Here is a 72,089-nt window from a genome sequence, read left to right on the forward strand (position 1 = left end):
CCAAATGTGGGATTCCATGGCTAGTTGTATCCGAAAAGTAGCAAAAGAGGTATTAGGAGAGTCCAAGGGTTTTGCCCCACACCAAAAGGAATCTTGGTGGTGGAATGAGGAGGTACAAACAAAGGTGAAGGCTAAGAAGGAATGTTGTAAAGCCTTATACAAGGAGAGGACCGATGAAAATGGTGAAAGGTATAGAAAAGCGAAGCAAGAGGCGAAGAAAGCTGTCAGAGAAGCTAAGTTAGCGGCTTACGACGATATGTATAAACGACTAGATACCAAAGAAGGAGAGTTGGATATCTATAAACTAGCTAGAGCAAGGGAAAAGAAGACAAGGGACCTAAACCAAGTGAGGTGCATCAAGGATGAGGATGGAAAGGTTCTTGCTACATAGAACGCGGTTAAAGACAGATGGAGAGGTTATTTTCATAATCTTTTCAATGAAGGACATGAAATGAGTGATTCTTTAGGGGAGTTGAGTAACTCAGAAGAGTGTAGAAACTACTCATTTTATCGTCGAATCCGGAAGGAAGAAGTGGTTGTAGCTTTGAAGAAGATGAAGCATAGAAAAGCAATAGGCCCAGACGATATACCAATCGAAGTGTGGAAAGTTTTGGGAGAGACAGGTATAACATGGCTCACTGACCTTTTCAATAGGATTTTGAAAACGAAGAAGATGCCAAATGAGTGGCGAACGAGCACTTTGGTGCCTATCTACAAGAATAAGGGCGACGTATAAAATTGCATGAACTATAGGGGTATTAAACTAATGAGTCATACAATGAAGCTCTGGGAGAGAGTCATTGAGCATAGATTGAGGCAAGAGACATGGGTTTCGGACAACCAATTCGGGTTCATGCCAGGGCGCTCAACCATGGAGGCAATCTATCTCTTACGAAGATTGATGGAAAGATATAGAGATGGGAAAAAGGATTTACACATGGTCTTTATAGATTTGGAAAAAGCGTATGATAGGGTCCCAAGAGACATTCTTTGGAGGATTTTAGAGAAGAAAGGAGTACGAGTAGCATATATCCAAGCTATAAAGGATATGTATGAAGGAGCAAAGACTGCCGTAAGAACTCATGAAGGACAAACCGAAAGCTTTCCCATAACTGTAGGATTACATCAAGGCTCATCCTTAAGTCCTTACCTTTTTGCGTTGGTAATGGATGAGTTAACAGGACATATTCAAGATGATATTCCTTGGTGTATGCTTTTCGCAGACGATATAGTGTTGATAGATGAAACTCAGGAAGGGGTAAATGCAAAGCTTAACCTTTGGAGAGAAGTGTTGGAATCTAAAGGTCTTCGCCTAAGCCGATCAAAGACAGAATATATGGAGTGCAAGTTCAGTGCAAATGGAGGCCAAAACGAGTTAGGGGTGAGGATCGGAGATCAAGAAATACCAAAGAGCGACCGTTTTCGTTACCTAGGATCTATCTTGCAAAAGAACGGAGAATTAGATGGAGATCTCAACCATAGAATACAAGCTGGATGGATGAAGTGGAAGAGTGCATCCGGCGTGTTGTGTGACCGCCGTATGCCACTGAAGCTCAAGGGAAAATTTTATAGGACGGCAATAAGGCCGGCGATGCTGTATGGCACATAATGTTGGGCGGTGAAACATCAACACGTACACAAAATGGGTGTAGCGGAGATGAGGATGCTTCGTTGGATGTGTGGGCACACGAGAAAGGATAAGATTAGGAATGAGGATATCCGGGGTAAAGTAGGAGTAGCCGAAATTGAAGGAAAGATGAGAGAAAATCGGTTACGGTGGTTTGGACATGTGCAAAGAAGGCCTACTGACGCTCCGATTAGAAGATGCGACTATGGGACAGAGGTTCAGGGCCGAAGGGGTAGAGGAAGACCTAGGAAAACTTTGGAAGAGACTCTAAGAAAAGACTTAGAGTACTTGGATCTAACGAAGGACATGACACAGGATCGAGCACAATGGCGTTCTAAGATTCATATAGCCGATCCCACTCAGTGACTTGGATTTTCCAAGTCTCCAACCAAGAAGTTTTCCTCACTCGGGAAATTAAGGGAACACTACCCCAACCTACATGCTCCACTCAGAAAGCTTCAACATACAAGCTTCAACAAAAGAAAATTCAAAGAACTTAGCGAAGAAGGCTTTGGTGTATTTAACACAATACGTTGAAATGAAGGAAAGCTTATTTATTGATATCCCCGATAAGCTACAAATATGTACATATACATGAGTCAAAATAAACACACAAGAGGGAGCCTTCACAAAGGTTGCTTAGGAGAAGTCTCAGCAGTCGGTAGAGCCCCAGAAAGAGAAGGCACCGGAGGGGGATCATTTGGAGCCTCAGTACTGGACAGAACCCTAGGAGGAGGAGGCATCAGAGGTTGATCATTTGGAGCTTCATTACGCGGTACAGCCCCAGAAGACGAAGGCAATAAATGCCTTTGGAACAAACCCACAAATCTCTGATGATCAAGTAAAACCTGACCATCAGTTTCCTTCATCTGGTCAAGCTTCCTCTTCATGTTTGTAGCATAGTCATGTGCGAGCCGGTGCAACTGTTTATTCTCATGCTTGAGCCCTCTAATCTCCTGTTTGAGACTCATCACTTCAGCCGCCAATGATTCAACTTGGCGGGTTCGAGCAAATAGGCGTTGGGCCATATTAGACACAGAACCTGCACACTGAACACTGAGAGCCAGCGAATCCTTAACAGCTAACTCATCAGACCGTTTGGAAAGTAGTCTGTTATCTTTGGGAGTGAGAAGGTTCCTGGCCACCACCGCAGCGGTCATATCATTCTTCATCACGGAATCCCCAACGGTAAGAGGACCAGTTGGGGAGACGAAGGATGGGCGCCATATGTTGTCTGGAGAAGGCGGGGCTGCCTCTTCAACAAGGTTCAAGTCAAAACGACGGTCGGAGGGGCCAGACATTTTCAAAGGTGTTGAAGAGAGAAGAGGTCGGACAAATCAAGATATTAGAAGTGCAAGAATGAAGCTTCTACTGGTGGAGATTCAAGTGTGCTTTGGAACTTAATGCCAGCCTCTATAAAAATCTGCACTCGACGGAGCTTCAGAAATCAAAGAGGCGCCTGCTCAGAAATCGAAGAGGCGTTTGCTTTCTCAAAAGTTGGGCTGCTTAGAGATCACGAGGGTTGATCTCAGAAATCGAAGAGCCGTTTGCTTTCTCAAAAGTTGGGCTGCTCAAAGACCACGAAGGCCGATCTCAGAAATCGAAGAGGCGCTCGCTTTCTCAAAAGCTGGGCTCCCTAGAGACCACGAGGGCCGATCTCAGAAATCGAAGAGGCACCTACTTTTCCAGCCTTGTCAGCACCTGTCACACGCACACTCAGCTTTGCGGAAATTATGGGCATTCTGTCAAAGACTTCTGGGGAAGTAGAAAACACATGAATCTTACTGTTCAATCACCCACTTCCCACACGCAACAATAGCTCATGGGTACCACAGATAACTTTGCCAAAGTTCTCTGCCAAAGTTGAGCACGTGAAGCTTGCAGCTCCCACTACATCGCTCTGACCAAGAAGGGTAAAAGAATAGCAAAGAAACAGCACTAACAAAGTTTAGACCCATAAATTTTGAAGGTCTAGCTACCATATTATTACCCACAAGGGTAAAGGAACAGTACCACTGCTGGATAATTGGAAAGTCCATGTATGTCAACCTCTGTGCTTCGTGGCAAGGTAGACTAGCAAACATGCCCAACCTTTACTCACATTCGAGAAAACACTCCCAATAAGATTGCTTGCTCCAAAATCGAAGAGGCACCGTCCTCCGAATCTAAAGAGCCAGACTCCCAACATGACTACTTTCTTAAAAATCGAAGAGAGGGTAAAGGAACAGTACCATTGCTGGATAATTGGAAAGTCCCTGTGTGTCAACCTCTGTGCTTCGTGGCAAGGTAGACTAGCAAACATGCCCAACCTTTACTCACATTCGAGAAAACACTCCCAACAAGATTGCTTGCTCCAAAATCGAAGAGGCACCACCCTCCGAATCTCGAGAGCCACTCTCCCAACATGATTACTTTCTCAAAAATCGAAGAGACACTGCTCCCCGAATCTCGAGAGCCAGACCCCCAGCATGATTGCTTTCTCAAAAATCGGTGAGGCACCGTTCTCCGAATCAATCGAAGAGGCGCTCGCTTTCTCAAAAGCTGGGCTGCTCAGAGACCACGAGGGCCGATCTCAGAAATCGAAGAGGCACCTACTTTTCTAGCCTTGTCAGCACCTGTCACACGCACACTCAGCTTTGCAGAAATTATGGGCATTTTGTCGAAGACTTCTGGTGAAGTAGAAAGCACATGAATCTTACTGTTCAATCACCCACTTCCCACACGCAACAATAACTCATGGGTACCACAGATCACTTTGCCAAAGTTCTCTGCCAAAGTTGAGCACGTGAAGCTTGCAGCTCCCACTACATCGCTCTGACCAAGAAAGGTAAAAGAATAGCAAAGAAACAGCACTAACAAAGTTTAGACACATAAATTTTGAAGGTCTAGCTACCATATTATTACCCACAAGGGTAAAGGAACAGTACCACTGCTGGATAATTGGAAAGTCCCTGTGTGTCAACCTCTGTGCTTCGTGGCAAGGTAGACTAGCAAACATGCCCAACCTTTACTCACATTCGAGAAAACAGTCCCAACAAGATTGCTTGCTCCAAAATCGAAGAGGCACCGTCCTCCGAATCTCGAGAGCCAGACTCCCAACATGACTACTTTCTCAAAATCGAAGAGAGGGTAAAGGAACAGTACCATTGCTGGATAATTGGAAAGTCCCTGTGTGTCAACCTTTGTGCTTCGTGGCAAGGTAGACTAGCAAACATGTCCAACCTTTACTCACATTCGAGACAACACTCCCAACAAGATTGCTTGCTCCAAAATCGAAGAGGCACCGCCTTCCGAATCTCGAGAGCCAGACTCCCAACATGATTACTTCCTCAAAAATCGAAGAGACACTGCTCTCCGAATCTCGAGAGTCAGACCCCCAGCATGATTGCTTTCTCAAAAATCGAAGAGGCATCGTTCTCCGAATCTTGAGAGCCAGATACCACAGACCACTTTTTCAAAGTGCTCTGATAGAGTTAAAACATGTGAAACTGGCAGCTCCCACTACCGTGCTATGACCAAGCAGGGTAAAGGAATAGCATTACTACTTGTTGTTAGGGAGACTCCTATATATGTCGACCTCCATCCCCAACGGACATGCAGACCTGCAAAAATGCTCAACCCTTCATCATATCTGAGAGGGCACTCCCAACAAAGCCTTTCGAAATATTCAGCTTTCTTTCCCCCCGATAATACCTCTGCAAACAAGCTATACTAGAGCAAGAATATCTCATATCATCAGGGTTAAAAGCAAGAGTATCCCATATCATGCTTTTTCCCTGTTTTTTCTTTTGGCCTTGTTTTTACCTGCAAGACAAGGAGAAAGAGAGCAATCAGTCAGTACTTGGAATCAAGCTTCCAGCCAGGAACTGACTGCCTGGAACCCCTTACCTGATTACTTACCTGGCATTGCTCTCGAGTACTCATCTTCATCATCTTATGTTTCCAGGGAAGATTCCGCATCTGCTTGAGGAACAGATAGGGCAAGTGCGAAGGATACAAGGAAGCATGTGGAGACAAGCGTAACAGCACACGTGCCGATACATCCATTACTTTGTCAAAAGCAAAAGTATCCCATATCAGCAGGGTGGAACGTACTCTAGATTTGATGGACTTGTTTTGACCCTCAAATTCTTCAGTCGGCCTTATACTCTGGAGGAAACCAGAAAACCCTCCAGCTCAGTTCAAGAATAAGCCTGTGGAAAGTTACTTCTTCAAAAGCAAAAGTATCTCATATCATCTCTTCTCATTTTTCTTCTCTTTATCCTTCATGCTGCTGCAAGATGGGGAGAAGGTGAACAATCAGTCGGAGCTCTGATTGCTTACCTTGTCTGTCACCTCTTTCAGCAGACCCCCTAGCTCGGCGACTTGGGGGACTCCTACTACATAGTTTGTATCGCGCTTGACCAAGCCTGAAACTACAAGTAAGCTTCAAGTGAAATTGATACATTACCTTGTGCATCTCCACCAGTTAAAGATACCACCCCTGGATGGAGGAAGAGTACTTCCAGAGAAGATGCCACATCTACCTATGAGACAGATAAGGCAAGTCAAGACGACACCACACTCCGATACTTAGAAGTTTCGTGATTACGAGATCATTATCCCACAATATTTCCTAATGTCATTTGTACTAAATCATTCACTCGTACTCACTAAAGGAGAGCTTGAACCTATGTACTTGTGTAAACCCTTCACAATTAATGAGAACTCTTCTATTCCGTGGGCGTAGCCAATCTGGGTGAACCACGTACATCTTGTGTTTGCTTTCCTATCTCTATCCATTTATATACTTATCCACACTAATGACCGGAGCAATCTAGCGAAGATCACAAAAAAAGACCGTTTTCGTTACCTAGGATCTATCTTGCAAGAGAACGGAGAATTAGATGGAGATCTCAACCATAGAATACGAGCTGGATGGAAAGAGTGCATCCGGCGTGTTGTGTGACCGTCGTAGGCCACTGAAGCTCAAGGGAAAATTTTATAGGACGGCAATAAGGCCAGCGATGTTGTATGGCAGAGAATGTTGGGTGGTGAAGCATCAACACGTACACAAAATGGGTGTAGCGGAGATGAGGATGCTTCGTGGGATGTGTGGGCACACGAGAAAGGATAAGATTGGGAATGAGGATATCCGAGGTAAAGTAGGAGTAGCCGAAATTGTAGGAAAGATGAGAGAAAATCGGCTCTGGTGATTTGGACATGTGCAAAGAAGGCCGACTGACGCTCTGGTTCGAAGATGTGACTACGGGACAGAGGTTCAGGGCCGAAGGGGTAGAGGAAGACCTAGGAAAACTTTGGAAGAGACTCTAAGAAAAGACTTAGAGTACTTGGATCTAACGGAGGGCATGACACAAAACCGAGCGCAATGGCGTTCTAGGATTCATATAGCAGACCCTACTTAGTGGGAAAAGGCTTTGTTGTTGTTGTTGTTGTTGTCTTTGAAGATAAAAGAATAAAATTGTAATTATCAATTTAAAGAAAAAGAATTTACTCAAAAAAAGAAAAAAAGAAAGAAAGAAAAACAATAGGGTCAATGACCAGCTAGTTGGGCTGAATCATTCCATGATAGCGAATATACAGCCCACATCCCAACTAGTCCATCAAACGCATTGAGTCGGGTTAAAACCCGAACATACTGGAAACCCCACGGCACAAGGCTGACTTGCCGGTGCTGGGCTGCTCGCCGCGCTGCTGACTTCATTTGCTTCGTTTTGACACCGCCGTTAGCGGTTTGAAGCTCTCTCGCAATGAAGGCGCTTAGCTGGTGGCTGATGGTCGTGGGTTCGCTCCGGCTGGTCTCCGTCTGGTTCGGGTTCTTTGACATTTGGGCTCTCCGCCTCGCAGTCTTCTCCAAATCCCCCAGTACATACACTTCTCTCTCTCTCTCTCTCTCTCTCTCTCTCTCTCTCTCTCTCTCTCTCTCTCTCTCACCGGAATCTCACTTCATTAATTTTCCTGTTTGGTTGCCGAGAAAATTTTCTGGTTTACTCTTGGTACTTAGAAAGTTGAGAAACCAACCCATTTGTCTTTTTTTTTTTTTTTTTGTGGTATGTTTTACTAAAGAGAGAGGAAATGTTGATCAATCTGGGAGTTTGGTTGGTATGCATTTATAACTCTTTGTTCTGAATCGTGTGAGGAAGTTAAGGAAGCTCTCAACTATTTGATTTTATGGATTTTGTGGACATATAAAGAGATCCAAAAGAGCTGAAATTGTTTTCACATTTCATCCGTAAGTAAAGTTTGAGAGTCGTCTCTTTCGATTCAAATGCATATCGGGATGGTTTTTACTTGAATTATATGTGCTTGGGGAATGAAGGCATTGTGTGGATGTTATGTTAAATTCCTCAAATCACTAGCTTTCACTAGATAGTAGGTACTGTTATTGCATTCGAGATTTGATGTCAAGATCACACTCCAAGTTTATCTCTCGTATTGAGAAAAACCCAAAACTCAGATCACAAGGTTTCACTAGGTGTTGCCGCTGTACGAGATTTGATCTCATCACACTGAAGTTTATCTTTCATGCTGAGAAAAACCCAACACTTGCTTTATGTAATGAATGGGAGGGATGCACGTAATCTTCTTAGTCCTTAGTTCCCTTATCTCATAGAGTGAATCAGCATTTGCAACCTTGTGATTTTTGTTACTTTTGAGACTATTATGTTTCTAATGCAGAATGTAGAGTTCGATTTTAGTATCAGCTTCTGGTTCTTAGCTTTTCGCTTTGCACTTTTTTTGTGTTCTAATTTTTCGTGTGTTGTATATCTGATTCTTGTTTCTGCAGTGACTGAAGTTCATGGGAGGACATTTGGTGTCTGGACTCTTTTAACTTGCACACTCTGCTATCTCTGTGCCTTTAACCTTGAAAACAAGCCGCTGTACCTAGCTACCTTTCTGTCGTTTGTCTATGCACTCGGTCATTTCTTGACTGAGTACGTAATATATCAGACAATGGCCATTGCAAATCTCTCAACTGTCGGCTTTTTTGCAGGTATCAATTCACTTGGCTATATAACATCAATATTACTTTGCATCCTTTGTTGTTCCGGTAGTAATGTGCAGCAATTAGTTTTTGATATCGGAAAACCTCTTCTCTACAGCCTGTTACATGTGAATGCTTACTTGCTTCAATGCGTATGAATGTTGCTGTTGCTTTTAAATGCTATAAGTCACACTAGAATTTGGGCTGCATGCACTAGTCGGGACTAAAGACAAATGTTTGTATATCTGATGAAACCTAAAAGGAAAAAAGAAGAAGAAAGAATTAGAAGATCTATTATTACTTTGATAATGTCACCTTTTTCTGAAGTAAAGTTGTTCGGAGAAGAAAATTTTGTTCCACCGGCACTTTTTAAGACAGAGCAAGACTCGAATCTTGCGCTCTCATTTGATGGAAAGGGAAGCAGAGAAAACGGTGTGTACTCACAGTCTATTACAGAGTAATCTTTTAATTGAAAATGAATCTGTATTCGATAATATCTGATGACAAACAGTATTTGGATTTCCCGTAAACCCTTAGTTGATGTTTGAATTACTGTCTTATGGTAATACCAGAGTCTGAATTTTCTCTTTCCAGTGATGGTACTTTTTTCTGCTTGCTTATTTCATGTTGAGCAAAAAAGCAATATCTGATGAATTTTCTTCTGATCTTGATCAGGCACGTCGATAATCTGGATGATGTTGCAATGGAATGCACATCAAGCTCAACCTGTGTTGAAATCAGAATGAAGTGTCTGATTTCTGCCTCGGCTTTCTCCGCATTTGTTGATTAAGCGTCTTTCAATCATGCTTGACTTTTCTGAACCTGTAATTTCAATTTTGTACCTGCTATCGCAATGAAATTTGGCATAACATTTGAAATTCTAACTCCGAATTGTTCAGAATGCACCAAGTTTTCACTTTCTTTGTAAGCTGCCATGGTGTGACGTTATTTACCTCGGTTTAATTATCACCCGAAATTGTGCTGTCATTTTAGAAGCAAAGTTACCTCGTGCAAAGCAAGCAAGCTCCACCTGTTAGAAGGTTGGACGGAGTTCGGCTTGTGTTCTTTCGAATTTTTGAATTTGGTTGTCTTCAACTACGAAAACAAGGCACAACCTGTTTCAAAGAAGGTTTGTATGTTCGTCAGGTTTGGCTTCTTTACTTAAAAGCGCCTCAAGAAAGGTCTTTAGTCCTATGTTTCGAAGGTGTACCCGCATAAAGCTTTGTAAGAAAGCGGACACCGTTGACGGCTAAGGCCAGGCTTTTGCTTGGTCTATTGCATACTAGGTGGTGCATATTGGTGTACAATTTGACATGAGAGGTGAATATTCTTGCCATACAACTCTGCAATCTCATCCTATGAATTTGGTGCAGCGGGCTCGCGTGCCACAGCATCATTTTATAAGCCGAAGCGAAAGTAAAATTTTAGGAGCTATTATTAACACTTCAAAATAGCGACTGTCGTACATCGAGCCAAAACTTATCTATAGGCCAATATGTACCACCATGTATACAACAGACCAAGAAGTTTTTGCTTCATAACGTCTGGCGAAACTACGTTTTCCAGAACACCAGAGACCACCAACAGGTCAAAGGAAACTGCTTCCAAAACAAAGCACAAACCGTTCAACAAAACTCAACAAGACAATTCGCTTATTTTTTTTCCAGATTCAATCATTCAAATGACATCCAAATTTTCAACTTGGATCAACAATCATTTTTAAGCATAACGAGCTTCGTCCCAGATTAAATGAAAAGATCGATAAAAGGTGCAAATAAACAGGCATAGTGGACGGTTGGATTTGGTTTTACAGATTAAACCTGCTGCTGATATAAACTAGCCTACATTTTAACTGCTATATTGATTTTCTCGCCGTGGATTACAATTCACAAACACTAACCTAGTTGCTTTGCAAGGGCAAGCATGAAAGCATGAAGCACCAGAAGAAACCAAAAACCATGATCATCATTCTGCTGCAACCTCTCCATTCTCATCCCCCTCGGTTGTTATCTCCGGCAGCGTAGTTAGATCAGTGCGAGCCTCTTTCTCGTCTTGGGTGATATGGGAATCAAAAGAATCATTTGGATCATGATGAGTCGCGTCCTCTGTCCCATTTGTGGAGTCTGAACCTTCACCTGTCCTGTCCGATTCACTTGTACCATTAGACTCTTCATTCTGAGCGGCATCTGTGGTCTCCTTTATCGATGAAGATCCAGAACCATCCTCTGTTTCAGCTGCTCCATCAGATCTTAAGATATTCTCTGACACATTAGTCGCTACTGTATTAGAGGAGTTGGATGATTCTCCCGATGCCCCATCTGGATTCTCAATTTTCATGGATATCGTTGAATTTGAGACAGATTCATTGTTCTCAGCAGCTGTGTTGTTAGCCTGTTCCACAACCATGGTTTGTGTGATCACGTCCTCTCCAGTAGTCCTACCATCCACCGTTCCATTTTCAGAGTGCGCTGACTCAGATACAGTCTCTGTCAAGTTCTGCTGGTATGAACCAGTTGCCTGGTTGGTATCTGTTGACTTATTGCCTGCTTCTGTACTCACCATTGTCAAATTATCTTTAGCTTCGGTACTCACCACGGTTGAGTTATTCCCTGCTTCTGGTTGATCATTAGATTGTGTTTTCACCATCGCATTTAAGAGTGAGCTCTCCGCAGGATTGGACATATTACCATCAACTCTCTCTTCACTTGTAGCTACATTTAAAATAGTACCATTTCCAGCCATTCTCTCTTCCACCATTGTTGAATTGTCCTTTTCTAGTGTAGTAGTTTCGGGATTCTCATTTGAGTTTTCCGAACTTACTTTCTCAGTTTCAGTGCTTATAACTTGATTATCATGGGCCACTGCACTAGAAGCATCATCCCCCTTGTAATTCTCCTCTCGTGCTTCATGAGCATTCTTATCATGGGTATCATTATCTTGGTCGTCTGATGAATTCTCATGTTCTTCTTGTTTCTCTCTCTCTTCACCGTCCTTATCACCATCCTTCTCATTCCCATCATCTTCTCTTTCTTTTTCCTCATCTATAAATTCCTCATCATGTTCCGCTTCCCCTTCTTTCCCCTCTTGCTCATTTTCATCTATCTCATCATCTCCAGCTCCTCTTCTGTCATCTTCTGTCTCTTCGTTCTTGTTTTCTTCCTCCTCTTGCTCTTCTGCCTCATGCTTCAGATCCTCTTCTTCTCGCTTTCCGATTTCATGCTTTGGATCCTCTTCGTCTCCCTCTCCTACTTCATGCTTCTGATCCTCTTCTTCATGCGCGTCTACTTCATGTTTCTGATCCTCTTCTTCATGCACATCTACTTCAGGTTTCTCGTCTTCCTGTCCTGCTCCTTCGTCTTCCTCCTCTTCCTCTTGTTTCTCATTTTTAGGGATTTCAAGTTTTGGAAGGTCTTTCCTCCCAAGTTTTGGAAGCTCACCCTCATTCAGGCTTCCGGTTGAGATTTTTTCATCTTTCGTATCTAATGCCACTTTCTTATCATGGGAATGCTTGACCTGATAGAGTAACCAAAAGCAGACCCCGAGCAGCAGACAAATCTGCAGAACATGCTTCACCCTGATTCCTTTGGTTCTTTGGTTCCTACTCGGTGTCCGCTTGATCATGATGTACGCCCCCTAGTACCCTACTCCTATCTTTACGTCTCCCTAATCGCAAACATAAAAAATATAGTGTCAGAAACCTGCCTATACTCCAAACTGTAAAACTAATAAACTTAAAAACAATACTCAACCAATGCAGATCAGTCAAATTAAAAGTCTAGAACACAAATCTAATACAAATTTAACACCAAAACTTCAAAAGAAAACCAAACATTGCCGAAACAGATCCCTTGCGTGCCCAATTTATGTTTAAACTCTCACTCAAACTGCACGTTTTAAACCGCGATTAAGATGACACCAATTTAGAAATTCACCTACTTCTCTACATACTTTGACTCAAAACACCAGAAACATACACCCAAATACACTAATTTCATTACACAAAAGAAAAGGGAAATTCAGAATCCAAACTAACCCATTCACTTCCTCGTAGGAAAGCAGCAAACTTTACTAAAAGAAGCAAAACCCATAGCCAGAAACATGGTGGAAAATTAACAACGAAATTGAAAGATAGCATCCAAATCATAACTGTATAACGAAGTAAACCCACAAGCAAACCCTACAACACCCCATCAATCAGAAAGATCTTAAATCACTTAAACCCCCAAAAAATTCAATCGTATTAATCCACAAGCAAAACCCATCTTCCAAATTAGTAAATTGTGGGCAGCAAGGAGCTATTCAACACTAATAGATAGCAAATATGGGAAATTACTGATTAATTACTAAAAATACATAAACTTACTGGAGAAATTAAAAAATGGAAAAGGTGTAAAGAAGGAGAGAGATAATGGAGGAAGACGAAGAAGAAAGAAGTACCTGAGAAGCACGCAGTTGGAGTCAAAGTAAAAGGCAGGGGTCGTGGATGACAAAGCACTTCTCTGTCACACGCGGGTGGAGAGAGAGAGAGAGAGAGAGAGAGAGAGAGAGAGTTTCTTTACTTCAGTGGAGAGTGACCGGATCTAATGTCAACACTAGTTCCAACGAAGCAACGAATAACTAGTAACTTGTATTTGTAGGTAGTAACTAGTAATTAGCGTTCATGTCCGGAGACTCACATCTGACTATTGTTACCCTCGTGGTTTTTTTAATTTTTTAATTTTAACAAACGATACTATTTATATTAAGGAAGAAGGAGGTGTGCTTAACTCATAATGGGTGAACAATAATATAGTTCAAATTCGCATTTGACGAGAATCGAAACTAAAACCTTACACTTACAAAGGAAGAAGAATAACACTAGACTGTAGTACTAGGTAACCTATTGTCCTATTGTTTGAAGACCATAATAAATTTATGTGAAAAGAGCTTTGCGCATGATATTGATGTTAATAAAAAGTAGTGTTCAACTTGATAGTCAAGTGGACAAAAGAGCCACCAGTGCAATGAGTTTTTAACTTTGTTTGTACCATACTTAGGATCTCCGTATTTAGATATCGTATAAATACTCGGGGGACTCAAATGTAATTATGTAATAAATGAAGGGGTCAATATGTAATAAGTAAGGAGCCTTTTTTCTATAAAATGACCCCTTACTCTCCTCATTAAGGGATGACAATTCTGAGGCCATGAGAAGCCTCACTCTCACCCTCAGAGGCTCTCACCCTCTCTCCCTCAAAATCCTCTCAAAGAAATACAATATCAGTGTGGACGTAACCCAAACATTAGGGTGAACCATGATACATCTTGTGTTCTTTACTTTCTTGCAGATTCACGGTCGAATTTACGTTGTTCCAAGACCCCTCCAGTTTTGTGCATCAACATTTGGCGCCGTCTGTGGGAATCGACACGAAAAACTATGTCAGTTCTCTTTCATTTTTTCACCTCCACCGTGAATCTGCAAAATCAACACTGCAAAATCTGCAGAAACCCAGAACCTCCTTGGGCTTTTCCAAAAAACACCCACCCCAAAAGCCAAAAGCAAAAGCACACCAAAAAGAAAATGCAATAGCATCAAAACCCAAAAAAAAAAAAAAAAAAAAAAAAATCATCCACAACACAAGAAAACATGGTTGCAAGAAACCATAGTGAGTATGGCAGTTGCAGGAGCAATCATTGGTGCTGCAATTGGCGGATGGATGAACGATGCCCTAGGCCGGAAAAAATCAATCATAGCAGCATATTTTGTGTTTTTCATTGGAGCAATAGTAATGGCTGTTGCACCAGCTCCGTGGGTGATCATAATCGGGAGAATTCTAGTCGGTTTTGGAGTTGGAATGGCTTCCATGACCTCGCCGCTCTACATCTCAGAAGCCTCTCCTGCTAGAATCCGAGGTGCCCTGGTCAGTACAAATGGTTTTCTAATCACTGGAGGACAGTTCTTGTCATACCTTAAAAATCTTGCTTTCACCAAGGCTCCAGGAACATGGCGTTGGATGCTCGGCGTAGCAGGAGTTCTGGCTTTGGTACAATTTGTATTAATGTTGTCACTCCCAGTCTCCTAGATGGCTCTACAGAGAGAATAAGGCAGATGAGGCTAGGGCCATCTTAGAGAAAATTTATCTTGCCGAAGAAGTTGAGCGTGAAATACAAGCCTTGCATGAATTTGTCCAAGCTGAAAAGGCCGAGGGAGGAGATGCTAGAGAAGGTGTGCTAGCAAGATTAAAGGGTGTCTTCAACAACCCTGTTGTTCGAAGATGACTCTATGCAGGCATTACTGTCCAAGTGGCTCAGCAATTTGTCGGTATCAACACTGTCATGTACTACAGCCCAACTATTGTTCAGTTTGCCGGGTTTGCATCCAACTAGACGGCGTTGGCACTCTCTCTAGTCACTTCTGGACTTAACGTCGTTGGCACTGTCATCAGCATGTGCTTCATAAATAGATATGGAAGGAGAAGGCTGATGACTATCTCCATGATTGAAATCATCACTTGCTTGGTGGTGTTATCTGGGGTGTGTTTTCCAAGTAGCATCTCATGCTCCACGCATCAGTAGCTTGGAATCCACACATTTCGGTGGCAATTCTACATGTTGCTTATGTTTTTGCTCCTAATCCCAGATCGTGGAACTGCATGACGTGTTTGAAAGCAGAGTGTGGAACTGCATGACGTGTTTGAAAGCTTTGTGTCTGATTCAACCATGCGGTTTTCTCACCAGGATTTTGCTCTGTTTGGTTGCCAAAAAAAAAAAACATAAAAAGAAAAGAAAATCAATTAGTATCCCCTCATGCTGGATTTCCTGACCACCCATACAGACTGTCACATACATGTTATAGGGAGGCTTTGCTTTTGAAGACCCCGAGAGTCACGAGGATGCTAAAGTTGGCGAATCCAATGCCACTTTAGAAAAAGAAGTCACGAACTTAGAATACAAGGAGACCTGGCGATGCCAACACCGAAAGTGAAGAAATTGTTCAGATTCCTTCACATGGGTAGAGTGTGCACTTTAGCTTTAATCATGTAAGCTACGGTGAGCATGTAACTAAGGTTAGGTTTGTAAACCTAAGTGGTTAATCGTCTATATGCAAAAGCAAGGAATAAACACCCACACGCAAAAGCAAGGAATAAAGGAAGGCTTTCCTCTGCGAGAGCACATGGGGGACACTACAAAAGCAAAAGAAGATAAAAAGAAGCAAACATAATTATGGTGGTGATGGCATGCAAAAAAAGGGAATTATGGGCGTGACCCATTGAGCAGAGGGTCGATTTTATTTTTGAATGATGTAATTTATTATTCTTGTCTTTCAGAGACATTTGTATAAACCCTATCACAAGGTAATTAAAAAAAAAAAAACGGCAAGCCCAAAATAATGGGCTGGAATGTTATGTGGAGGGCCAAGGCCCATATGCCCAAAAGAGCCAGACCCTATGGCTCCAAAATTATTCGACACCCTGCAGCTATTATCACTAACCAGGTAATCAAAAGTACGCCCAGTACTCCCAAAATTATTCGGCACCCTGCCGCTATTATCACCAACCAGGTGATCAAAAGTACACCCAGTACTCCTAAAAATTATTCGGCAGCCTGCCGCTATTATCACCAACCAGGTGATCAAAAGTACATCTAGTACTCCAAAATTATACATGAGCATCACTCATTCATACATAAACATTCATGAGCATCACTCATGTCAATTATACATAAACATTCATGACTATCATTCATGTCAACATTCATGAGCATCACTCATGTCAACATTCATGAGCATCACTCATGTTAACATTCATAAGCATCACTCATGTCAACATCCATGAGCATCACTCATGTCAATCAACATAAACATTCATGAGCATCACTCATGTCAATCTAGCTTCAAAAGCTTCATTTACAAAGCTCTAGCTTCGAAAGCTTCATTTACAGAATTCTAGCTTCGAAAGCTTCATTTACAGAATTCTAGCTTCGAAAGCTTCATTTATTGAGCTCCAGCTTCGAAAGCTTCATTTACAAAGCTCTAGCTTCAAAAGCTTCATTTACAAAAGCTCCAACTTTGAAAGCTTCATTTACAGAGCTCTAGCTTCAAAGCTTCACTTGCAAAGCTTCATTTACAAAGCTTCAGTGCAGGGTATACAAATACCGCATCCGAACAACTGTCACTTCGGCCCATACATGGATTCAATTTGAAGTCTCCAGCCAACAGACCCTATTGAATGAAGACTTAGGGGACTACATTATGTACCATATATTGGGCCTCAACTGGGCCTCATGAAAAATACTTAGGGGACTTAGCCCATTATTTATGTACTGAAAAGCGAGCCCTTATTCTATAAAAGGAACTCCCTCACCATCATTAGAGAGCATCAACTCTAGCTCATCATTCATGTATTGAGGAGCGAGCCCTTATTCTATAAAAGGAACTCCCTCACCTTCAAACGCCACAAGCCGAGCTAACCAAGGCAATATAAGCCACAAGCAGAGCAGCCTTGCAACATGTGCTACTTCTAGTTGAGCATCACTTCAGATTGATCACCACCTCATATCGAGCATCAGTTCAAGACAACATCTAGTTACTTCGGCCCACACATAGACTGAATTTCAAGTCTCCAGCCAAAAGACTTTCTTGACTGAAGACTTGGGGGACTACTGTTTGTACCATACTTAAGGCCTCCGTATTTAGATCTCGTATAAATACTCGGGGGACTCAAATGTAATTATGTAATAAATGAAGGGTCAAATATGTAATAAGTGATGAGCCCATATTCTATAAAAGGACCCCTCACTCTCTTCATTAAGGGATGCCAATTCTGAGGCCATGAGAAGCCTTACTCTCACCCTTAGAGGCTCTCACCCTCTCTCCCTCAAAATCCTCTCAGTGAAATACAATATCAGTGTGGACGTAGCCCAAACATTGGGGTGAACCACGATATATCTTGTGTTCTTTACTTTCTTGCAGATTCACGGTCGAATTTACGTTGTTCTAAGACCCATCCGATTTTGTGCATCAACAAACTTCATCGTTCTTTTTACAAATTTTGAAATACACTATTAAATAGTTATAAGTTTCAAATCATAAGGCTCTGAAGCGTAATTGATCATTGCAACAAATCAATTTTTAATGTCATAAGTCGATACCATAGTTTGGGCATGTCTTCGTATTAAAATATATAAAGTGGAGGGTAAACTCGTATCTTACACTAGGATAAATCATTTCATTTCAAATCATCTCCGATTATAATATAAAGGGGGCCTTATTCAAAAATCTTATATGAAATTTTGCTAAATACGTATCAACCTACACGTGTCATACCCTAGACCCCTTTTGAAGGGTTGAACATGGTCGAGCTATATAACTACAGATATCATTACGGATTTCTCTTTAGGGCTCTTTCGCTATCATTTTTACTTTCTGAAAGGCTCTTATACATCCATACAAATGTAACTACATTAATATGAATGTAATCCGACTTCGAATAAATCAGTATATCATTGGATTTTTATGTGATTTGCGGTCTAATCTGGTTGCTCTAGTTTGGCATCAACATTATATAATACGTAAAGAAAAATGTAGTAACGTGGTAAGTGGCAATTTGTGGACAGTGTTTGGTGGGTTGGCGTGTAGCATTCATGCTAGAATTTCCGAAAGAAGAATAATGCAATGAACTTGGAAGAAGACAATATATAGCAACACAATCACATACTCCTTGTGATTCCTCAACTCTTTGTTCAATTACTACGGTATGATGACATTCTTCTTCATTGGAAAGTAAGAGATCTTAGGTTTGAATCTCGTGACTGAAAAATTAAGTAGTCCATTATGTACTTTAACCGAACTTTCATTATCATTAGTGTAAAAATATATTGATGTACTAAAAAAGAAAAAAAATTATACACGACTTTCGTCCTATTTGGGCCAAATCTTACAACGTGGGAGGGCCCATACATGTCTCCATTTCTACAATAGTCGTTGGGCAATGATAAAGCAGATCAGAATAGTTTTTGGGCTCCTTTGCCTCCAATGGTCCATCACTAGATGCTGGCATTTATTTATTGTTTCTTTACATACACAAAATATTTTGCACTAAATAAAGAAATAATTGGATCAATAATCCCTAATTTTTAGTCTAATTGGAGTTTTTGTACGTGAATTGAAAATGTGAGAATGTAATGTACATAGGCAAGCTCCATGAATAAAGATGGATTACTACATAGGGCTCCTTCACTATCATCTTTAGTTTCCCAAAGGTTCACTATCATCTTTATTTCCCTATTTTCGGCCGGACCGGCGCACCTACACGGATTATTAATCATTTTTTGGTTGGATCTGTGGGCGTGTCACCACATGCTCTAGATTGGTCGACGAAGAAAGGATGTGAAAGTGTAACCTATTTTTTTATAGTAGAAATGAATAAAAACTACGCGTTAATTTTCTTTTATTACCGGATCATGCGACTTAGAAGGATTATTGATCATTCTTTGGTTAGATGTGTGGGTGTGCCACCACGTGGTCTAGTTGGTAGATATAAATTGAATGTGAAAATCTCTAATCTATTAAAAAAGAGAGGTCAATTTTGGTGCCTCAAATCTTTTTTGTTCGCAGGAAGAATCAAAGGAAGAGAAGGGACTTCGAACATTTTGGAGACACGTACAACCACATACTAAAAGGAGGCATTTTCATGGGGAGGTAGGTTTCCTTTTGCAATTTGCACCAAGAATAAATTTCTCAAATTTTATCTCACCAAATAAGCTGATTATAAACTACTCTTTTAGAAGTAAGACGTTATCCGTCGCTTCCTTCTCTGTTCATTTGTTTTTGTGTTAAAATTGTTTCTGTGCGAATATGTCAAATTTTAAAGTCCATCAAGGTGCTAAATATTTCGTTAGATTATTCATTTGCAATTTATAGGGTGAAAAAGGGACAGGGGTACGAGAGGAGGGGAGAAAGAGGACAAAAGAATGGTTCTACTACTTTCAATGGTTTGGGTAAAAAAAGAAAGGTTCACTTCACTCACTTTGAAGAAATGTTTCAATGTGCTCGGAATACGGGAAGAGTATACTACGTGTTATTATACAAGTGGTGAAATACTTGTGTTAAAAAAAATTAACAACTTTAAAAATAAACCTTTTCACCACTTATATAATAACATGTGGTGTACCACTTGTGTTTTAGACACAATGAAAAATGTCTCCTCACTTTAATTGAACTTTTCATATTTTCAATTTTCTTTTGCTATATCCATAGACTATGTGTTTCTGATTAAGAAAATGTGTCTCTTTTGTAGAGCATGTTGTGTGGAAACACAGTAGCGGGGCTCACTCACACGAGTTAATGTTGCCGTTATCTTTAGCCACTCGGGAGATTAAATGGTAAGGGGTTTTAACAAAAGGCATCGACAAAAGGCCTTGGAGATCAAAAGCATGAAATTAACAAAAATGGTATCAATCATGAGGTAGTGTGTTTGGATTATAACAGAAAGTCCAACTGATTAGTTATCATCGACTCTGCCAATGTGTCTGCTTTTTTTCTTTCTGTAGTGTTTGGAACATTAGGTGGCAGCGACCACATGTATGTCAAGTTAAAAGTCTAGAACACAAATCGAGATTTCATTTTTAGACACCCAAGTATAATTTCATAACACAAAACTAAAGTGACAGTAAAAATCAAAACTAAATTCCCAATTTTTTCCTGATGAAAAAGAGAAAAGAAAACCCTAGAACACCCCACAATCAGAAAGATTTGGCAAAATATATCGACTCACTTAACTAATACCCCGCCCCAAAACAGAAAATAAAATAAAATCCCATCTATATTCATTTCACCACAAGCAAAACCGTACTTGCATCTTCCAAAACAATAAATTGTGGAAATGGACGATGATGAAGTTCTAACCCATCCACCCTATGGTGTTGAAAGTAGGATGGACGAATGCACTGGTTCTGCGGTTATTTTTAAAATTTATAAATTCTGGATAAATTTTGGAAATGGACTTCTTCCGGGGTGAAACAGTTAGACGGTTGAAGCAGTTTCCCATCGAGAATAAATTTGTTTTTAGAAGAAACGAAAGAATTTTATATAAAAGAGAGAATTTACACAAGTGGAAAAGAGTTCCACCTAGAACCGGGAGTAAGTAGCAAGGACCTTTAAGGTAATGCTAATTAAACAATGGTAAGGGTAAACCGTATCATTTAACGACTGCTAACAAATGATAGAGTGTACTAATTGATGTATAGGATTGAGCCAAGTGTACGAAGATTAGAGGTCCAGTTAGTTAGTTAGTTAAGCTTGTATTACTTGGTCATTAAGAAATATATCAAAGAAGTTAGTTTCTCTCTCCTTTTTCTTCTCTAAGATTCTCTCTGATCTCTTGAATCTCAGCACTGGTTAACATGGTATCAATCGCCATGATCACTTAACAAAGCTCTTTCGATCCTTGCATTGCTTTGCTACTGTCATCATCGTCATCATCTCTCTTTTTCTTTGTCTTCCTCTATGATCCTCTACAATTCTTCATTTTCCTCTGCAAATTTATGGATTTCTTCTTCGCTTTCTTGAAAAGATACAATCTCGGTGGTTTCTAAGGTTTTCTATCGACTTTTGCAAATTCTGATCTTGACGAAATGTGGTGATTGCATCACAACTTTAACTCATTCAATCTCTGATTATAGCTCTGATCTTGACTATTTCAACGTCGGTTAATGTCAAACTTGATGATTCCAATTACTTGAATTGGCAATTCCAGATGCAGCTTTTTCTGGAAAGCAATGGCATTCTTGGATTTGTTGATGGTTCAACGCCTCGACCGCCTTAACATTCATCTGCATCGGGTGACTCGGGTACCGATTCTCCTAATTCATCCTCAATTACTGAAACTAATGAGTTTATTGTATGGAAGATGCATGATTGGGCCATTATGCAATTAATTACTGCCACTTTTTCACCTGTTGCTATATCTTGTGCAATTAGAAGTACTAGTTTGAGAGATTTGAGGATTTGATTGAAAGAACAATTCTCAACTGTTTCCAAAACTAGTATCTTTCAAATAAAATCTAATCTTTAAAATATCAAGAAGGGCAGATATTCTGTTTCTCAATATTTGCATAGAATTAAGGAAGCTAAAGACTACTTGTCTGCCCCTGGGGTATACTTTCTTGATGAAGATATTGTTATTCTTTCCTTAAATGGGTTACCTCCTGAATGCAATACATTTCAAAAAATGATTAGAGGTCGTGAAAGTGTCATCACTCTCAAGGAATTTCGATCTCAGTAGCTTGCTGAAGATATCATTGTTGAAAATTCTATAACTGCCCCATTACTTACTGCAATGGTAGTCCAATGGTTCTCGAGGATATAGCCAATCTAATTTTGTCAATGGAGGTTTCAGGTCATATAATAGGAATAAGAATCGAGGTAGAGGAATATATCATAACAACTCGAGGCAGTTTGCACCTAAACAAACATTTTCAATTCAAACTCATGTATTTCCTACACATACTCCAGGTGTACTTGATCATTCTCCAACACAGTACTATGGTGCTCCCAGTGCTCCTCCACTGTCTCCATGCCAATTGTGCAACTCTGAGGGATATATAGCAACATTTTGTCAATCAAAACCCTTTGAGAAATCAACTTGTAACATATGTGGTAGACATAATCACAGTGCATGGTACTGTTTTTACAATGAAAAAGGTCCTAATTTTGTTGGCTTCAATAGTTCTATTCATCAATCTTAGATGATAGGTCTATCAATGCAGTCTTATTCTCCATATCCACATATGGCAACATCACACTCCTATACTCCGTTTCATCAACATCAGTCTCATCCACATGCTCTACATACTGTGATGCCTCAGCCAAATCCCTCGACAGCTCCATTTTCAGCTCAAGTTTGGCTTACCGATTCAGGAGCTACCAACCACATGACTGCTAATATAAGCACTCTATCATTGGCTTCTCCTTATCCAACAAATGAAGGCATTCAAACTGCCAATGGTGAAGGTTTAGAAGTATCTCATATAGGCAGTACTATACTTAAGGCATCTATACATTCAATCAAACTCAATTATGTGCTTTATGTTCCAAAACTGACACAAAACTTATTGTTAGTGCATATAATTTGTTTGGACAACAATTGTTGGCTAATCTGTGATGCATTTTGTTTGTGGATTCAGGACAAAGCCACAGGGAAGATTCTCTACAAAAGAATGTGTAGTAATGGTCTCTATCCAATACCTTTCATTGCTTCTACAACCAACAACTACAAAGCCACTGCATTTATTGGTCAGCTTGCTACCTCCACTCGTTGGCATAAGAGATTAGGACACCCAACAAATAGTATTGTGTCTCTGATGTTAAATAAGTCTAATGTCTCAACCTCTAAGAACTCTATACCTATGATGTGTCACAGTTGCTTGGAAGGCAAGTTCTGCAAACTGCCATTTCAACCTAGTGTTAATAAGTCTGTACAACCATTTACTTGTATTCAGAGTGACCTTTGGGGTCATGCACCTTGTGTTTCTATTGAAGGATATAGTTATTATGTAACCTTCATAGATGAATGTACAAGACACTGTTGGATCTTCCATTTGATTAATAAATCAGATCTGTTTGCTACATTTCAAGCTTTTCATTCATATGTCTACACTCAGTTTTCTACATTTACTAAAGTCTTTCAAAGTGATTGGGGGGGGGGGGGATAGTATATTAGTAAAGCCTTTCAATCATTCTTGGTGGGTAAGGGCATTGAACATCATAAATCATGTCCACATACATCAGAACAAAATGGCCTTGCTGAAAGAAAGCATATGCATATTGTTGAGACAACCATTACCCTATTACAAACAACTAAACTTCCCTCTTCTTTCTAGTTTCATGCCTGTTAAACAACTGCATACCTTATCAACAGAATGCCCTCTCCAATACTATCCAATAAGTCACCCTTTGAACTCTTGTTTGGTCAAGTACATATCATATCGCATCTTCGAGTGTTTGGATGTACATGCTTTTCTTTTCTCAGACCATATTACTCTACCAAATTACAATCCAAAACAACTAAATGTATCTTTTTGGGGTATGCCACCAAGTACAAAGGGTATATTTATTATGAAGTGTCTAAGAAAATGATATATGTTTCAAGACATGTTGTCTTTGATGAAACTGAGTTTCCTTATGAAGACTTATTGATTCACTATAAGTTCAAATGCATCATATCAGAGATACAACAGTCACCTATTCCATTACATGTGGTTACTTCAAATAATGTAGTCACTTCATATCCTTCACCATCACCTATATCTATACCATCAAATATAAACCCTAGTCCTGAATCACCTACCCATTCACCAGTATCACTATCCACAGATTCTTTTTCTTCTACCCCATTACCACCATTACATAACCTTAATACCATTCCTTCACCATCATCAATTACTGGTACATCACATTCATTCTCTCCAATCCCTGCGGTTCATGTTCATGATTCTGAGCATCAAAGTGTCACTCCTGTATTTCATCCAGATTCATTACAAGTGGTGCTAGATATTCCACCACTTAATCTTCATCCAATGCAGACATGGAGTAAGAGTGGTATTGTCAAGAAGAAAGCTCTAAGTGCTTCACTGCAACAATTTCTTACATCTGATATCTCTATGAGTGAGCCTTCATCGTATAAGAAAGCATTTCAAGTTTTAGTTTGGTTACAAGCAATGAAGGAAGAGATTGCAACATTACATCAACAAGGCATGTGGACATTGGTTCCTATGCCACCTGATAAGAACTTGGTAGGATGTAAATGAGTGTTCAAAGTGAAAAAGAACTCTGATGGGTCAGTTGCAAGGCATAAAGCTCGACTGGTAGCAAAGGGGTTTAGCCAAGAATCAGGACTTGACTATAGAGAGACCTTTAGTCCTGTTGTTAAACCAACTACTGTCAGATTGGTATTGGTACTTGCAGCTCATTATGATTGGCATATTAGACAATTTGATGTTAAAAACACATTTTTACATGGCATTTTGTAGGAGGAAGTGTATATCGCTCAACCACCAGGCTTTGAGGATTCAACCAACCCCAATCTAGTTTGCAGACTACATAAATCCTTATATGGTTTAAAATAGGCACCTAGAGCCTGGAATGAACATTTTACAACTTTCTTGCCTCAGTTGGGATTTCAGAATACATACTCGGATTTATCCTTGTTTGTTAAGATAACTGATTCTGCAATTGTAGTGTTTTTGTTATATGTTGATGATATAATTATCACAGGTAGTGACAATGCTGCTGTGCAACAAGTTATTGATTATCTTACAACTGAGTTTGATATCAAAGACCTTGGTTCATTGCATTATTTCTTGGGAATTCAAATTTCCAAGACTGTGTCTAGTTTGTGTGTCTAGTTTGTTCTTGTCTCAGACCAAATATATTAAGGATTTGTTAGAGAAAACTGAGATGCTTGAGTCAAAACTTGTGATACTCATTGTCTATCATACAGTCGCTTATTGAAAGATGATGGAGAGATCTATGGTAATCCTAATTTGTATAGAAGTGTTGTTGGTGCCTTACAATACCTAACATTTACAAGGCCTGATATAGCTTTTTTTGTCCATCAAGTTTCTCAGTTCATGCAACAACCTATGGTGTCCCATTTCATTGCTGTCAAAAGAATACTTCGATATCTCAAGGGAACTATGGACTATGGTATTTCATATCGCAGAGGTGATTTGATGTTAAAATCATTTAGTGATGCTGATTGGGTTGGTGATCCGAATGATCGAGTATCTACAATTGGTATGGTGGTATTTCTTGGCTCTAACCCGATTTCATAGTCTTCAAAGAAGCAATTTATAATGTCTCGATCATCAATTGAAGCTGAATATTGAGCTTTCTCATCTATTTCTGCTGAAATCGATTAGATCAAACGACTCTTAGAGGTTATACATGTACCTTCATCTGGTGTTTCAGTGCTATTTTGTGACAATCTATCAGCAATTGTACTGTCATTCAATCCAGTACAACATCAAAAGACCAAACATGTTGAGATTGATTTGCATTTTGTTCGGGAATGCATAGCTAAAGGACAACTTGATGTACATTTTGTAAGTTCCAAAAAACAGTTTGCAGATATCCTTACAAAAGGGTTAAGTGCATATCTCTTTCACACTGATTGTAACAATCTCATGCTTCAAACGATGCAATGAGCTTGCGGGGGGATGATAGAGTGTAGTAGTTGATGTATAGGATCGAGCCAAGTGTACGAAGATTAGAGGTCCAGTTAATTAGATAGTTAACTTATGCATGCATGTATAAATAGCCTAAGCTTGTATTACTTGGTCATTAAGAAATATATCAAAGAAGTTAGTTTCTATCTCCTTCTTCTTCTCCAAGATTCTCTCTGATCTCTTGAATCTCAACACTGGTTAACAGCAAATCCCTTAGTAGGAAAGAGAGAGGGTAATCTCTAAACTCAACTGAAATTGAAGCCCAAAGAGCTACCCAGTGTCTTACTCTATCCCAAAGCTCCTCTACCCCTACTCCCTTGAAATCTTCAAAAACTCTTTTATTACGCTCCAACCAAATATTCCAGAAAATTGCCAATATCAAAGAGCCCATAAGGCTTTGAATTTAGTACTTAAAAGCTCGAAACAACCCTTTGGAGGGACCTAACACACTTTAGCTTCCTTGAGCATTTTCCACCACCGTTGTATGTTGTACGAACAGTGAAGGAATACATGATTGATGCTTTCCTCCCCAAACATACACAAAACACACCAGTATGGGGAAAAACATGTAAAAGGTATTTGCCTTTGGATTTGATCGCACGTATTAACCTTCCCGAGCACCATTAACCATACAAGAATTTTAACTTTTGAAGGCACTTTTGCATTTTAGATCTGAGAGAAAGGAGGAAAGTGTTGCACATCTTCATTCTTGCATAAGAAAGAGTTATAGGATTTGCATGTGAACATGCCTGATCCTTCTAAGTTCTATCTTCCAATATCTTTTCTAGATTAACTTAGCCGCACAGACTCCATCTTCTGTAGTAAACTAGTTATCTCTGCTATCTTCATTTCACTGAGATTTCTTCTAAAATCAAAATTCCAGCTGACTAGCTGAAGAGAATAAACCACAAAACTGGAAATGCTTTGGTTTTTTTGTCCTTGATAACAAAAATAATCTTGGGAATTTCTTTTTCAACGGTCCGCCCTCCAACCAACCATTATCCCAAAACCTCAACCTTTCCCTATTGCCAACAGTAAATTTGCAAGAGTGTAGAAAAGAAGGAAGACTAGCCAAGATATCTGACCAAAGACTTCGACACGAGCCAAGATATCCCAAGGACTTCGACACGAGCCAAGATATCCCAACCATTTGGCTCTAAACTGTACTTGCTCTTTATCACCTTATGCCAAAGAGAGATTGATTCTAGTGGGAATCTCCACAACCACTTGGCTAGTACTGCTGCATTCCGATTTCTCAAGTTTCCCAAACTTAAGCTTCATTCCTCTTTACTTTAGCTTTAGGTGATTCTTCTTTCCTTCCTCTAACCCTTCCCAAAGAAACCATTTCATTAGCTTTTCCAACCTACCAATGACCTCGCAAGGAGCTTTGAACAAAGACATATAGTAGATTGGCAAGCTTCCCAAGATAGCTTGAATCAAGGTTAATCTTCCACCTCTAGATAAGAACACTTTCTTCCAACCTTGAAGTCTCAGTTCCACCTTCTGTACCACTGGGTTCTAGAACTTAATAGTTCTTGGCCTTCCCCCGAAAGGAAGACCCAGATACCTCATTGGCTAGCTTCCCACTTCACAACCTCAAGAACTTGCTAACCTTGGGAATTTCTCATAATCAGAGTTAATTCTCACCAAGGAACACTTTGCTTTGTTAATCTTCAAATCTGAAACCATGCAAAAATGATGCAGCAATTCTAATAAATTGTTCCAACCCTCCTCTGGCCTTACCAAGAAGAAGATGGTGTCATCCGCGAATTGAAGATGGGAGATCTCTATATTATCTTGCCCAACACACAGCCCTTTGATCAAGTGATTTTCTTGTGCCTTCTCGAACAATCTACTCAACACATCTACTACTAAGGTGAACAGAAAAGGTGACAGTGGGTCTCATTGTCTCAAACCTTTTGAAGCTTTGAATATTCCCCTAGGTCTTTGATTGATCATAACTGAGAAGTTTGCCAAACTTAAACAGCCGAGCACCCATTTCCTCCATCTATACTCGAAGCCTTTTCTAAGTAAGACTTATTCCAAAAATCTCCATTCGACATGGTCATGAGCCTTTTCGAAATTGATCTTAAGGACCAAACCCTTTTTATTCTTCTGCCTCACTTCTTCTACCACCTCATTTGCTATGAGGACTGCATCCAGAATTTGTCTGCCTTTAACAAAGGCTTCTTGAGATGGAGATATTGTACTGCCCATGACCTCATTTAGCCTTGTAGCGAGCACTTTTGCCATAATCTTGTAAAGGCTGGTAACTAAGCTTATAGGCCTGTAGTCCCTTAATTTCACATAATGTGACTTTTTCGGAATTAAGCAAATATAAGTTTCGTTTATCACTGCTTTATAATTCATTTCTCGAAAAATTCCTCCATCACCTTCAAGATATCTTAACTACTTTGAAACATTTGCATAGAGAAACTGTCCAGGCTTGGGGACTTATTTCTTTGGCAGTCAAAGACTGATTTTTGAGCTTCGGTTTCCTCGAACGGCCTTTCAAGCCAAGCTGGCTCAATAACACTTATTGGGCACCAATTAATTCCTTCCAGCCCCCACACCCCTCTTCATTGCTACTGTACAAAGACTAGAAGAAAAAAAAATAATTTCGTTTTCGATCTCTTCTGCCCCATCTACCATTCTGCCATCTTCCGCGTCCAATCTATCTATATAATTTCTCTTCCTTATCCTGCTTGCTATCTTATGGAAAAAGCTAGTGTTACCATCCCTATGTTTAGCCCACTCCACTTTACTTCTCTGCCTCTACTTAACTTCTTCTTTAAACGCTAGGTCTTCCACTAGGAAAAGTAGCTCTTCCCTCTTTCTTTTTGAATCAAAATCTAATCCTTCCCTACTTTCCTTGATGTCAATTTCCTCTAATTTGGCATGAGCTTCCTTGAAATTTCTCTCAATGTCCCTAAATACTTCCTTGCTCCAAGATTTCAACTTCTTTTTGAGAGTTTTCAACTTACTCAAGAATTTGTAACCCTCCCAACCTTCCACTAGCTCAAAATGCCACCATTCTTTGAGATTGTTTTTAAAGTCTGGGTGTTGTAGCCATGAGTTTTCAAACCTAAAAGGGCCTGGCCCCCACTTCACCTTGTTGGTATCTAGTTCGATTGGGCAATGATCAGAGGTTACCCTTACCAGAGCATTTTGTCTTACATGTGGAAATAACTTTTCCCAACCAATAGAGAATAAGAATATGTCTAATCTTCGACAAACTGTTTCTTCTCGAAAATTTGACCAAGTGAACTAAGCATTGTGCATTTCTGGATCTTTGAGTTCAAAATCTTGGATAAACTGGTTAAATATCTTCATACTTCTAGTTGACCTTGTTGGAAATGTGCCCTAAAACCAATCATATGATGATACTTTACGGACATTTCACATGTTAAACTAATCTAGTTTAATATCAAGGGCAAATATTATTGTTTGAGCCGTCTCATATAAATGTTATATGCTTAAACGATAAGTCCAAGGAATATGTGATTGGGAGAATGCAATCTAAAGAAGTTAGATTCATGAGACCATTCTTTCGTATACACATCCTAAACGTTCCTGATCATAGGATTGCCAATTGGGCATTGACAGTCCGTTAAGATCAATACGTGCTGTGTCTTCTCTCAGGGAGAGTGACTAGTCTCGAGTCATTGGTGTGTGTGACATCAAGACAAGTACGTAGGTGCTCAATAGAGAATGAGTTCACTGAACACGATCAACGAAGAGTTCTCATATTCATGTCACATGAGAACTCATGGTTGGGATAATGCAAAGTAGTCATTTGACCTAAGGCATCATAGTTGTCTTGTGGTTAAGTCCTTGATCTTTGATTATGTCAAAAGTCACTCCAAAAGGAGGGTGTCCACGACATAGTTGGGGTTAAGCCACTTAGCTATGGAGGCAAGTGAATGCGCAACAAGGGATCTCTAACCTTCAAACCGTTTGGGGGAGAATACTCTATGATATGATTTAGAATCTCTGGCCAGAGTATGAATGAGATTTAGGAAAGTCGTTCCAAATCACATTCAAGGTAATCATATAAGCACACGAATCACATTGGATAGTAGACATGAATAAACTATCAAACCAAACAATGTGGTCAAGAGTATTGTATTAGAGAAAGACCGTATTGCATTTGTAATCCTAAACTGAATAGGTTCTCTACCTCTTCTGATTAGCTTGGGTAACCATGATATGCTGCTAGGTGTCACTCTTGGTTTGTGGAAGCCCTAAACGTGTATAAACACTAAAGGGAGAATTGAAAGTAAGTTTCAATTCACAATCGATTTGAAAGAGTTTTAATCGCCCACTGCCTCGCTAAAAGGAACCTAATGGATCGTACACCGTGTAAGGTGGAGATTGAAGAAACAATGGAGATGAGTAAGAATAATTAAATGGTTTAATTATTTATGGCAAGGATTAATTAATATGTTAATTAATCAAACGAATAAGTTCGTTAAAGACCTCGGGATAGTTTTGGACCTTAAGGCCCAATGGGCTTCGAACGTCAAGCCCATTGACTTAAGTTGTATGAGAATTTAATGAATAAAGATTCACAAAGGCCCAAAAGCCCAAATCCCTTATGTGGCCGGCCATGTGTGTTGAATTAGGGTTTTTGGTTCTTTAGGTCATTTAAAGAAGTGACTATATAAAGAACTTTATAGCCTAAAATTCATTAAGGGTTTCTTTTAGGAAATTGGAGAGAACACAAAACTCTCATTTTCTCTCTAGGAGGCCGGCCCCCTTGGAGGGATTAACTAGCAATCCCACTCCTCCAAGGTCACTCATTTCTTCTCCAATCTAACCTTGGTGTAGACACTTAGAGGTTCTCAATTTTGGGAACTTGGAGAACCATATTCTTCCATCCAAATCCATGGATCTAAGAAGCAAGGAATGAAGGCCCTCTCCTTGGGTGATTAGCCTTTGCTTATGCAAAGAGGAATCTACAAAGGTATAAATTTCTCAACTCACTTTGATTTGAGTTGAGTCTTGGTTCACCAATCTACTAGGCTTTGAATTTCATGGGTAATGTTTTGTTTTTGAATGCATTCAAGCATGATTCCGCCTTTTAATTGTTAAATGCATGCTATAGGTGTTATTCAAATGAACATGTTTTCACAAAATCATCCTTCAGATATTCCCTCGTTTGACTTCTCATTTTCGAACCTCACCACATTGAAATCTCCTCCCACACATCATCTTGGACCACAAATGCCATAAAGGGTTGCTAATTCTTCCCAGAAATCATGTCTCTCTCTATTTTTGCAAGGGCCATAGACCCCTGTGCGCCACCACTCCAAGCCAATCGAAGCTCTAATTTTGATGGAAACCGAAAATGCTCCTACTAGAGACTCGACTACTAAGATGTGTTTTGTGTTCCAAATCACTGCTATGTCCCTTGATCTTTCTTATGCAGGGGTGAAAACCAAGGTATAAAATATCGATGATATCGGAAATATCGGTAGTCCAAAAACACGGAAATTTCGATGGAAATATCGGGATATTATCAATATCGATAAAAAATGAATAAAAACTACGGAAATTGTAAGAAAAACTTGGAAATTTTTATTGAAACTTTGCAGGGTGTTTATTTAGTCAATTATCTATTAGTTTATCACAAAAAAATTGGAAGGAAATGCATTGCATGATAGATATAACTAATTTAAGTTGATTATATAGCGAGCTGGTAAACATTGTGAGTGTAGAAAATATGTAGTAATTAATGAAAGAAGTTTAAACACACCATAATCATTTATATATAATGAATTAGTACAATATTTTATACTTTATACATTGCATGGTAAGATACATGAGTGACTTAGCAAAGTCTAAAATATCGATGATATCGGAAATATCGGTAGTCCAAAAAAATATCGGTAGTCCAAAAACACAGAAATTTCGATGTAAATATCGGGATATTATTGGTAGTCCAAAATATCGGTAGTCCAAAAACACAGAAATTTAGACCATGGTGAAAACCTACTATTTAAATCTGCTTCCCCACACACTTGCCACTAGCTTTCTGTTTATTAAGGCTGTTTTTATTTCTTGAAAAATTATGATGTTGGGTTGTGCACGACGGAAGTGCTCCTTCAAAATTACCATTTTCCTTCTACTACCCAAACCTTTTATATTCCAGCTAATTATCTTCATTAAATTTGACCGTACCCCTTTTGCTTTTTCTCCTCTCCTCTCTTTCCACCCACACCCCTGAGCTTTTTCCAGGGAATAAGGATTTTTTTTAGTAGCAACAACAAAATTTTCATGTTTGACATAAAATCACTGGATTGGCCTTTGGCCTCCCATTTTTTTGAGACAAGACTGGACCTTTTTCTCTTGCTATATTTTAGCAACTTCTTATTCTCTTTAGTTGCCATGATTTGAACTTGTTCCACTACCTCTGAGTCTCATTTGTTAACCCATAGAGAACCTCCCTTTTCGGGCATCGTGGTCATTTTTTGGCTCCATCAGAAAAGAGATTGTGAAGTGTACCTTCACAACCATCAATAGCATCAAAAGTTACCTTTTCATCTTGTGACAAATCCTGAAGCTTTTATTCTGATTCAGATAGTTGAGACCAATTATCCTCCTTTGCATGCGGGACATGACAAGAGTAATCGAAATCCACAGTTGAACCAAAATTGTTGGCGAAGCTATTATTGATGGCCAATTCCGTCGGCTCTGAGACTGATGGTGAACAACGTGGGTTGTTACCCACAATCTCCTCCATCTCTTCGTCTTGTTCAGATTCGTCATCTAGGAGTTAGAGATTGGATGAACCACTTTCCTTTGGCTTAGCTTTCTTGAGGAGGTACTATTACGACCCAAAGTCTTTTGGAAAGAAATGTTTAAATCTTTTGTCAACAGTAATGGTGTCTCCAAATTTCGCAAGAAATTTCAGATTAAAATGAGTTGGAATGAAGTCCGTTTCCTTATCCAGAATATGAGAAGTGCTCATTGCTATTGGCGTCCAAACTACGTACCTTGGTTCCACTGAAAAAGTTGCATGCTTATTTTCCTTGTCTAAACTTTCCTTTCCTTGTGAGATCAGAACACTTAGCATATTGAATTCTAAAGTTATGGGGCCTTGAGTAGGCTTAAGTGCCAACCCAACTTGAAGCGGTCCAGCAAAAAGTTTGTGTAGGCCAAACCCCACATTCCTTGCAAAGTTAATATTAAAATCCTCCTTGTTAGTGGAAGGCCCACATGCCTCCTAAGCCTTATCTTTATCTTTATAGAACCTACTTTTTAGAAAATTAAAAGACCCAATTAGGATATTACTAAAATGCCTTTTTGGAAAATTAAAATAATACTCGCCACCTGTTGAAGACGTCTCTTCATCCTCCAGAACATGCTTTCCTTCTGGGGAGTTACTCCCAACTTCTGTCAACTTTTCTAATCCTGACAGCATACCTTGCTTCTATCAGAACCTGTAGTGACAGGACATTCAAACTTTCTAATTCATAAACACACACTTGTCCCCGCTATAAGGCCTGGCTATTGTTCTATAGTTGAAATTGTCTTCGTTGGAGAGAAGATTCCGGTCACCTTTTGTGTTTTCAGTTCAGCCATCATGGGACGTTGTGACGCATTTGAGTCAAGAGAATCACCACTATCGACTACCGAAACCTTAGATCTCCTTGCTGGTGAGAGTTGTTTGATTTTAACCCTGAAAACAAAGTTTCCTTCTGCCACATTAATGAACTCTGGAATAAACCTTGTGGTGTTCTGTTTGATTTTTAATTTTGCTTCAAGCAAATCAACAATTATGAGATCAATTTCTACCAGAACGTCGCAGGCGGCGCCGATCTTTTGAAAAAAGTTGTTTGTTCATAGGTGTGGTGGTAAGCCTTCCAGAGTAATCCATCCACCGTAACTAATCAACTTTCGCTCGCCTGATTTGATACTTTCCCACCACCCAGACATCACCACATATGGAACTCACTCATGGAAAGAGTGCCAAGTTGAGCAATCTTTGTTGCTTCCTCGACTTTCTGACAAACAAACAAAGCCTTGTTGCACTAGAAGGGCGAAAGGCAAATTTCCCTACCCAGGAGATTTAGAAGTGAGGCTTCCACCTCTCTCCAAGGTTGATGCACCACTCACCTCTCGCAGACGATTACATTCCCCCAGTTATAGATTTCCAGGGAGGTGTCTTTCTTGGTCCAGCTTTCCTTGATCCATAATTTATCTTTTACGTTTAAAAGTAGAGCCAAATTTGTTGACTTTTGGCCTCCAAGGGCTGCATCTCTATAAGAAACCTGAGGGACAACGCCCGATTAGCTTATCGTGGACTCAGTTATATCCCTCCTCACGTTCCTTATTGACACTTATTGACAGAGATAGACTACTACGAGAATACCCCGCTTTCTTTCCCCCTCGTAGAATTTCAGATAGTAGCTCATCCATTCTTCTCCAGCCGAAAAAAATTAATTCCTTTAGGAACAATGTCATTCCTGACACGCCCATCTCTTTCCGTTTTGGAGAGAACAAGGAAAATCTCATTCTTGTTGTTGAATCTTTCCACCCAAAACTGGTAGTTATGGCCTCTATATTGTCGAAATTTTTTTTGACTGTTATCTATTACCGCCGCCTTTACCTGAGCAATGAGTCAAGATGCACAATCCAAGTCGAAGGAGATCTGGTACCCTCTGAATCTAGTCCTCTCAATTAATCAGATCCTTTCACCAAAAGACTTGTCTTCCACTTGTAAGATGAAGACCTTTTGCTCAACTTTGAAGTCCCTGGATAAAAATTTGTAGCTCACATTCCCATCGGAAGGCCGAGAGATGGGTAGTTCCCTTTCACCTCTCACTCTTGTGCATCTCTCCCTCTCACCTCTCATCTTACGTTAGCTTTTAGTTAGCTTAGAAAAGTTGAGGCATGAAAATTCCTGGAGTTATTTACGGTTACTCCAAGTCTCTTCATTTTTAGTATAATTGTACAAATATTTTGATTTCAATAATGAAATAATTTTTTTTAACATTTTTAACTATTTTTTGTTTATAAGGCTTACCTGACTAAAGTTTCATCGGGTTAAATACATTATATATTTTTTTTCCCGTAAATTTAAACTTTGCCCGAGGAAAATATTTGTAGGCATGTGTCTTTCATTGAGCCTAGTAGGTCAATGCAGTTTTGCATGACAAAATGGTCGTCGATAAATCTGTCGGGCTTAACAATGTTCCCCGATGGATTCTAATTTTCATCGGCATAAATCTTGGTGCGACGGCTTTTGCGTAACAAACAGTACCCATCTAAAAAGATAGTGCTTTATGCAACAAATTCTTTTCATCTAGCAAGGTGTTTTTTGTAGTGCTTGGATCCATCTAAAAAGATATTTTTTTTAGAACAATAGCTGGAAGCGACCACATTGTGTCAAATTAAAAGTCTAGAACACAAATTAAGGCTTCATTTTCATACACCCAAGTACTAATTTCATAACACTAGGAAAAGTGAAAATTTAAAATGAAAACTAAATACCCAATTCTTTCCTCTCCCCTTGACGGCGGATTGTAGTTTTTTTCTCTTCCAGCTTCCTCTTCTCATCGTCATCTTCAAGCTTCTTCAACAGTTTGCCTTAAGAGGGAATCTTCATTTTTGGATTGCCCTTGCGGTTAGAGGCCAGGAATTGAGACAATTTAATCGCCCAAAGATTTCATTGTGTTGAGGTGTATGGCTTGTGGATGGTGTTGGTGAAGGTGAATGGCGGTTGACTGCAGAGGGCAGTGGCTGGTGATTGTTTGGAAGGGGGTGTGGGTGGTGGCTGTGTTGATGATCACGGTGCTGAAAATCAAGAAATTGAGAGCTTTGTTTTGCTTTGCTTTTAGAGATCAAAAAGCGAAATTAATAGAAATGGGTCAGTAACAATCATCAGGTAGTGTATGTTTGGATTACAATAGAAACTCCAACTGATTAGTTATCACCGACTCTGCTACTATTAACCAATCGTCGAAACCATGTTTTACGCAATAATATTTTTTTCGTCTGGCAAGAATTTTTTTTTTTTTTGCAGTGCTTGAATCCATCTAGAAAAACATTTTTTTTAAAAAAAAAAAAAATTTAGTGGCAGTGACCAGAAGATGTCAAATTAAAAGTTTAGAATACAAATCAAGGTTTCATTTTTAGACGCTCAAGTACTAATTTCATAACACAAAAAGAAAGTGATAGTCAAAATCAAAACTAAATTCTCAATTTTTTCCTCATAGAAAAGAGAAGTCGTAGAACACCCCATAATCAGAAAGATTTGGCAAAATACATCGACCCACATAACTAATACCCGCAAAAAAAAAAAAAAAAACAAAAAACAAAAAAACAAAAAAACAAAATCTCATATGTATTCATTTCATCCACAAGCAAAACTGTACCACCATCTTCGACAACAATAAATTGCGGAAATGGATGATGGTGAAGTTCTGTCCCATCCGCCCTATGGTGTTGAGAGTAGGATGGACGAATGACACTGGCTCTGCGGTTATTTTTAGAATATGTAAATTCTAGAAATGGATGTCTTCTAGGATGAAATAGTTGGATAGATGAAGCAGTTTCCATCGAGAATAAATTTGTTTTTCAATTTTATATAATTGTATGAATATTTTGATTTCAATAATGAAATAATTTTTTTTAATTTTTTTTTGTAAAGTATTTTTTTGTTTATAAAGCTCACCCGACTAAAGTTTCATTGGGTTAAATACATTTTATAATTTTTCCCCATAAATTTAAACATTGCTCGAGCAAAATATTTGGTTGGGCATGTGTCTTTTGTCGAGCCTAGTAGGTCAACGCAGTTTTGTGCATCGAAATTGTCGTCGATAAATGTTGCCTGATGGATTCTAATTTTCATCGGGCAAGCCTTGGTGCGATGGCTTATGCACAACAAATAATGCCCGATTGAGTTTCGTCGCCTAAAATTTTAGGCCATGAACTTGTGTTTTATGCAACAAATTTTTTTTGCCTGGCAAGGTGTTTTTTGTAGTGCTTGGATCCAATTACAAAGATATTTTTTAGAGCATTAGGTGGAAGCAAATTTGATATTGCCTCATATGTACCCAAACGAATTACAAGCAAATTTCAAGCTTTACAAGACGAAACCTTAACTAGTCTGAAATAGACATTGTATTTGTATACACCAAATGAATTACAAACAAATTTCAAACTTTACAAGAAGAAGCCTTAAAGCAAGCTTCGGGAAGAGAAGAACAACACTAGATTAAGATTGAATATTCTTGGACCATAGCTAGCTTCCTACTAGCTTATTAGGTACATGGTAGGTTACTTTTGGAATCGATATTGGTGGGCTTGGTAACTTCTTACACGACTCGTTAATCCAACCCGTAACGATACGAAATTAACAAGTTTCAGGTTGACACGATAACGAATCAAGTCGTTATCAGGTAACTCAATAAGCATTTGTTAATATAACGAGCAGGGCTGGTCCTGACATTTTTGAGGCCCGGGGCGACATAAAAAAAAGTGCCCTAACTTCATGTAAGAAAATTATTTATTTTCACATATAAGACATCGATAAAATTATACTTAGAAAAACATTTCAAATTCAATAATTTAGAAACACATAAAGACTAATTTATTTTGTATTGAGAGAGGGAAACAAAAAAACTTAGGGCTTACAAGTAGATAGATGATGAGTTTTGTTTTCCATTTGAACTTTGAATGTGTTTTTGAATAAATCGTGAGGTGTTTTTTTTTTCTTATTTACTAACCTTGTCAATATGGGACTAAAAAATAATGATGTTCTCGAGTCTTTAATTGATATGTATTATTAATGAATGGGCACTAAATTAAACATTTTGATGACACGTCATATAATTTACAAATTTGGTCTACGTATTATTCTTTATTGAAGATTAGACTTGAATTAAAACGAATATTTAAAAATAACAACCCACATAGCTACAAGATAGTAACTAAAAATAAATTAACAACCAAACAAAAATTTGTAAAAATTGAAAAGAATAAACATGCACATAGCATTTCGAACTTAGGACCTCTTGTTAATTTTAAACAACAAAAATCATTGTTTCTAATTAAACTTCTTGATCATTTAACCAAATTTTATAAATTTATACTCTTATAAAAAGAAATTTGTAAAAAATTAAAAGTAAATAAGTACACATGGTGTTTTGAACCCAAGATCTCCTCATTATTTTCAAATGACAAACCACCACTTCTAGTTAAATTTCTTTGTCTTTGAACCAAATTTTATAAATTTATACTCTAATAATTTTGGTGCCCCTAATTGTTTTGGGCCCCGGAAGGTCGCCCTGCCTGCACTGGGCCTGGGCTGCCCCTGATAACGAGTCGGTCATGGTATACATGAGGGTAACTTGAAACACGATAAGAAAATATTAATTTAATAATTTTATACCACTAATAAAATGCTATAATTAAGAGCACTAGGATTTAATCTCACTTTTGTGAGATTAAATCCCTACCATTGAATTATAAATTCCAATTACAACAATAGTACATGTACAAAACCTAATACTCAATCTCAATTCTACCTTCTATTCTATCTCCCAATTTGATTCTATCTTAGCATTCTCTCTGTCTCGCTTGAGTCTTCTTCTTGTTGGAAATTATATATTATAATTAATATTATAATAATTAATTTTTGTATGAATGAAAAATAAAAGTCATGTGTCATAGTTGAATTCAAATTCATTAGTTGTATTTGTTCGTTGGAACTTTAAACAATAGTCATACTATTTCGAAAAGGGTGGCTTGAGTTCTATATAAACTCAAGCATCCCACGTGTCTAATAGAATTAAGAGAAGAGTTTTCTCCAATGTCTTAGTAAAAATCTGAGTCGTGTTTTGAGAGTACGGAATATATGAAGTTCGCTAGAGTCCGAAGATTGAAGTGCTTTGACTTCGGATTATAGATTGTTGAATCCTGGGAGATAGACGCCTACCGAATTACAAGCACAAGAGTAGGGGCAAAATTCTGTCTTTAGGACATTGCATTTATGCAAGCCTCAATCTCTAAGTTTGTTAGTTTTTCTAACTTTGTCTCTAATTATTTATATTAATCTCATACATAAATTGATGTTGTGAATTTCTTTATGATTATTCTTAATGGAATTCTTGTGTTATTTTCATATTTTCTAATATTGCTCTAACACTCCTTCTTGGATTCTGTTACTACCAGAACCCAAAACCTAATTTCCCATTTGGCAAATTGAGGTAATCTATTGTTATGTGATATAGTACTATTGTTTTATTTATTTTTTATAAATTATTTTAATAAACTTCTCATAATTTGAATGGTTTATACTGTTTGGTTTTTTGTACTTAGATTATACTGAAAACGACATCAATATAACTCTTGAAGACAATAGATTAAGCCAAAGTTCCACTACCATTCTCCATGATGACCGATGAAAAATGAAGGATTTTGTAAAAAGAACATGCAAGCTTTGAGTTTTATTGTCAAGGTTTTAACTTCTGAGAAAGGTTCCAGAACCTTGAAAAGAAAAATTCCTTTATTTTGTATATTCTTACATATTTGATATTTTATAGTAGTGTATTGATACTTTTTATTTATTTTTTATTAAGCTCTCGTTTTAGAGTATGTAGTACTTAATAACAAATGTGTTTTTATGTTTTGAAGACTTATTTATGTGACAATGTGTTATGTGCAAATTTAAAAAATATATATATATTTTTTTTCTTAATGGGTTAAACGAATCGGGTTATTTTGTGTATTAATTTTAACAAGTAACTTGACCTGTTAAGAACCCATTAAGATTATGAGTGTGACATGACATGACCCATTAAGATAACAAACATTACACAAAAACGACATGAACATGACAAACGCGACTCGTTTGTGAGGCTTATTTGTGAGTAGGGGTGGGTTCAAAAAATCGAAAACCGAAAAAAACCAACAACCGAACCTGACCGAGGCCGAAAAAAATAGAACCGAAAAAACGAACCGAAACTGTCAAACCGAACCGAACGGAAATCTGGCTGGTTCGGTTTCAGTTTTTGAGGTTTGGAAACCAAACCGAACCGAATTAATTAAATTAATATTTTAAATATTTTTATTTAATTATCTGTTTTGTATGTGTGTGTGTATATATATATGTGTGTGTGTGTGTTGGAATGTGTAATAGGTTATTATTATATTATTAAAATAATTAAAGTGTGGCTGGCAAAAGCTGATCAATCAAGCACATGGGTGCTTGCTTTACAAAAACCGTGTGCTTTGTGCTCTGTGCTAAGTGCTTACAAAAACCGTGTGTTGATCAAAGTTGTATAACACCTGGGTACTTGTGCTTTTTAAAGACAAATATATATATATCTCTCTCTGTCTATATTCTATCTCATCTTTCTCGTATTATCTCTCTCTACAATCCAGAAGGCAGAAACCACCCAATTTCATCTCCTCTTTGTTCTGACTTCTCAGCCTTTCTCTCTCCCATCGTCAAATTCTTGCACCTCTATGCTGCTCGGTTTTATTCCTCTCTTCCTCCAAATCAAACTCTCTCGCTCCCTCTTCTTACACCTCCACGAACCCGTGGAGCATTCCTTTCCTTCACTCTAAAGCTTGGCTGCAGATGGCTCCTTGAAAGCTAAAAGAAAAGCCGACACGCTGCTTCGATTACTGAACATGTGCTGCATCCAATCTCACTGTAGACAACGAAATTTCGGTAAATAAATCTTCACTAACGCATTAAAGTTTCGACGTGCCATGGCATACATAGGATACGCCACATGTCACACAATTGTACACATGGCATGTGACTCAACAAATTGGAAGAAATACCCTTGGAGGATTAAACAAGTTTTTCTCTTCTCATTTTTGGGTAATGACAAGGCAAGCACACTTCAATCCATTATGGATGAAAACAAGTTTTTCTTGTAATTTTGGGCAATCACAAGGTAAGCACATTTCAATCCATTACGGATCAAAACAAGTTTTTCTCATTTGGGCAATGACAAAGCAAGCACACTTCAAGTTTAAAATGGTATTAAGTGAATTAGGCCATATGTTAGACCACTTCAAATTCAATATTGCATTAAGTGGGAAATTAGGCCATATGATAGACCACTTCAATTTCAACATTGCATTAAGTGGGAAAATTAGGTAATGGTGCTTAAGTAGGAAAATTTTGTGGTGGTGATTCATTCTCAAAGCCTATAAATAGATTTCTCCATCAAGGTATCAAGGATCCTAACTACAAACACCAATTCACATCACACAAACACCTTGAAGCTTTGAAACTCTAAAGCTCTCAAGCAAATCCTGAAGGATCAAGATAGCCCTCTTCATTCTTCGTTAAATCCTCCTTCAAGATCAAGCCCCAATGGCCCTTGAAGAACTTCCACCAATTCAAGATCAAGCCTCGATGACCCTTGAAGAACTTTCACCAATTCAAGATCAAGCCCCGACGGCCCTTGAAGAAAGTATTCATTGTCCATCATCCGTTCATCCTAAGATCAAGCCCCAATGGCCCTTTGGATCAATAACATCAACAAATCCACACATCTTCAAGAACAAGCCCAAAAGCCCTTGAAGGAACTTCCCTCAACCTTCAAGATCAAACCTCGAGGGTTCTTGAAGAAACTTCCAACAGTTCATCCAAGATCAAGCCTTGACGGCCCTTGGATCAACAAAACATCCACAAATCAACACCTTACGAAGATCGAATCAGAGGATCAAGTTATAAAGAGATTGTAACCTTACAAATCTATTAACACCAAAATCTTTCTTTGTACACATTGTTCTTGTTTCTGGAATTTATGTGTTCACAAATTTGGCACACCTGGTGGGACAATCTCTACCTCTCATCTCTTTCTCTGTTCAAGGAAATCAAAGCACACATTTGAAAATCAAATGGCATCAAGGAAGGTTCAAGCGGTTCCCGCAACCAACACGAAGAACAAGAACATCCTCGCCGCAAGTGGTGACACTTCGGGCATCACAACTCGAAGTAAGGCAATAGCTCTCTCTGCAGCGACTTCCACCCTTGCATTAACTTTACCGAGGGAACAAGAGAACTCGAAGCATGAGCCCGTGATCACCCTGGCCTCGCTAAGGGCGCCAAGGGAAGAAAGTCCGATGAAGTACTCTGAATCCCTATTCTCCGACGTCGACTCAAGTAGCAGCTTAGCCATGCAAGTCATGACCATGACCATATGAGCGACTTTAATCGAGGAGCAGCTAGCTCAAATGAATGAAACAATCGTAAAGCTTATATGGACTGTGGATGAGAAAGACTAGCAGATCGCCGCACTCGCCGCACTCGCCAACCAACTAAAGGTGCGGCAAAACGTGAAAGTCAACCTAAGGGTTGATCTATTAAAGAAAGGAGCCGACAAAGAAGATGAGCCTCCGGTGGAGAAAGTCAAAGAGAAGCTAGAGCTAGACCAAGCAACGACATTCATGAGATCTTTTTCTATCCAGCAGCTGCAGGAGATGATCGCAAGCACAATCAAGATGCAGTACGAAAGAAGCTCACATGATTCCGTGCTGTACTCAAAGCTTACTCCAAAAAGATTAAGGCTTTGAAGATGCCAAGGGGTTATCAGCTGCCAAAATTCATGGAATTCGATGGAAAGGGAAACCCAAAGCAATATGTCATCCATTTCATTGAAACCTGCAATAATGCTGGGACGGAGGAAGACTACCTCGTCAAGCAGTTTGTGCGCTCGTTGAAAGGTAACACATTTGACTGGTACACTGACCTCGAGCCCGAGTCTATCAATAGTTGGGATCAGCTGGGAAGGGAATTGCTCAACCGCTTCTATAGCATGCGCCGCACCGTAAGCATGCTGGAGCTAACCAGTACGAAACAGTGGAAGGATGAACCTGTCGTCGACTACATCAATAGATGGCATTCATTAAGTCTGAATTGCAAAGATCAGCTTTCTGAAACCTTCGCTATTGAGATGTGTGTTCAAGGCATGGACTGAGGAAGCTGAGTATCGCCAATCACTAGAAGAATGAGCTGATTACCGACTTCAAGAAGGATAAGGTGTTCGCCCCGAATGTAAACAAGACTGGGAAGAAGCCTGTTAAGGAAGCTTTTACCGTTAACACTACCCCCATAAAAACTTCCACCACGCCTATCAAGATCTCATCCAAGAACAAAGCAAAGGAGATAAAGAGAGGTGAGCTTTCTCGCACCCAAGACAGGTACAAAAACATCTTGAAGGAACTAGAGCAGAAGACGTACCCTTTTCCTGACTCTGACATGGTTGCAATGTTAGACAACTTATTAGAAAATAAAGTGATCAAGCTACCCGAATGCAAGCGTCCCGAAGAGATGAATCGCGTAAACGATCCTAGGTACTGCAAGTACCATCGTACCGTGAGCCATCCTGTTGGCAAGTGCTTCGTCCTCAAAGAACTCATCATTAAGCTAGCACAACAAGGGCAAATCGAGCTCGACCTCGAAGACACGACCGCAACGCATATTACTACAATTGCGTTTAGATCCTTTGATCTCGTGCCTCTCCAATTGACACCTGACCATTCCCACCCATGCTCAAGCTACATGACACATTCTACACAACCATCATTGGGGACAAATAACCAAGATGTACCTACAGACGGTGAAGAAGGGTGGAAGTTGGTGACCTACAAAAAGATAAGGAAACCAAGACCATAAGCCACACGGCCAAACATAGAGCAAGGGAGAAAGCATCGCCGCCGTAACAATAGGAAACCCAAAGGAAACGTAAGAGCTGCTAAGCCAACATACGCTAGGGAACCTATGGAGCAAGAGCCACGCATTCCCGTCTCATTGCACGAGTACTTCCCGAAAGTCTTCTTCCAACGGTGCACTATCACTACCTGTCATATGGTTGAAGTAGAGATAGAAGAACCTTTAAAAGACAAAGCTATCGCAGTCGAATAAGAGAATACCCTTATTCCCACAGAAGGCATGCCGACACATGTTAGCATCAATGAAGCATTACAATGGCCTAAGGAGATACGGAAAACATTAATAACGGTCTTGGCAAGTCCCGACGACTATGAGGTACAAGAAAGCAAGGACGAAGGCTTGAAGCTTTAGCCACATGAACATGCCACATGCTGTGCCGCCTATAACGCAATTAACTTCACTGACGAAGACTTACTACTGGGATCAAAGCCTCACAACCATCATCTTGTCGTCTTTGGGTATGTAAGGGAGCACAAAGTCAACCGCATGCTTGTGGATGGTGGATCGGCCATAAACATCATGCCAGAGTCAACAATGACCACAATCGACATCAAGGAGGATGAACTATCCCTAAGCTGTCTGCTGATCCAGGGTTTTAACCAAGGAGGACAAAAAGCGATGGGCATGATCCGAGTGGAGATGATCATTGGTGAACTCAAATCAAGAATAATATTCCATGTGATTAATGCAAGAACTTCATACAGCTTGCTCTTAGAAAAGCCTTAGATCCACGAGAATGGAGTAGTGCCATCCACTCTCCACCAATGCTTAAAGTTCTACCGGGAAAGGGTGAAGGTGATCCAAGGTGATACTAATCCATTCACCGAAGTCGAATCACACTTTGCAGATGCCAAGTTCTATATAGAGGAAGACATGGTGCTCGAAGCTCTTCCAAATAAGATTAAATACACAGGTAAAACAATACCTAAAAAGTAGGAATGGCAAGTAGTGCCTAAGAAGCAAGAAAGAGAAGTCGTGCCATCTTCAAGCAAACACGATGATGAGCCTGCTAAACCTACAACAACCAAAAGGAGTAGGACGTCTTCAGAAGGATCGAAAACTCCCGTCTTCCGATACATCCTGATGTCGAGGAAAAAAGAATGGTCAATCCCTATTCGAAACTAGAGCAAGCAAAGCCGAGACACAATGGCACAAGGGTGATGTAAAATTGCTCAAAACAAATGCAGTTTTGCCTCTGACACAGCTAAACAACGCTAAGGTTGCAAGACCACCACAAGGCTTCATAAAAGCTTTGCCAAAGGGGGTAGAACCAAGCTTTCTCCCAAACAAGAGAACCGAAAAAGGTTTTGATCAAAACGCCTACAAGCTCATGTCAAACGTCGGGTACGACTTTGCTTCCTCTTCAAATCCTGGAAAGAAGGTTTCAAACACTGTCAGTGACAAAGAACATGACCTCACTAAGACTCAAAAGAAGATGAAGGAGAATGGTTACAGAGTTGACAACAATAAAGCTGGACTTGGCTTCACACCAAATGCACCCGTGAAGATTTCAAGCAAAGCAAAAAATGCTAGCATTCAACACATCAGCGTGAGCATTGAACAAGATCAAGAGGAGCCTAAACCTCCCATTCGAGTGTCAGTCTTCAATAGGCTGAATCATTCAAAACCCAAAATTTCGGCACTTGATCGCATTAGTGGGCAAGACCGAACTTTCGTTTTCAAACGGCTTAACACGCCAACACCCTAAAGCTCTGTTTTTGAAAGGTTGTCAAAACCTAAGAAACAAAGTAGCAAGGCTAGCTCTCCTCCACGACAATCGGCTTTGGAAAAACTTGAAGAAACCAAGAATCGTTCTAGAAAGAGGAAGACAACCAAAGGAAGAAAAGCTAGATGGTCTAGCAGGAAAAGATAACGTTCAAAGCTCGATTCCTTCAAGGATGAAGCGCCAAGCAACCTTGGAGGTTGACACAAAAGAACCATTGAAGCTAATGAGTCGCATCATTGTCCATACTGGCAAATTTTCATGCCAACAAGCCTAAGAGGACGACACTGAAGAGGAGGTCCAAGACGTTTTCCCCATCACAATCCAAGAAGACAAAGAAGATGAAATCCCTAAGAAAGACGTCACTTCTGGCTCTTTCGACTCAAACTCTTCACCTCGACCATTGGGGGCATGCTCAAAGTCAGGCGAAGTTGGAGGATAGACTCATGTCACTCCAAAGAAATTGCACATGAAGCCTATGTTGCATCCACAAATTCACCAGTCAGAAATGGGGTAAATAAGCATTTTTCAAACTCCAAAGCAATGTGAAAGTGCTGAAGATGAGGAAATTTTTATACAAAGAGCGTCCATCCCTATCACAGTGCGCGATCTTTTCTTCTTCGAAGACTTATTCAAACACTTGGCACACAGTTCCTCGTCTGCACAAGCTCAAGAGGACGACACTGAAAATGAGGTTCAAAATGTTTTCCACATCACGATCCAAAAAGACAAAGAAGACGAAATCCTTGAGGAAGATGTCACTGATGTCACTGATGCACTACCACATCTCGAAGACGGGGGGGGGGGGGGGGGGGGGCAAGCCATGATTGATGAGCTTAAGGAACTCAACTTAGGAACGAAATAGGAGCCCAAACCTATCTTCGTAAGTGCGCTGCTAAGTGCAGATGAGATAGATGAGTACTACCAACTGCTATTAGAGTATAAAGATGTCTTTGCCTGGACATACAAGGAAATGCCCGGCCTTGACCCTATCATCGTTATGCATCATTTTGCAGTTAAGCCTAGAACGTGACCAATAAAGCAAACTCAAAGACGCTATCGATCCGAGCTCATCCCATAAATTGAGGTCGAGATTGATAAGCTAATCAAGCAGGCTTTATTCGAAAGGTGCAATACCCCAAGTGGAACTCTAACATCATCATTATCCTTAAGAAATCGGGACAAATACATGTTTACGTAGACTTCTAAGACCTAAATTATACTTTCCCAAGGGATGACTTTCCCCTGCCAATCATCGAAATCATAGTGGACGCAACCACTGGCCACAAGGCACTATCATTCATAGACGGTTCCTCTGGATACAATCAAATTCGCATGGCTCCCGAAGATGAGAAACTAACAGCGTTCCGCACTCCAAAAGGTATCTATTGCTACAAGGTGATGTCTTTTGGTCTAAAAAACGCTGGAGCTACATATCAACGTGCAATGCAGAAAATCTTCAATGACATGCTACATAAAAACATAGAATGTTACGTAGACAATCTGGTGGTCAAGATAAAAAAGAGATCAAATCACTTGAAGGATTTGCGAATAGTTTTCAAAAGGTTGCAAAAATATAACCTCAAGATGAACCTGTTGAAGTGTGCATTTGGCGTCATCTCTGGAAAGTTCCTCGGCTTCATTGTTAAGCACCGTGGCATCGAAGTGGACCAATCAAAGATCAAGGCCATTCAAAGCATGCCTAAACTAAGAAATCTACATGAACTGAAAAGTCTGTAAGGACGACTTGCTTTCATCAGACGGTTTATCTCCAATTTGGCAAGACGTTGTCAACCATTCAATCAACTCATGAAAAAATATGTTCTGTTCGTATGGGACGAAACATGTCATAATGCATTTGAAAGCATAAAAAGGTATTTGTCAAGTCCACCTATCCTGAGGGCGCCTGTGTCGGGAAGCCGCTCATATTGTATATCGCCGCTCATGAAGGTTCAGTAGGAGCACTCTTGGCATAAGAAAATGAATCCTAGAAAGAATGAGCGCTTTACTACCTCGGTCAAACTCTCGCCAGCGCTGAGTTGAACTACTCCCCGATAGAAAAAATGTGCCTTGCCTTGGTGTTCGCCAACTCAAACATTACATGCATGCTTACACCATCCACTTGGTTGTTAAAGCTGACCTGGTCAAATACGTCATGTCCAAACCAGTTTTGACAGGGCTACTAGCTAAATGGGTGTTGCTTCTCACTCAATACGAGATCATCTACGTCCCAGCTAAAGCCATCAAGGGACAAGTGCTAGCAGACTTCCTTGCCGATCATCCAATCCCAGCCGATTGGAAATCTCAGACGACTTGCCTGACGATGAGGTGCTCTACATCGACATCTTCCCAACATGGACGATGTTCTTCTACGGATCCACACGAGCAGACAGAGTGGGGGCAGGAGTAGTATTCATGTCGCCATAAAAGAAAATACTGCCTTATTCCTTCCAACTAGGCCAACTATGCTCTAACAATGTCGCTAAGTACCAAACATTGATCATCGGGTTCCAAATGGCGATCATCCTGAAAATCAGCCCTTGAGGTATATGGTGACTCCAAGGTTATAAACAATCAACTCTTAACTGAATATGAGGTGAGGAAAGATGATCTCATCCCATACTTCCGGCTGGCAACTTAATTGCTACAAAAGTTTGATGCCGTGACCCTATAACATGTGCCAAGAAAAGAAAATAAAATGGCAGACGCTCTCGCCAACCTAGCTTCGAGTATGACACTAGGAGAAGGTAAAGCTGTAGATGTGCCAATTTGCCAAAGATGGGTGATCCTGCTTGTCACTGAAATGCTACTAGATGATGCAAACGTCATCTCAGTACTTCCAGTAGACGCTGAAGAGTGGAGACGGCCGCTGATCGACTACATGGAGCACGGAAGGCTTCCAAATGATCCTAACACCGCTCTGAAATACGTCGACGAGCACCTCGCTTCATCTACTACAAAGGAACATTTTACCAACACTCTTTTGAATGAGTACTTCTGAGATGCCTAAGTGAAGAAGAAGCCAATCAAGCCATGGAATAAGCACATTCAGGTGTATGCGGGGCGCATTAGTTTGGGCCAAAGATACATTTCCAGCTCAAAATAATGGGTTACTACTAGCCAAGCATGGTGAACGATTGCCTGGAACACGCCAAAAAATGCCAAGCCTGCCAATTTCATGCATCAACTGCCTGAACCATTACACCCTACAGTTCCTTCATGGCCATTCAATGCATGGGGATTGGACGTTGTAGGACCAATCACACCAAAGTCATCTGCAGGAGAAGCTTACATCCTAGCTGCAACATATTACTTCTCCAAGTAGGCTGAAGCCATGCCCTTAAGGGAAGTTAAGAAGGAAACTGTCATTTGTTTCATTAAGGAGCATATCATCCACCGATATTGTGTGCCTCACTATATCATCACTGACAAGGAAAAATAGTTCTCCAACCGAATCATGGACGAGCTCTGCGAGAAATACAAGTTCAAGCAGCATAAGTCTTTCATGTATCATACCCCAACCAATGGCCTCGCAAAATCATTTAACAAAACTCTATGCAAACTCTTGAAGAAGGTCGTTAGTAAGACCAAGAGAGATTGACACGAGAGAATAAGCAAAGCGCTTTGGGCATACAAGACGACACACCGGATGCCTACTCAAGCTACGCCATATTAGTTCGTGTATGGCATTGAGGCTGTTTTACCGCTGGAAAACCAAATTCCCTCATTGAGTATGGCTATACAAGAAGGTCTGTCTAATGAAGAGAATGCAAAGTTGCGTCTTCAGGAGCTGGAAGCGCTGGATGAAAGAGGGTTTAAAGCTCAGCAGCATTTGGAGTGTTATCAAGCACGACTCTTTAAGGTCTTCAACAAGAAAGTTCGCCCTCATTCTTTTCAAGTGGGAGATCTCGTCCTTGTATTGTGTAGGCCTATCATCACGACGCACAAGATAAGAATCAAATTCACCTCGAAGTGGGATGGACATTACGTAGTATAAAAGGTCTACACAAATGGTGCTTACAAGATCATGGAAGAAGATGGCTTGAGGATCGGCCCCATAAATGACAAGTTCTTGAAGCGATACTATGCCTGAGAAAAAGCTACACTCATAGCCTGCAAAAGCATAAACTGCGTACGGCACAAAAAAAAAGTATTTAAACTACGTTATGACTTGATCTTTTCTTTGGAGGGGTATGTAGGCAGCTCGAACATTCAATTTTCGAGTTCAGTCACATCAAAATAAAAAATAAGGGTTTTATTAAATACTTGACTAATGAAAGTCAATCTTATTACAATTTCTTTGTAAAAAAAAAAGGATTCTTCACAAAGGTTGATCAGGTGGCACCTCATCACTCGGTGGAACTCCAGGAAGAAGAGGCGTCAGAGGTTGATTGTTTGGTGCCTTAACACTTGGAAAAACTTTAGAGGATGAAGGCAATAGGTGCCTCTGGAGTAAAGCCACAAACATCTGATGGTCACTCTAAATCCAACTTTTGGATTCCTGCAGCTGGTCAAGTTTTCTCTTCATGCTCGTCGAGCAACTATTGGCAAGCATATGTAACTCTCTATTTTCATGCTTAAGCCCTCTAATCTCTTGCTTAAGACTCGCCACCTCAGTCATCAGTGACTTAACTTGACGAGTTCAAGCAAGAAGGCGTTGGCCCATATTCGATACAGAGCTCGCACACTGAACACTGAAAGCCAAAGAGTCTTGAATAGCTAGCTCATTAGACCGCTTGGAAATGATCTTGTTGTCCTTAGGGGTGAGAAGATTTCTAGCTATCACCGTAGCAGTTATGTCATTCTTCATCATAGAGTCCCCAATTGTAAGAGGACTGGTGGGGGATAAGAAGGATGTGTGCCATATGTTGTCCAGAGAAGACATATCAACATTCTCCCTAACATTTAAATCAAGATGACGATCAGATGGGCAAGCCATTTGCAAAAAATGATGAAGGAAAAAGAGGTTGGGTAAATCGAATTCTCAGAAATACAAAAAAAGGAAATTCTTGCAAGCGACAACTCTCTAAATGTGTTTTTGAACACGATTAATGCCTCTATAAAAAGAAGAGGCAACATGGACTGTTTAGAAATAGAGGAGGCAACATGGCCGTTCAGAAACCAAAGAGGCATCTCTCCCCGAATTTCAAAAGTTGGGCCGCTTGTTCAGAAATCGAAGAGGCAACAAGGCCACTTGTTCAGAGATCGAAGAGGCACCGCTCTCCGAATTTCAAAAGACCTGATTTTCTGGATTTGTAAGCACCTTTCACACGGAACCTCAACTTTCCAGAAATCATGCGCAATTTTGTCAAAGATTTTTGACAAAGTTGAAGACGCGTGAATCTTACTATTTCAATTACCCAACAATTGTCGACAAAAGTAAAAGAATACTACCACTATTGGCTGTTGGGAAATTCTTATATATGTCGATCTTCATCCTCGATAGCAAGGTAGACCTGCAAAAATGCACAACCCTTCCTCGCCTCTGAGAATACACTCCCAGCAAAACCTCTTAAAATACTCTAATTTTCTTCCTCTCTGGGAATACCTCTACAAACAAATGACAATAAAGCAAAAGTATCTCATATCATCAAGGTCGAAAGCAAGAGTATCTCATATCATGCTTTTTCCCTGTCTTTTCCTTTACCCTTTCTCTTACCTGCAAGACAAGGAGAAAGAAAGCAATTAGTCGGAACTTGAAATTATAATTTCGATCTGGAACTGATTGCCAGGAACCTTTGCCTGGTTGATTGCCTTGCATTGCTCTCGAGTACTCATCGTCACTGAGAAGTAATGTTCTGAAGGACCGTTTAAATGCAAAAGTTGCGTTCCACTCCTGCATCAGGGACAAATACTACAAGAGATTGAAGCAAAAAGATTAATGATGAGCTAAAACAGATCACTATAGCACGATGCCCTTCCCTGCAGAACCACATAATCCAGATGGAAGAGTCTAAGTCAAATCCAAGCTCGGCATTGTTGCTCTAATCAAAGGGCTCAAAAAGTTCAACAGCCTTTCGATGGCACTGTCGCCAAAAAGCAAAGCCTCGCCGTGTAACGTTGTCAAATCGCCACCACTTCTTCGAAAGCAAGAGTATCTCATATCATGCTTTCTCCTTGTCATTTTATTTGTCCTTGTTTTTACCTGTAGGACAAAGAGAAAGAGAGCAATCAGTTGGAACTTGAAGTCAAACTTCCAGTCAGGAACCGACTGCCTGGAACCCTTCCCTGATTGCTTACCTAGCATCGCTCTGCCGGAGAAATGGACAAGGTAGCAAAAGATACCACATCTTCCTGAAGAACAGATAAGGCAAGTGAAAATGATACATTGAAGCATGTGGAAACAAGGACAACCAAACACGTGCTGATTTATCCGCTACTTCTTTAAAAGTAAAAATATCTCATATCATCAGGGTTGCAAGTACTCTAGATTTGGCGGACTTGTTTTGACCCTCAAATTCTTAAGACGACTCACTAAGGCGTTGTGAACTTCATGTACCGATTCAGCACCCTTGAATTAAATCTTTCAAGATCAAGCCACCAACGGCCCTTGAAGAAATCACAAGTCTGATTCAAGATCAAGTGTCCACCACCCTTGAATCAAATCCAGTTCAAGATTAAGTTTGTGGAAAGTAAATTCAGACCCTTGAAGGAAACCAGAAAACCCTCCAGCCCGGTTTAAGATTAAGCCTGTGGAAAATCAACAATTGGAGGAAACCAAAAAATCTTCCAGCCAAATTCAAGATCAAGCCCCGAAAGTCCTTGAAGAAACTCCCAACCCAATTTAAGATCAAGCCTCGACGGCCCTTAGATCAACATCTACATTAAGGGACTTCAAAACGCATCTTCTACATGTGACAAGCACATGTATACGACGCGCCTTGAAGTGGGGGTATTTGTAGATAACGAAATTTCGGTAAATAAATCTTCACCAACGCATTAAAGTTTTGACGTGTCATGGCATACATAGGATACGCCAAATGTCACACAATTACACATGGCATGTGACTCAACAAATTGGAAGAAATACCCTTTGAGGATTAAACAAGTATTTTTCTTCTCATTTTTGGGCAATGACAAGGCAAACACACTTCAATCCATTATGGATGAAAACAAGTTTTTCTTCTCATTTTGGGCAATGAAAAGGTAAGCACATTTCAATCCATTACGGATCAAAACAAGTTTTTCTCATTTGGGCAATGACAAAGCAAACACACTTCAAGTTTAAATGGTATGAAGTGGGAAATTAGGCCATATGTTAGACCACTTCAATTTCAATATTGCATTAAGTGGGAAATTAGGCCATATGATAGACCACTTCAATTTCAATATTTCATTAAGTGGGAAAATTAGGTAATGGTGCTTAAGTAGGAAAATTTTGTGGTGGTGATTCATTCTCAAAGCCTATAAATAGGCTTCTCCATCAAGGTATCAAGGATCCTAACTACAAACACCAATTCACATCACACAAACACCTTGAAGCTTTGAAACTCTAAAGCTCTCAAGAAAATCCCGAAGGATTAAGAAAGCCCTATTCGTTCTTCGTCAAATCCTCCTTCAAGATCAAGCACCAACGGCTCTTGAAGAACTTCCACCAATTCAAGATCAAGCTGATAGAAGCATATTTATGTGACTTAGTTAGCTTGTTTTTTTGCATTTATGTTGTTAGTTCATAGTTATTTTAGTATTTTAAGCTATTTTCGTGTGTTTGTAGGTCCAAAGGGCTAAAGTATCAAGAAAGTGCAATTTGGAGCAGTTTTGGGCTTTGAATGGATAGCACATGCATGGAGCAAGGTTGATGGATGAATTTGAAGACCAAAAGAGGCTAGGATTATGCTGAAGTTATGAAGAAATTAATTCAAGAAAAGGAAGTAAAGGATGCAAGCAAGAAAGAAGGAATGTTAGCCAAAGTTACCTTATTTTGTCCTAAACTTTCCTAATCCTTCACCACTTAATTTCCAGCTGCAAAAGAGGATCCTTAATTATTTTAGGACACTTAAATAATGATTCTAGAAGGCCTAAACCCATTCCTATAAGGTGCCACACCACCTTTCCTTTGCCGTGCAAGGTAAACCCTTTCCCCTTTTCTTTTCCTTGCCGCATATCCTTTTCCCTTTCTCTCTTGGATTCTGGTTTTAATTAGCCTTAATTCCCTAGGGTTTTGCCGTGCCCTGATATATATTTATGTGTATGTGCCGCTAAAGAATCACCCATCACCCATCACGCCTCATCCATCCACACATCCCATCCTTATCATCCACTCACTACCATTCATACTTTCAGCCATTTTTTCATACAATTCATCACTCAAACCTTCACCCACACCTTGTGCCGCAATAAAGAAGAAGAATGAGGACCCTTGGATGTGCTTGCCATTCAAGCTTGGATTGCTAGAACATTTTTAGGTTTAATCCATCTTTTGTTTTCAATGTTTAAGTTTAATTATCTTTGTTTTGCGAATAGGATGAGCTAAACTCGTTTTAGCTAGGGGACATTCAAAGCCATGAACATATTTGCAATATGAATTGATTACTTGGAGTTGTGATTCTATAAATCGTGAATGAAATTTACTTAACTGTTTGATTCAGAACTCATTCTTGTATGTTGATGAAGGGTGCACACTTAGTTTGCATGCCTAAATTTGATGCTAGAATATAAGGGAGTTTCACCTAATTGTTATGAACTTATATTCATAAGTAGTGGAGGTTGCTAGTCACAATCGTGTTAAGTAGATTCCTGGCAGGGGTATCATTCTTTTCATAGTTACGAATGCCTCGTTAATGCTTATGATTTTCACAAAGCTTAATGATCTTTGATTGTATCTCTATTATGCTATTCATGTAGGGGGCTATTGAAGAATAATTTGGTTGTCGATGCGTTGTCCATCCAATTCAATGACTTAAGGAAAATCAGAGGGTTAATTAGTGTTGTTCATGGTTAATCTGGAGCGTTGAGGTTCATGGTTTCTTGGAAAAGCAATTGGAAATTGATTTGTGTGCAAGTGTGTCATGTGTGGAGAAGAACCCTCTAGATAGCCAATCACCCATATTTTGCCCTAATTTCGTCCTAAACTTGCTTAAGTCCTTAATTTACTTGTCTTTACTTTAAATTCGTCAAAAACCCAATCCCTTTTACTTTGTTGTGTCAAATTAGTTAGAATCTATCCAAACTTGTGTTTTTAAGTATTTTGAGTTAAGTTAAAATCATTTTTCGTCCAAATCACCCTTCAGTGTCTAGTTTGAGTCTATTTGATTATTTTGTGTTGTTTTGAGTCTCTTTAGTTTGTTTTGAGTTCTTTGAGTCTAGTTAAGTGTTTTCAAGCCTAGTTTTGTGTTTTTAAGTCAGTTTTAAGTAGATTAGCAATCCCTCCTAATCCCCGGCCTAGAACGATCCCTACTTACATCTTTACTACAATTGTCAATAAGAGGGTTTAATTTGAGTGCTAGTTTATATCACATCAAATTCGCCTCAGGGATTTCCAATGAAATATGACACATTAAAAATCACTACTCACATATATTTTAGCCATCCTTACCCTCGAGCACACACTTAATCATAGTCACCATTCACTAGCTCACATTTAATCAATTAAAACAATGTTTTGAATGGAGTAACATGCCTTCGAGAATTCCCTCAATTCCTCACCGGATATACTCTCTATTTTCACATAGATTTTCTGACTACACTCCCTATACTAGGTATATGTGAGAAGATTGATGTAAACATGTAGACTGGTACTCACATATGTTTTAAACAAAGAAGGCAATTTCTGGAATTATCAATATAACATGTATATGATCTCATGAACGGAATGTTACTACTTAGAAGCAAGAACCAGGGATTTCATATGCTCATACCAATTTCAAACTCCACATATTGAAACACATAACCAGCAAGATTGAAGTCTAAGGGTTGTAACGGGGCTAGGGTATTGTTTAACAAAGAAAGGTTAAGGATAAAAAAAGGTTCTTAAAGCGATAGTAAGCAAAGTAATGAAGTTGACACTTAGAATTCACTTTTGAATGTAAAAACCCACTTTAAGCATAAAGGGAAGATTCACAAAACACTTAGGGCCAGATTCACACTTTTGGACCCTTTCTTCAACAACCAATACTTGTGAGTTCATTCTCACTTATTTTGAACTCTTTTCCTTTCTTTTTCTTTTCTTTTTCACGATTTTTTTATTTATTTTTATTGGAAATAACCTTCCCCCACACTTGTTTTCTGCAATAATGTCACTCAAAAGGAATTCCCTCTAAGTCATGCTCCACTATACTTTAAGAACAAGGGTATGGATAGTCCTATTCTTGGCTAGGTAGGGATAATGTGGCTAACACAGAAAATAGGCTAAATAAGGCTCAAAGGGGTTAAACCTACAAAACAAATGCATGGGATGAAGGCTTTTTGGCTCTGGTGGTAACTACTAAACAACTTCATCTTGTTATATGTTATGCACTCAATTTTAAGCTTTGAATGAAACGGGTATGAGTTCTAGTATTTGGAACTATAATCATGAAAAACACATTCTAAGTAGCAACCAAGTAAAGAAACAATGAGATCACGCAACAACTTTAGAAAACAAAAATCACAGATTAATAACTCTCCAAACAAAGTTTAGGCTCAAGTCTCTCAGGGTTGTAGCATTAGTTTGAGTTCCTTCCTGCAAGCATGTTACAAAAACTGATTTTTTTTCCTTTGTGATTACATGTGAATTCGTAAACGTCAACTACAACCAAGTATTAACCAAAGAGCATATCAAACTTCTACCCATGTTTGTAACGTTCTTTAATAGTCATGCAATTAAAAACCAAATCCTCATCATTATGTTGGAAGGTACCCTAGGACACAAACAAACACACAAAAACGACTATTTTTGGGTTTTTCAAAACTTTTTCAATTTTTTTCTCAAATTTTCGTATTGCCACATAAAAACACTTCAAAACACACTAAAAACACTTAAAAACAGTGAAAAACAACTCTAGAGGTGCTAGGTGGTAAAATCCCACGAAAATCAATGAAAAACACTTGTTCTCCCCCCCCCCCCGGCCACACTTAAACCAAACATTGTCCTCAATGTTTCACATAAAGACCCACACTCAAGCAAGCAAACAACATAACTAACAATCATGACAAATATGGCAAAGTAAAAGCAATTAAAGAGTTAGGAATGCAAATATGGTTATGGAGCAATTCTTAGGTCTTCTTTGAATGCATGGGTTGCCTCCCAAAAAGCACTTGCTTTAACGTCTTCCAGCCGAACGATACCTTCTTTTAAGCTCCATCAAGGCCCACGACATGGAGTTGATCTTTGAATGGAAGGTGATACTTGAAATGATTCAGCAATGGTTTAAATTCTAGAGTAGGTGCCTGAATCATCAACAATCTGTTAGTAGAAAACAAAATTGAAATTTGGGGAAATGGCTTACCTGTGTGCTCCAACAAGAACTCAAGGATAAACACCGCTTCTTTGAAAGTTTCAGGAACTTTGCACTCGGCCAGATTTGGTGTGAATGTTGTAACATGTCATGTGTCATAAAATCCAACTTCTTTGGGGTTGGTTGTCTCAAGTACATCCTCTTTGATGAATTCTTGATATCCCCTAACCACTTCTTTCTCTTGAATCATTCTTCTTGTTGTACAAAGTTCTTTGAACAATTCAACACATTCTGGAACTTGTTTTGTTGTACCAAGAATTGGGATATTACTTTGCACTTTTGGAAAGGTTTCCAAGATGTCTTTTTCACTCTCCTCTTCCTTGGATTGCAAAAACCTGCGAAGAAAAGGTACATTTGGTGGAACGAGGTTAGAAAGAATTGAATTTGGAACAACCTTACCTGAATTGAATGGTGGTTGAGCTTTGAGAGGCTGCGGCAAGGGTTGTTCTTCCCTTGCCGTGGCTTTGTCTTCATTCTCTTCTTCGAGCATTAACTGTTTGTCTACTTCTACGCTATGTTTAGACATCTTTAGTTTAGCTCCAACTTCCATACCACTTCCTAAAGTGATGGCTTTAGCGATTTCAAAATCTCCCTTTGGATTGACAATGGTTGAGCTAGAGAGTTCACTTTGTTTTTGAATTTGCCCTATGAATTCCATCATCTCTCCAAGTTGATTTTTCAATTCGCTCATCTTTTTAGTTTGGTTTTGTAAGCCTGCATCAATTGTGTAAAAGAAATTAGTACATCAAGAGTTTTATCATTATCCATTGATGTACCTGAATTTGGTTGGGCATATTGTTGGGGGGGAAGGCTGTGGTGGTGCATATGGCCATTGATAGAACTTCTCAGATGGCTAACAATATTCTTCTTGTTGAAGTTTTTGAGGTTCCCTACACATAGAATTTGAATAATCTCTCCAATCTGAATTGTAAGTGTTGGAAAACAGGTTGTTCCTTGATTGATTATGGCCTTGATAACCCCAGGCACCTCTATTCTCAATGAATTGAGGACGTTGATGAGTTTCATATCCTTGCCTATAGGACACACCAAATGTAGGGACACTTTGCATTGTGGTCCTTTCGGCATATTGCGACAACTGACAAGTAAGATTCGCTATTTGAGCTTGAATGTTAGAATTGCCATATTTTGCTTCTCTAGTACCTAAAATCAAAGAAAGAAAACTAAATCAAATATCAAAAGTAAAAGATACAAACAGAAACAAAGGGAGATTAGCAATTTTGCTAATCCCTGGCAACGGCGCCAAAAATTTGATGTGATATAAACTAGTACTCAAATTAAACCCTCTTATTGACAATTGTAGTAAAGATGTAAGTAGGGATCGTTCTAGGCCGGGGATTAGGAGGGATTGCTAATCTACTTAAAACTGACTTAAAAACACAAAACTAGGCTTGAAAACACTTAACTAGACTCAAATAACTCAAAACAAATTAAAGAGACTCAAAACAGCACAAAATAATCAAATAGACTCAAACTAGACACTAAAGGGTGATTTGGACGAAAATTGATTTTAACTTGACTCAAAATACTTAAAAACACAAGTTTGGATATATTCTAACTAATTTGACACAACAAAGTAAAGGGGATTGGGTTTTTGACGAATTTAAAGTAAAGACAAGTAAATTAAAGACTTAAGCAAGTTTAGCACAAAATTGGGGGAAAATATGGGTGATTGGCTAGCTAGAGGGTTCTTCTCCACACATGACACACTTGCACACAAATCGATTTCCAGTTGATTTTCCAATAAACCATGAACCTCAACGCCCTATATTAACTGTGAACAGCACTAATTAACCCTTTGATTTTCGTTAAGTCATTGAATTGGATGGACAACACATCGGCAACCAAATTATTCTTCAATAGTCCCCTACATGAATAGCATAATAGAGATACAATCAAAGATCATTAAGTTTTGTGAAAATCATAAGCATTGACAAGGCATTTGTAACTATGAACAACATGATACTCCTGCCAGAAATCTACTTAACACGATTGTGACTAACAACCTCCACTACTTATGAATATAAGTTCATAATGATTAGGTGAAACTCCCTTATATTCTAGCATCAAATTCATGCATGCAAACTAAGTGTGCACCCTTCATCAACATACAAGAATGAGTTCTGAATCAAACAGTTAAGTAAATTGCATTCATGATTTATAGAATCACAACTGGAAGTAATCAATTCATATTGCAAAAGCCTTGACGGCCCTTGAGAACTTTCACCAATTCAAGATCAAGCCCCGACTTGAAGAAAGTGTTCATCATTCATCATCCGTTCATCCTAAGATCAAGCCTCAATGACCCTTTGGATCAACAACATCAACAAATCCACACATTTGTTCTTTAAGATCAAGCCTAAAAGCCTTTGAAGGAACTTCGCTCAACCTTCAAGATCAAGCCCTGAGGGCTCTTGAAGAAACTTCCAACAGTTCATCCAAGATCAAGCCTCGACGACCCTTTGATCAACAAAACATCCACAAATCAACACTTGACGGTGATCGAATCAGAGGATCAAGTTATAAAGAGATTGTAACCCTAAAAATCCATTAACACCAAAATCTTTCTTTGTACACGTTGTTCTTGTTTCAGGAATTTTAGTGTTCACACTCACCACCAGATATTATGTATCTCTCTTTCATAGCCATGGCACAGCAATTGCTCGGCAATCTCAACAAGTTATGTGCAGCGCTTTTTCATCGTCACAACATGCCTTCCAATTATTTCCAAACCTTGGCTTCTTCAATCCTCACCGCACCATCTCCGCCGCCCAATATCAGATTAAAAAAAAAAAGGAAAAAACTGAACCGGATTGAAACCAAGCCGAAAAATAATCGAAACTGAAAAAAAATGAACCGAAAAAAAATTAAACCGAACTGAGCCGAACCAAAATTTCGATTCAATTTCGATTTTGAACCGAACCCAGCCCTAAGATTGTGAGTTTGGCACTAGAAAGAGAGGAAAAGTGATTGGACATGTCAAGAAAGAAGAGAAAGATGGGAAAAGAGGGGCTATTGAGAGCAGATATAGGGAGCTAGGGCTCGGTGTTAAAACCTAGACTATGCGTGCCATCCTAGGTGATGTGCATCTCGGATTGTATGCAAGTGGCACCTTACCTTCATTTAAGTGTTTGTTATGTATTCTATAAATGGTAAGCTAAATAATGTTTGTATACTTTGATAGGTTTTGACTGACTTCTAGGCCTTAAGTTGGCATGCTTTCGAGATCGCATTTGCATTGGACATGAGGTGAGTAGTTTGTTTACTGTCCTTATATAGAATATCAAAATGTGTATATGCCTCTATGTATGTCCTATTGAAGTTAGCATTGTATGTAATATGAGACAGAGATAAAGACACTGGTAATGCGTGGTTGCTAGTATAAAATGATGAGTCAGGGACTCAATTAGAATTTTCAATATAACTAGTAATTAAGGGAATCCTTTGTGATGTTCTTTGTATAACGAGATGCTTGGTTGACACGTTGAACCGATAGTGGATGTGATTATTATGTAAATCATGTTGGGTTGATGTATGGTATATGACGAGTGATAATGTGACTGAATCATGTAGCAGTATGGTACATGGATGGTCCTACTTGGTTAATTCGCATTGGGCCATGCAATTATATGCATGCCTATGGTTCTGCTTGGTTAATTTGCATTGGGAAACCATAAGCATTCTAAAAGTGATCATCCTTGGTAAATCGACAATTGGTGACCACTTCCAAATTGGATTCCATTGAATTGGTCTGGAATCTTACTTCATATATGGTTATTTTTTTTATTTGGTCTGAAAACCCTATATTTTGTTATAGAGTTGAAACTTATCGTGCAACCAGATATGAAGTAAGATCTAAACCTTATAACAATTCCTTTCGAATTACTTTCTAATAATCCGGTAATAAAGGCAATCGACGGTTCAGAGATTTCCAGACCAATTCAATGGAATCCAAGGTTTTCAGACCAACTCGGTTATAGAGTTCCAGCCCTTGTGAAACCAGACCTAGATTTTTTTTCCTTCCTCCCCATTTATTTATCAGTTATAGAGTTGAAATTTATGGTAAAGTGATGCAGTGAGGGTCACGGTATCAACAGACAACTCTTTGCGGAGCAAAAATTGACCTCAAATCCAGTAATTTTCTATTGAAAGAAGAATCCTTGTGAATTTTGATTTCCTATAAATATGGCCTTCCCATGTTAAAGTCTAATGTAAAAAAAATCTGAAAAAGATGACTTCACGATGTTATAAATATTAAACGATTTAGTGATATGCCTCTTCACTTGTAAGTGAAAGGTTTTAGGTTCGATTCTTATCAAAGGTGAATTTGAACCACATTATTGCTAGCTCATTATAAGGCTAAACCCACCATCTCCCCGTTAGTGTATATAATATTGTTTGTTCAAAAAAAAAATTACATATTTTTTTTCCTGAAAAAAATGTCTTAACTCATTAAATTTTGATAATTTACCCTTAAAAGTGTATCACATCCAAGTTTTTGAAATGTAAATTGTTTCTGATTATTTGATTTAATAAGTTGCAATGGTGCTTAAGTCAATAGATTCAAATGTAGGGCCTCGATTCAATCCTTCCATATATGACTTAAATTGTAGCCAAGTGTCATGCCATTATTGATGACCGTGTGTATGGCTTAGATTGGATTTAGCGCAAAGGTGTAAGAGAATGTTTTGCTAATTTGTGCTCTGCAATGGATTGAGCCGCACCTTTCCTTACACAGAAATATACAAAACTTTCGTTCTTTGAGTTTTTCTTCAGTCTTATTTCCCAATCCATAACTTAAGAAAACAACATCAAATACTAAAAACCAACACAAGTCACGTAATTTAAATTGAAAAAAATTAAATAGCTTACAATCTAGTAGAAGGGAAGAATTTGGAGGTTTTAATGAACTTAAGGACATTTGTTTGAAAAAATATCATTAAGGAACTTAATTTTTTTAAATGGTACGATTATGAGAGATATGTTGAAAAGTGTGCAATTAAGGAAATGAACTCAAATAAAAACTAAAAACTATTTTTAGCTTGCATTTACTTTGAAGATTTTGTTTTTGTTCATTTTTCTTTGTTTCCTTCATTCCCTTCCACCAGTATTCTTCATCCCACATTTCCTCCAAATAATTTCTCCATAACTCATACACATAAAAATGAAAATTAAAAATAGAAAACATTTTGATTATCTCACAAATATGATCTCACATTTCCACCATATAATTTCCCTTTATATTTATGAAATAGTTATTAGCACTTAAAAGTCATTATTCACTCTTTAAATATATAGATTTGACAAACCGGCGTTATATCTCTCAAAGACAAGGAGCAAGAAATAATTGCTTGGTCACAAGCCAGTAATTTCTTTCTAATTAATATGTGTAGTAGATTACCAAGAGAAGTTTTCCACAAACATTCATCGTTTCAGCCAAATAATGTAAATTAGGGTTTTCTTGGTTGAGGCAATAGTAGGACTTCAAGCTAGGCAAGTAATTATGCAACTTTGATCGTAGCATGCATGTCTAACTAGCAAGTTACCAAAATTTATTTTAAATAAAAAAGAGTGAATTCTTGATCAATTGAAATTTACCGTCCACCATGCCAGTGGAAGATATATACAAATGATCGATCATCACTTATTTATTCATTTTCTTAATTCTTAATAACATAGCTTATCTTCTTAGATATATCCATCAGCAAAAACTGCTAGAGTGGTTGTTGATTCTTCCATAGCTAGTATGGCTTCTGCCCAACATAGTTGCCTGGGGGATCATAGTTGCATCCAATGAAGGTACCCCCACTACTGCACCTAACTTTTGCGCACCCTACACGAGCCGAGTTACGCCAAACCACCTGTGTATAATGCCCACACACCTTTCCATCAGCACAAGAGTTCGACTCATAACTGTAGTCGGCTTTCTCCGCCACCCACATGTCCACAGCCGCTGTTCCCGACATGTCACCAGTGCTCATGGCAAGGTTTTCGCCGTATGGCCCACCGGAGTGCACGAGATTGCAGTCACCAACATGTTGGTTGGCGTAGTTTTGTGCATAGCCTGCTACTTTGTCATCCCACGTCAAGGGACCAACGCCTACTGCTGCTCGAGCGTCGTTGTGGGACTTGAGGTAGTCTTGGGGTGTGTCTTGGGCATGAGAGGATTGGATAAGGACTGAGCCTAAAATGAAAAGGAGAGCTAGGGAAATATTGCACAACCCCATGTTAATGGTTTGTTCTCTTTGTGGATGGGCAAATGAGATGCTATGGTGCGGAGTATTTATAATAGCGGGGAACGGTAAATGTTGATATTATGAGCTCTAAGAAATTGAGGCAGAAATTGAGGCAGAAATTGAGGCTGTGGAAATTTATTTGCATGACTATCAAAGTTGAACGTTCACATTACGTTATCAACTGAAGAAACCAAACCGTCACTGAACTGATAAAACAAAACCCTACTTCTATATTTCTTTACTTACAACGGCTTACTTTTACAAGTAAAATTTATGAGAGGATTAACTTTTTTTAGTACTACAAGCGATATTCTATATAGTCTAGACGAAGATGGAGAGAGTTTGAACTAGGAAAGAAGATATGAACCACTATGACAATCTACCACTTACATGAGAAGTACGAAGATTAGTCAAACTTTCTCGAGGTAATTAAATTGTCAGTATAACAAAAATAAGCAATCGCAACAGCAAAAACGTGGCTACTGCTGGGGTAACAATAATATCGATCACTGACCTAGATATTATGTTGCTATGTAATACTTTAATTTCCCGATATTTGTTAACACAATTAACAATCCCTTGAAACCTTTGAAATTCATGTTGATGATGCAACATTGGAACAAATTGGAACTAATTGCTTTGGTAAATAAGCAGATCTGCTTCTTCTTCTAATTACGTTTGTCATATCTGTTTATTTCTCTTTTAGAAAGGTATATGATGGATGCATGTAGGAAACGTATATGTTCATCTGTTGAAGGAAAGGTCTACTAAGCCTTCCCTCAATTTCGGGGAACAAATTGATTATCGTAATTGTTGGATTCATGTATGCAGTAAACTTTGAAAAAGAAAATTAAGTCCGATGCGGAAAAGCATATTCTATGCACCGTTGCAATACGTGTGGTATACGGGTCTTCTCCGAAGTTTTATTTTCTTGAAACAAATATTTTTAAATGTGGAAATCTTACTAAACTACACAATCACCTAACCATAAATTTGGTATTATTAATGGTTTTGAACTCCTCTTTAGGAAAACCGAATTTAAGACTTTCAACTTACAAGTTAGGAAAAAATGAATACCACTACATTGTAGTAGTAGATCCACAAGTCTTCTTTGGATTAAAATAAAATAGAATATTATGAAACTCTCATTTTTTACCTAACATTGTAGAGAAGAATAATTGAGTTAAGTCACACAATTGTTAGGGTTCAAGATTTTTGTATATTAATTTCGTTGTAGTAATTGAGAGAATAAAGGACTGCATTTTCTGAGAATGAAAGATGTAGTTGCAGAGAGAATATTTGAAGGACTGTATAAGATGCAATACATTACCAATCCTTTCATATATTTTATAATATACATATTTATTTGTTTAATTACTACTTTAAGTTTTAAAATTGTTAAATTATTTTTTCTTACTATATTATAACATATGAATGAATAACATCATATTACCGTTAATACCGTGTTCAAAAGGGATATCCATTGTACGTGGTTTAGTGTTATCCGCGAATGTCCTCAACGCAGGACTTTTACCCTAATTGTGATGGCATTATTAGCATTAGCATACTTTTGGGCATAAAGGCTGCTACGTCAGCATCCTACGTCAGAGGGCAAATGTCACCTTTGGTAACACCTTGAGACGCACGAAAATGTGGGACACGATGGCCTGTATGTATTGGGATATTGATAATACTTGGATACTCTCCGGGGAGTACCCAATATACACACTATCTTATGTGGCACACTAAAATAAAGACACTTGGCAAAACTTAATCTTCAAATTCTTAACCAATTATTTAGCCAAACACTCAGGTACCGTTTGGTACGGGACGGAATGGAGTGGGACGAGGCGTTCCGTCCCATGTTTGGTGCGCCTAAAATTGGTGGAACACGTTGTTCCACAGGACGAATTTTGGGTGAATTTTCGTTCCGCCTCACCCCCCTGGAACGACTTATTCCACATTCGTGGAACACAAAATTATAACCTCTCTGTCTCCTTCTTCTTCCTCCTTGTTTCCATCCGAGGCGATATTTGCTACCTCTCCGTTCCGTTACATCTTGTGCCGTACCGTCCCGTCCCGTTCCGTTCCGTTTGTCCCGTCCTGCCTGCATACCAAACGATACCTCATTATTGTGTTAGCCAAACGCCCATCTTCATTCACACCAAATACACCGAGATTTAAGCCACTGGCACCAGCAACGGTCCTCTCCCACGCCAGTGGCCACGGTCTTTGCCGTACAATCACCGGCAATGGTCCACTACCACAAGGCACCAACCATGGTCCTCTCCCACCAGGACACCACCCCCGGCCACGGTCGTCTCCGATCACAAACCAGCGTCTTCATCCACTACTATCAGCTACCGTCCCTCGCCGGAACTCATGGCATCTTCATCGTTGTAAAATCTGGATCTCACGTAAAAGTAGAAAACCGTGAAAACGAGCACCCAACCTAGGGCTAGGCAAACGGGTACAGGAACTGTGGGTCGGGGAGGGTAATAACGGTTCGGGGCGGGTACAGGCCAATTCCTACTTTTAAAAAAGAGAAACAGGGCGGACCTTTGTGATTTTCGGTTCAGGCCGGTTCCTGAAGTATAGGAATCGCGGGTATACCCAGACCGGCCCGTTTGTAATTAAAATGAATGGACCAGATTGATGAATAAGCTACCATATCTAATCTGAACCGTTGTTTTAGTTTTACCTAAGTTCTCTATCTCTTTCATCTTATCCTGATTCCTCTCGACTCTCATTCTCACTCTCTCAAACTCTCATACCTCAGTCTCTCGACAGTTCCTTTCCCTCGACTCCCTCGACTCCAATCCCCTCACCAACCGTCGATTCTCCTCGACGAATACAACGGAACCACCCATCATCCTCTTCGACAACATCCCAGAGAACACAGGCCATCACCCTTGCCGTCGATTCTCTCCTCTTCGACAGCAACCCCCGCCGTCGTGACCGCCATCACCCCATCCCCGTCGTCGATGACACTGGTACCAGCCATCATCCCTTTAAAATTTAGGTAATTTTGAATTAGGGTTTTGTTATTAATTTGAATTTTGGGTGTAGGGATTTTAGGGTTTTTAAATTAGAATTGGGATTTTAGGGTTTTCAAACTAGGTTACTATAGATGCTGAATATATATGGTTGTATCTATGCTGCAAATGTTTTTTTCTTGGAGTTGTTAGATGCCTCAATACTTTCGAACCTTGCCCTTCTTCAAAGATTCACGCAGGGGAGGTTGTCGATAGACCTTTTTCGCATACATTCTTGGGGTGCAATCTCTTGCACCAGTACTCCTGAATATTTGATATTGAACACATAATAAACATAACGTAGGAGAATTTAGAGAGATTGGTTAATGTTCCATTTGCATGTTGATTTGTAAGAGGTTGTGTTTAACCCTCTATTTCGGAAAACATGGTTGCATTTTATAGCTAAAAGAAAAAGAAGTTTTTAGGGTCCTCTTTGAAAACCATGACTATTAAAGTGTGTTTGGATAAGGGACTTTAAAGTTCCAAGAAACTTAAGGCTAAATGGTTAAAAATCACGACAAGAAGACTACCAATGCACTATTCAAGCACTACCAAGTTTCTTCTAGCACATCATAAAGAGACAGAACAAAGAACTTCCAAATGACACCTAGAAAGGTGTGTCATTTCAAAATTCAAAGTTTTCTTATACGTATTGCACCTAGTTATTTTCTTCCTCTTATCTAATTGTTGCAGTGCATCCTATCAAATATAGCCCAAGATCTATGTTACTTTAAAGTCCCTAATCCAAACGTGCCATTAAAGTCACAGTTAGAGTTCCCTTTTTGAAGTGATAATTTAATAACTTTAGCATGGTTATATTTAGCCTCTTTGAAGTGGAAAATATTACATCTTGAAAGTTTCATATTTCAGCTTCAATTTCACAATTTGTCAACTAAAAGAGATAAGGGAATAGCTTCTTGTGTAAATTTTATATTTCTCAGATGTCATTTTATACTTGATTCCTTTTGTGTAATTATTTACAGTATGTAAATATGCATTTATTCAGGTATAACTGTGCCAAACAATGTAAAGTTTCTGATTTGAGAGGCATGAAGTATAACTAGGTATAACTAGGTTTAAAGTTTCTTATTTAACTCATATTTGACTAGGTTTATGTTTTAGTCTCTTGGACTTTCGGATATTTTGTATGTTGATTTGATTTTTAGATGTTGGACAATGTAATATTGTTATTTTGGATGTATTGTTAATCTATGAACTTTGATGTTGGACTTTGTATTTAGATTGGATGTGAATAATGGTGAATTTGTGCAAAATCTGCATAAATGTAGTTTGTGACTTTCTGCAGACTGTGCAGTTTGCAATCTGTGCAAATCTGTGCAGTTTGCAAATATATGCAGTTTCATATCTGTACAGATTGCAATCTGTACAATTTTTTTTTTTCAAACAACAAAAAAAAAGGGACCCGTGGACCCTGCCCGTTTCAACCTGGCCGGGTAATGTCCGGTTCCTATATTAGAAAATGTAATCCCCGGCCGGGCCCGGCCCGTTTCCTTTGAACCTAGGTTCGATCAGGTCCCTTCAAAATTGGGCCCGGCCCGGCCCATGCCCAACCTTAACCAACCCCATGAGCCATCGTCCTCTCCGTATGAAAATCAAGGAACCCATATTTTTGGATTGCCAGATTGGGCTTCTGGAAATGGAATCTTCCACCACAATTAGATTGCCATGATTTTTTAAAATATGAAAATGAAAGTATTTGTCTGATTGTGTGCTTTGGCGAGGAAGAAGGTGACTGTTTGGCTACAGGAATAAATGATGTTTGGTTAAGTGTGTGGGAGATTTAAATAAGGACAGATGTCGTTGTTTTATTATGCCACAAAAGATAGTGTGTATATTGGGTACTCCCCGGAGGGTACCCAAGTATTATCCTTGGGATATGGTGTGGAAAAGCTGCTTTGTTGAAGTCCACATAATTTTTTTTAAATTTAAAAAAAAATATATTGGAACCATGTATGTCTTTGGTTCCGGACGGAAGTGTAGGACACTATGACCTGTATATATTGGGAAGTGTGGAAAATATGGGACATCTCTTTTCTTTAAATTATTGTAATAATTTTGAATCATTCATCCTCCCCCTAAGAATAATAATTTACAAAAAATTGGAACTATATTAGATCAAGCCTTTAGTCACAGAAGAAAATGTGGACACGATACCAGTATGTATTGGGATATATTGTAGAGAATTTGCTTTGTTAACGTCCGAATGGATTTAGGTACGACTAAAGTTGTAATATCGTTAGTTGTCATTAGTATTACTGTTTAGTGAAATTATTCTCCATTTGTTAGTGGGGAGGTCTCAGTTTAACTATGAGTTCAAATTTACTTGTCACGTCCCGATTCCGACATATGTCTAGGATCGACATATGACATCACTCAGTACTCGTATATCTAACATACCTGCCTCCAGGATATGGACAAGCACAAGAAATATTCAATTGTGTAGTAATTTTTCATGTACTTTATGGCTACATCTAACCTCTTTGTTAGACTACCTTCGTACCCTCCGACGAGATCAAGCCATTCGTAGTTCACCATTTGTTAAACTATGAACTATTCGTAAAACACTTCCTAGCAGACAACATAGAGTACCACACTACATATCAACCATAAGCCAAACATGAGTTATCATCTTACCAACACACATATGCTTTCCAACACCATTCAACAATCACATCAATCAATAACACATACAATGCACCAAAATGCAGGGTTAGAGCGACACAGTTAGGCAGAAGCTTGCATCCCTGAAGCTTTCTCAATTTAGACCGAATCCAACGAATCAACGAAGTCAACAATGTGATTTCGAACCACTCAACGAAATCCTACAAAATAGGGTTCCGGACCACTTAACGGAACCAAAGTACCAAACAGGATTATGGACCACTCAACAGAATCCAAACCAGGATACGATTTCGGACCACTCAACAGAATTGTAGAGTATAAGGGATTCTGGACCTTTCAACGGAATCTGAGTGGATACGATTTCGGACCACTCAACGAAATCCAGACGAAGCAAGGAATCAGACCACTCAATGGAATCGAGTGGAAGTCTAAGAAACATAACAACGGCTCAAAGAAACAAGACATGAATCAAGTTACTTAATTTAGAATGGCTCAACGAAACGAGATATGAAACAAGGTTCACTAGGAGCCCTCACATTTCATCAAACAATTCAACAAGCACTTCGAATCACATTTCATAAATATCACCAACACACAAGTCAAATCACATTTAATAAACATAGATCAATGGCTAAATATTAAAAAAAAAATCACATTTCAATAGAAATCACATTTATAAAATCAAGTGATATTCACAAAGGATACTAAATACAAAATCAGGGTAATAACCATATCACATATCTTTAAGTCATTCACTAACCAATGTAGGCCCACTAGACTTCACTTAGTCTCTAGTAGTACTAATTTTAGTATTTAAGAACGATTCAAATCATGTTGACCAAAAGTCAACTCTTTGTCAACGGTGGGTTCCACAACCCTACATAATTCGATTTGGAACATCTGCCCATAGATTTCCGATCCGTAACCTCCTAAGAGTCTCATTAATCTTCTAGAACAATATTCTAAAATTTTGAAATGATCCAACGGTCGGATCTTCGCCAATCGCGAAAAATAAATTGCTGTCAACATTTGGTTTTACAAACTTAGAAATTCAATTTGGGAAGATCCGTACGTTGGATTTCCAATCCGTAAGTTCCTAAGGTCCTCAAATATTATGTTTAATAACATATTAACATTCAATGACAATCTAACAGTTGGATCTTTGTTTGCTACATTAGTCAAGTGGAGGACCCTAATGGAACTAGGTCCAAACGATAGAATTTCATCGAACAGAGGTCAATTATGAAATTAGAATATCAAATTTAGCCTAGAAATTTAAAGTTGGCTCACTGGCCAAATGCAACATGAGCCACCGCATGCGGCGGTTTCCAGTAAACGGAAACCCAATTTTCTAACTAACTCCAAAAATTACCAAAATTTTATAAGATTGTAGAGCACAACAAGGGAACAACTTTCATACCTGGGCTGAAGTCCAATTCGGTAGGGAAACGCCTAACCCTAGAATTGGGTGTTCATAAATGGTAGATTTGTCGCATGCACCCATGAAGCCCTCGACTTTGATTTTCACGAAAAGACACCAAATCAACTCAGGTTTTGGGTGGAAATGGAAGAAGACTTGATGCTGAGTTACTTCCAAGTAATGGGTGGCTACAAATCGCCAGAAAAACCACCTGAAAAGGCATCGAAAAACATGCCGGGTTCGATCTCGGCTCAATGGGAGGGATCTGATTTCCTCATTCTCTCATACCTCATTTCCCCTCCTTGCTTTCCCTCTAATTCGCCTGTCTCTCCCTCATTTCTCTCCTTATCTCTCCATCCAAGCCACACACGTGGCACCAAATCAGTGCTCCAGCAAATCTGGAGCCTTCCAGATAATGGTCAAATGACCATTTCACCCTTGTCTTTACTCGTTTATATCTCGTTTGTTATAGCTCCGTTTGGCAAACAATTTTCGCCTATGCACTCATGAGGTCAAGCTCTATCCAAATATGTAAATAAAAGTGACAAAACATATAAGAATTAAATACATTCTTGAAAAATCCGTTTAGTTCATTAAGGTCATTTTCATCCTTTTACTTATCGAAAAAAAAAACTATACGCCGTAATTATAAATGCGTCGAAACTAAGAACACGAAATACATAATTTTAAATAGTGAAATATGGGGACAGGATGTCATAGCCCGTCCCGAAATATTTATTTTCAACAGCGTGAAATTACTTATTTAGCCTTGGACTTTTATGTGGTTATGTGGGTTAAGTTTTATTTGGACCAATTCATAGGTTTTCCTAAGTTTTTGGAACACTTAAGACTTAAAGTGTTTGTTTTGTGTATTGGAAGACCATGTAGGACCACCACACACCGACACACACACTCAACCTTTCCCCAGTGCCCTCTCTCTCCTCTCCCTTTCGATTTTTCTGCAACATCCGTACAAGTGTACGGACAAATCTCGAACCCTCTCATTTAGACGTAGAACTCTAACCTCGAGAACTTGAAAGCTTTAAAACCCCGAGAACTCTAACCCCAAATTTCATGCACTAATTAATGTGAGGTTTTTAGGAGCTTTTAAGGACATAGGGAGCTTTGGATCATCTTCACGAAGCTTGGAGAAGAAAACCCAAGCGATTTGGACATCGGGAAATCAAGTTCGTCGAGTTTTAAGTTTTCGCTGGATTATTGAGCTTTCTCTGGCGAATTTTCATGGATTTCAAGCCTTAAAATTGGTATGGATGTGTTCTTCTAGTTATAAGCTTTAAATTGAGACCAATTTCATGAGTTTTAGTTAAGAAATGACTGATATATAATGATTTTAAGATTTTCCAGTTTCCGGCGACGACGACGGTCGCCGGAGTTCGAAGGTAGGGGATAACGGAATATTCCGTCAACTTTGACGAAATATTCCTAACGGCGACTAATGATGTTGGTTGATTTTAACAAAATATTTCTTAAATTTAACGAAATATTCTTAACAGCCGTTAGGCCTCAGTTAAGGTTTGGCCGCATGTGGGGGAGCGTAGGGTCGTGCCTTCGCCAGCGCATGGCGGCGCGTGGGTGGTCAGAATTTTTTTCTAAAAATATGGGGATGTTCGTGAGGTTCATCTCGTTTGAGCAATATATGAGAAGTTATTAACTGGTTTTGTCTATGTGGTTTAAATAACGTTTATTCAGTTATTTTACATATAGGTGAGACCTATCCAGAGGACGAGCGCAGTTAAGGGCGACTCGGGGGCTACAACCCTTCGACATACCAGTGAGTGGGCTTTTGGTTTTCAATATATATTTATATACTTGATATTTTCCCATAAAATGTGTTTATATGAATTAGTATATGATGAATAATGTGAATTGGTGTTATGGATGCTCAGGTAAGTACCAAGTGAGTTATGTTTTGTTATGTGAAATGTCGACATTGTGAGATGTGATTGAGAGCTCATAAACCTGCACCCCAGGTGATTGTGATTTAGCCACAGATATGGCACATGTCTGTTTATGATGTCACATCCCGCACCATAT

The 72,089-nt window shown here is 39.1% G+C and overlaps 4 protein-coding genes and 1 pseudogene across 6 annotated transcripts; 2 read left to right on the forward strand and 3 right to left on the reverse strand.

Moving 5' to 3' along the window:
- Window positions 1-1,419: 1,419 nt before the first annotated feature.
- On the reverse strand, window positions 1,420-38,964 carry LOC139196437 (uncharacterized). Its single transcript, XM_070822389.1, has 2 exons — window positions 38,247-38,964; window positions 1,420-7,171 (listed from the first exon to the last, which is right to left on the reverse strand). Exon 2 carries the CDS (start codon window positions 2,926-2,928, stop codon window positions 2,254-2,256), a length of 675 nt encoding a protein of 224 aa, XP_070678490.1. The 5' UTR covers window positions 2,929-7,171; window positions 38,247-38,964; the 3' UTR covers window positions 1,420-2,253.
- LOC103436303 (ergosterol biosynthetic protein 28) lies at window positions 7,155-9,496 on the forward strand. The gene is made up of 3 exons (XM_008374724.4): window positions 7,155-7,492; window positions 8,415-8,621; window positions 9,288-9,496. Exons 1-3 carry the CDS (start codon window positions 7,378-7,380, stop codon window positions 9,356-9,358), a joined length of 393 nt encoding a protein of 130 aa, XP_008372946.1. The 5' UTR covers window positions 7,155-7,377; the 3' UTR covers window positions 9,359-9,496.
- LOC103436304 (uncharacterized) lies at window positions 10,237-13,223 on the reverse strand. 3 transcript variants are annotated; one of them, XM_008374726.4, is made up of 2 exons: window positions 13,050-13,223; window positions 10,237-12,275 (listed from the first exon to the last, which is right to left on the reverse strand). In XM_008374726.4, exon 2 carries the CDS (start codon window positions 12,231-12,233, stop codon window positions 10,578-10,580), a length of 1,656 nt encoding a protein of 551 aa, XP_008372948.3. In that variant the 5' UTR covers window positions 12,234-12,275; window positions 13,050-13,223; the 3' UTR covers window positions 10,237-10,577. The 3 variants fall into 3 exon arrangements, with proteins under 3 accessions (XP_008372948.3, XP_008372949.3, XP_008372950.3); XM_008374727.4 differs by having other exon boundaries at window positions 12,976-13,059; XM_008374728.4 differs by lacking the exon at window positions 13,050-13,223 and adding an exon at window positions 12,646-12,973.
- On the forward strand, window positions 14,029-15,280 carry LOC103436330 (inositol transporter 4-like; annotated as a pseudogene).
- Window positions 38,965-62,411: 23,447 nt separating the features above from the next.
- Window positions 62,412-62,953, reverse strand: LOC103436302 (pathogenesis-related protein 1-like). The gene has a single exon (NM_001311210.1). The coding sequence runs from the start codon at window positions 62,925-62,927 to the stop codon at window positions 62,442-62,444; it is 486 nt and encodes a 161-aa protein (NP_001298139.1). The 5' UTR covers window positions 62,928-62,953; the 3' UTR covers window positions 62,412-62,441.
- Window positions 62,954-72,089: the final 9,136 nt, after the last annotated feature.

Source organism: Malus domestica, chromosome 05, assembly GCF_042453785.1.
Source record: "Malus domestica chromosome 05, GDT2T_hap1".
In the NCBI taxonomy this organism is placed as follows: domain Eukaryota; kingdom Viridiplantae; phylum Streptophyta; class Magnoliopsida; order Rosales; family Rosaceae; genus Malus; species Malus domestica.

Bases quoted from the DNA above. Each gene is read 5' to 3' on its own strand.
- LOC103436303 (XM_008374724.4), top strand. From the start codon at position 7,378: ATGAAGGCGCTTAGCTGGTGGCTGATGGTCGTGGGTTCGCTCCGGCTG. The intron at 7,493-8,414 runs GTACATACACTT...TTGTTTCTGCAG, and splicing joins AGTCTTCTCCAAATCCCCCA to TGACTGAAGTTCATGGGAGG. The intron at 8,622-9,287 runs GTATCAATTCAC...GATCTTGATCAG, and splicing joins AACTGTCGGCTTTTTTGCAG to GCACGTCGATAATCTGGATG.
- LOC103436304 (XM_008374726.4), bottom strand. From the start codon at position 12,233: ATGATCAAGCGGACACCGAGTAGGAACCAAAGAACCAAAGGAATCAGG.
- LOC139196437 (XM_070822389.1), bottom strand. From the start codon at position 2,928: ATGTCTGGCCCCTCCGACCGTCGTTTTGACTTGAACCTTGTTGAAGAG.
- LOC103436302 (NM_001311210.1), bottom strand. From the start codon at position 62,927: ATGGGGTTGTGCAATATTTCCCTAGCTCTCCTTTTCATTTTAGGCTCA.